General features: G+C 33.3%; 3 protein-coding genes, 1 long non-coding RNA gene and 1 pseudogene across 4 annotated transcripts; all 5 read left to right on the top strand.

The window, feature by feature from the left end:
- Positions 1–2,551: 2,551 nt before the first annotated feature.
- On the top strand, positions 2,552–6,695 carry LOC100804532 (protein NRT1/ PTR FAMILY 8.3). Its single transcript, XM_014775653.3, has 4 exons — positions 2,552–2,700; positions 2,945–3,162; positions 3,525–4,081; positions 5,573–6,695. The coding sequence occupies exons 1-4, from the start codon at positions 2,601–2,603 to the stop codon at positions 6,393–6,395; spliced, it is 1,698 nt and encodes a 565-aa protein (XP_014631139.1). The 5' UTR covers positions 2,552–2,600; the 3' UTR covers positions 6,396–6,695.
- A 1,852-nt stretch (positions 6,696–8,547) lies between these two features.
- LOC100805070 (histone-lysine N-methyltransferase ASHR2-like) lies at positions 8,548–11,307 on the top strand (annotated as a pseudogene).
- Positions 11,308–21,480: 10,173 nt separating this feature from the next.
- On the top strand, positions 21,481–23,365 carry LOC100813284 (uncharacterized). The gene is made up of 5 exons (XM_003524790.5): positions 21,481–21,651; positions 21,787–21,962; positions 22,087–22,180; positions 22,441–22,605; positions 22,888–23,365. Exons 1-5 carry the CDS (start codon positions 21,540–21,542, stop codon positions 23,166–23,168), a joined length of 828 nt encoding a protein of 275 aa, XP_003524838.1. The 5' UTR covers positions 21,481–21,539; the 3' UTR covers positions 23,169–23,365.
- A 20,438-nt stretch (positions 23,366–43,803) lies between these two features.
- LOC102659531 (uncharacterized) lies at positions 43,804–44,444 on the top strand. The gene is made up of 2 exons (XR_414394.4): positions 43,804–44,082; positions 44,176–44,444. It is a non-coding gene; the product is annotated as an uncharacterized lncRNA (long non-coding RNA).
- A 9,433-nt stretch (positions 44,445–53,877) lies between these two features.
- On the top strand, positions 53,878–60,080 carry LOC100813819 (transmembrane 9 superfamily member 3). Its single transcript, XM_003524791.4, has 7 exons — positions 53,878–54,659; positions 54,865–54,905; positions 55,257–55,842; positions 55,956–56,093; positions 56,186–56,342; positions 56,454–56,938; positions 59,595–60,080. Exons 1-7 carry the CDS (start codon positions 54,481–54,483, stop codon positions 59,812–59,814), a joined length of 1,806 nt encoding a protein of 601 aa, XP_003524839.1. The 5' UTR covers positions 53,878–54,480; the 3' UTR covers positions 59,815–60,080.
- Positions 60,081–60,948: the final 868 nt, after the last annotated feature.

Consider the following 60,948-nt stretch of genomic DNA (forward strand, 5'->3'; position numbering starts at 1 on the left):
GTGAGCACAAATGATGAAAAGCTACAGTATCTGTCTGATAGGATGAAAAAGCAATACCATCAACTTTCCAAAGAAATTGTTCACCTTGAAGAAGAATGGAGAAAGACTACTTTTGGGGCAACATCTGATGCCAAAGAAAAAGAAATAAGGAGGCTTAAAGCTCAAGTCCAGGATCTAGACCGATACATAGAGTCAAAGATGACAGAAAAACAAAAGTCTGTCTTAGATCCGTATTCCTTTTTAACCCGTCCTTCTCCTACTTTCTATTCTCCATTTCCAAACCCTTTAGATTATTTCTTTTCCAAAGCTAGCCAATCTTGGTCTTTGCCCACAGCCTCAGCTTATAAGAAAAAACCAGAACCTCCAAAGAAAGAATCTACAAGATTAAATATCTCTTCCCAAGAGTCAACTGAATCTCCTACAAGAATGGGAGAAACTCAAAAGAATGACCCTCATAACTTTCAAGATTCCCAAGATCCATATTCCCAGTTTTCGATTCAACAAAAGCAAGAAGCCTCAGGGGGAACTGATGAAACTGAAACAGACTCTGAAAGATCTTCGTCAGAAACGGAAAAATCTTACTCTGATGAAGAAGAAGAGATTGGATACATGGACATCTCAAAATTTTGATGGTTAGTTCCACAGAAGAACCATTCTATGATTCTCCTGTAGAAGAAGAACCAGTGATTTTAAAGAGTTCATCCTCCAAGCCAAATGCAGGACCCTGGTTTACCCTTGATGATACTCCCCCAAGGGAATGGAGGAAAAAATTCATGGAGATGGGAGCATGGCTAGACACAAAATTCATGAAAGATGTCGATCCTTACAAAGTGATTGAAGAATTTTGTTGTCGGATGACGGGAACACTGAAGGAATGGTACCACAATCTAGGAGCTGTGCGTCAAAATCAGTTCCATGAATTAAGGTCTACCGCAGTGTTATAGGAACTCTCCATCAAGAATTTATCGGAGAAGGGAAAATCATTGAAAGAAAGATGAGGCAAGAATTCTTTGAGATGAGGTGTTGTTCTTTAAAAATAAAAGATTTAGACAGACACTTCCAAAGAATGAACCAGAGATTTTATCTTCTCAATGGTCTCAATGATCCAAGCCTAAAGAATACATATGTGGCATCATTACCAGAAGAGATACAACCAGAGTTAAACAAGATGGTAATAACCGCCCAAATGGATTTTTCTACCATGTCTATGGGACAAATCCACCAATTTACTCTGGAGGTCGTTGACAAATTATGCAGGCAACACCGGTATTTCTCTGACATCATGAACTGAAAAGCCAAGTATACCAGAACTTGCAAAAAACCTTACTTGGAGATCAAATGCAGGGAGAAAACTTGTCATTGCTCACCAAAGAAAAAGAAAGCCTTACAAACTCAAACAAAGGAGAAAAAAAGACCTTTGAAGTTTTTCAGGAGGAGCCAAATGAGAGGAAAATCCAGGGGACAAAGATGTTTCATATGCAATCAGACAGGACATTTTGCAAAACATTGTCCTAAGAAGTCACAAAAGGCCGTCAGACTAATCTCTCATCTCCAAATTAGTGAATATGATGATATAGAATCTCTGTACTCTGAACAGAGCGAGCCAGATGAGGAGACTGAATTTGCCTTGAACCAAACAGATTCTTCTGATGAAAAATCCTCAGCACCTCCAATTCCCATCTTCCCCATACAAGAAAACAATCTATCAAGCCTGCAATTCCTCAACCATGTGTTGAAATTCAGGTGTTGGCAAAAAAGTTTGAAAAATCGATTAAGGTCATTGCCTTTATAGATACTGGAGCCCAAAGGACGATGATGGATCCAAATATTCTTCCACAAGAATATTGGAAAAATGAAGTGGCCTACTTTGTAGCAGCTGATGGAAAAGTTTTTAGAACTGACCTAGTGACACATGCTCCTATTGGCATCAAGTTCTTCCCTGATTGTATTACCCTCGACCAAGGTGATTGGAAGCAAACTTCCTGATAGAGATCTCCTCATAGGAATGGATGTGTATACTGCTGTCAATAAACTCCAAATACATTTTACTGGGATTAAGTTCAAAAGAGAATTCAGGCCTTTTTCAAAGATCACCTGACTTTTCTCTTTAGCAGAAGCCCCGCTAGAAGTTGGAGAGTTTAAACAAAAAATTTCCTCCCTGTGCAGACAGTCATGAAGAATTCAATCATCCATATCCTTTATGAAAAAAATGGAAAATACTTTGTTGACTTACCATTCAAGCTAAATGAAGATATCAATCTAACAAAAGTAACTCATCCAGGGATGACACCATCAGATCTTCAAGCAGTCAGAAAAGAATGCCATGATCTGCTAAGGCAAGGATTAGTTGAGCCAACTCAGTCAAACTGGACATGCCAAGCTTTCTATGTGGAAAAAAGGGCTGAAAAATTAAGGGGAACCCTTATCTCAAAACTTCTATCTTATTGTCATGCTACTTGTATACAATACAATACAAGCCATGACATAACATAACTCATACTCATAAAAGAAACATAGTTTGATCCTATCATCGCAATATAGAAAAGAAAATTAAAGTGGTGTTTTGCTATGAGATAATATTGTTTATTTTATTGTGAAGGATGATGAAGAGAGTGAACGGAGATGGCTCAGTTGACTACAGAGGCGGGCCCGCTCTTAAGAAGGATACTGGCAATTGGAGGGCTTGTCCTTTTATTCTAGGTATGCTTTTACATTACTCTCATCTCATTAAATAATCCAACTTTCGTTTATATCATTATGAGTATATAATGTAAACACTGATGGTGTCAAGCATTTTATATTGTTATTTAATCATAATTCGACATGTATGATAATTTTAATCATACTATGATTTCTGGTTTGTTGAGTGTAAAAATATTTTAGATATTTGGAACGATGATACATAGAAATTAAACTCTATCATTTTTATGTATATAAATCCCAGGCAATGAGTCTTGTGAACATCTGGCCTTCTATGGAATTGCGACAAATCTAGTTAATCATCTTACCACCAAGCTGCATGAAGGAAACGTTTCTGCTGCAAGAAACGTCAGCATCTGGCTTGGCACTTCTTATCTCACTCCTATCATTGGAGCTGTTCTAGCAGATGGTTACTGGGGTCGATACTGGACGATTGCTGTTTTCTCTGTGATTTATTTCATTGTAATAAACTAAGATGAGATAGCCCTCTTTTTCCTAGTCAAATGTTTCTCCACACACATCTCTTAATTGTCCAGTAGTATGGCAATCTTGAAAGTTAAACTATATGAGCACCCTTGATTCTGCTTTGGATCACCTATATAATTTACTTGATGAATTTAATTAGAATGCACCAAGAGTGTTATTTAATCATGATTGTCATGTATGATAAAATTGTTGGCTTTTGTAATAATTACTTTAAAAGATGATTTCTGATGTGTGCCATTGACAGTGTATCAAAATTAAATTCTTACTTAATTACATATATGCTTTGTTGTTTAGTTGTCTTTTTGTTGTTGTAATAGTGATATGGCTACTGTGTGCAGGGGATGTGTACCTTGACACTTTCTGCATCTTTACCTGCATTGAAGCCTGCTGAATGTTTGGGTTCTGTATGCCCTCCAGCTACCCCTGCACAATATGCTGTGTTCTACTTTGGTCTGTACGTGATTGCGCTTGGGATTGGTGGTATAAAGTCATGTGTGCCATCTTTTGGGGCAGATCAATTTGATGATACTGATCCAGTGGAAAGGATTAGGAAGTGGTCGTTTTTCAATTGGTATTATTTTTCTATCTATCTAGGTGCCATTGTATCAAGCAGCATAGTTGTTTGGATTCAAGACAATGCAGGATGGGGTCTTGGATTTGGCATTCCTACTTTGTTGATTGTATTGTCTATGGCAAGCTTCTTTATAGGCACACCTCTCTACAGGTTTCAAAAACCAGGGGGAAGTCCTGTTACAAGAATGTGCCAGGTTTTGTGTGCGTCTGTCCGGAAGTGGAATCTGGTTGTTCCTGAGGATAGTAGTCTCCTGTATGAGACGCCAGACAAGAGGCCTGCAATTAAAGGGAATCATAAACTGGTGCATAGTGATGATCTAAGGTAATTAAAATGTCTTTATGTTGACATCTCAATCTAGTACTATAAGCTCCTTTCATTATCACAATATAGGCATAGGATAAGGATTATCTTGTTATACATGTTGATTTTGTATCTAATATTCTTGTTGAAGTGCAATTTGTCTAACATAAAATTAGTAATTAGTTGTTCTTGGGGAAAATGTTAGATGAGCCCTGCTCTAATGTTACAGAACTTGAAAGCCCTAATTGGCCAGCTACAAATTAGCTATACCTTTAGCCCTTGTTTGGCATACCAAGAAAGGCCTAATAGGATAGAATAATTAATATTGTCCTGATTTATATGATGTTTGAAGCTCATAATGAATTGCTCTTCCATGCTGGATACTTTATGGATCAAGATTTATCATCTACATTACTATGTTATTTCTAATGTTTATTTTAAGTAGTATACTGAAGGTCAATGATGATGTTGAGTCATTTAGTATGTAGGTATGTGTGATGTAGAAGTTAGTTATGATAGGTTAGTTACAAATTAGTTAGTAAGGAGTTGCCTATACATAAGAGGGGTTGAGAGGGAGAGTTTATCTTGTGGTTTTTGAGAAAATTCAGATTGTTGTGGGAAAGTTCATACCTCTTAAAATCTCAAGGGAGGAAAATGGTTTAATATACCATCAAAATTAAGAGAAAATCTTCAATTTGGTCTTCCAAAGTTACATGCATCACCAAATCAATCTTTCAAAAATTTCGGTTGCCAAACTAATTCCTCATCATATTCTTGTTCTCACCACTGTGGTCCTCCAAAGATTTATCACCAAAGTAATCTTTAAAAATTTAATTTTGTCATTGAATTAGTCTTTTAAAGTTTATTTTTATTACTGCTTGAGATCTATGGGCATGGGGAATTTTTTTCTTCTTTTCACTTCACTTTGCTTAAATAATATGTTACTTTGTAAGTATTGATGTCAAAGTACATATTTTAATGCTAAAAATTGATCACGATTTGTGTATCACGTATTTACCGTTGCCTAATTGGTCACGATTAGACAAGTATATTACTCAAATTAATATTTCTTTTTCGTGATTCAACTTTGCACATAATTGTCTGCTATTCTAAAATGTGCGAAACAATTGTACAAGGTTTATCAGATTTTTTTCTAAGGATGACAATTATTCGACTTTTTTTCATGGTTTATCCTTCCAGTACGCTAATGGAAGATTCGTTGTTTCTTTGTTTCTCCTTTCCATTACCGTATGAATATTGTGGTCTTTGACACTTTTGTAGGAGTAGGATAGATTGCATGTAAACATTTTCTTTAGCCTGTCTTTGGTGAATTGAGAAATCTTGTTCTAAATTTTGAAGTTCTTTTAAAATATTTTAAAACTTTCTTCTAGATAATAATCTCTAGAATCCTCACTTGCTTAAAAATGCTTTCTTTGCCCCCATATATCAACTACAACAAGACTTCCTACACATAAACTTCTTAAACTCCTTTTCTCTTTTGCTTTGATGAAGGTGTCTTGATAGAGCAGCTATAGTGTCCGATTCAGAGAGTAAAAGTGGTGATTATTCTAATCCATGGAAACTTTGCACCGTGACACAGGTGGAAGAATTGAAAATCTTGATCTGCATGTTTCCAATGTGGGCTACTGGGGCCGTTTTTTCTGCTGTTTATACCCAGATGTCAACATTGTTTGTGGAGCAAGGAACAGTGATGAACACACACATTGGCTCCTTTGAAATACCCCCAGCTTCCCTGGCAACTGTTGATGCCATAAGTGTGGTTTTGTGGGCTCCAGCCTACGACAGGGTAATTGTTCCCTTTACAAGGAAATTCACAGGCAATGAGAGGGGCATTTCAGTGCTGCATAGAGTAAGCATTGGCTATTTCATTTCAGTCCTGTCCATGTTAGCAGCTGCTATCGTGGAGATTATGCGTCTGCGGCTCGCAAGAGAGCTTGATCTTGTTGATGAACCTGTTGCTGTACCACTCAGTATACTTTGGCAAATCCCTCAGTACTTCTTATTGGGGGCAGCAGAAGTATTCGCATATGTGGGGCTGCTTGAGTTCTTCTATGACCAATCTCCGGATACTATGAAGACGTTAGGTATTGCACTGTCACCTTTGTATTTTGCATTGGGAAATTACTTGAGCTCTTTCATTCTTACTATGGTAACTTACTTCACCACACAAGGTGGAAAGCTTGGTTGGATTCCTGATAACTTGAACAAAGGTCATCTCGATTATTTTTTCTTGCTTCTAGCTGGACTTAGCTTCTTAAATATGTTGGTGTACTTTGTTGCTGCCAAAAGGTACAAGAAGAGGAAGACGACTTAAGATTTTTCAGGCATCTATTGAGGTGGAAGCATGTTCTGATATTTCCTTCTGTCATTGATTGTTCTGTTTATAAGCTTGGCATCTCTCACGAAGCCTCTAAGTGAAAAGGTTGCTTGTTTCACATAATTATATATAGGAAAATCATTGGTGGTAAAATGTTCACGATCTGTACAGTGCAAAAATCACGTTTGGAAGTTGTACATGACATCAGATTATTTGGGCTCAATAAAAATTGTAAAGTTTGATTTTTTTTTTTTTTTAATGTTCTCTTATGAAATTTGTGTTTGATTAGCGGGAACCAAAATGCAAGTTGAATGCAGTACCGGCAGAAAAGTAGCTCATCAGCACAAGTCGTAAAAAATATATACTGATGAGCGATGAGGTGAGAAAGGCTAATGGATAAATATAAAAGCAAATTATGAGCAGAACATACTTGCCAGATTTTTTAGGGTGTTGGCAAATTATTGAACAAATTTGTCTTTAGGTACTAAATATATTAATTGTTTACAATATCTAATAATGTTCTTCTATGATTTGGGATATTCTACCATTTCTCACTCATCCAGTTTTAATCAATATTTTCTAAACCGTGGCGTGTTTATCTGGCTATTTAATTAGTGGTTATGTTACTCTAGTGGGACATTTATACATGTTGCCTCCTAGAATTAGCAAGCATTGTGTAATCACATTACTGAATTTAGGTCGTACATGAAAATTGAATGGAGATGATGACTGGCCCTCTCGAGACAGTTAAACTCTTATGAGCCTGTAATCCTAAATAATACAAAAAATGTTTTCAATAAGATTAATTTCTTAAAGCAAATTAGAGTTTAAATTTATGGAAACTTCAACAAATCTCCTCTATAATTTTAACGTCCCCAAATACTAAACATTTATAAAAATCTATCAACAGTTTGTCAACTTTCAAAGACTTATAATACCCACCAATTCTAAATAATGCCCAAAGTACAATATAAAATAAAAAGGGGTTGTCAAAACAATAAAGACCTACATAAGAATTGATCTATTAGGAAGGACTGCAACTCCTAGTAACATGCATTTCAGCTAGTTGATCTGAAAAATTATCAAGGAAAGAGTGAGTCACACATTCAATGAAAGAAAAACAAAAATAATGTATGAGCTATCGATAGATTAAGATTCCATTGTAACATGTTAAATCAACGAAAATAATTTTGTCTAATTTAATTTTTAAAGAATAATAGTATAAACCAAAAGTTAAGAAACTTATAAAAATAAGTAATATTTTTCTTTAAGTCCGTTTTTAAAGTAGATTGCATATATTATAAAAATAACTTGTTAAACACCACCAATTTCTCAATGGAGAATATGAACAAACTAAATAACAAATTATAAGATAAATAAGCTGAACAATCATGCATGCCACTACCACATCTTTGCATTACAAAAGTTGAAATTGGCCGGTTTGTTTAAAATTAAAAAAAAAGTGCTTTTTATAAATTGATTCTCTTAAAAGTAAATAGAATTTAATTCTTAAAAAAATAAAAAATATTTTATGAAGTGAAAAATAAAAATTTGGTTATTTTTTTAATAAATAAATTTAAACAAATAAACCCATTTATGAAGGAAAAAAAATTAAGAAAAATGCTAGTGATATTTTCTTTTTAACACTCACTATGTGATTGACTAAAATTTATTAAAAATTATCAATTTTGATGAATCTTATTTATTATTTAATGAATATTTTAGATATAAAGTTTATCACAATTGACAATTTAAAAAAATTTCAATCAATAGAAAAAAAAATGAGTAGTTAGCAGAAACAAGTAAATTTAACTGACTTTTGCATCCATGGGCCCAGATATTTGGACCTAATAAAACCCTGAGCCGAAGAAAATGAAAGCTCCTCTTTCCGCAGGGTTTATAGCAAACAAAAATGGTGCTTCCTTGAAACTTGGTGAGAGTGAGGTAAGTGAAACGCGTTCCGTTTCCAACTTAACTACTTGTTCGAGTTAAGATCATAATAATCATAACAAAAATAGCGGTTTTATTTCTTCCATGTGGTGCTGTGCAGTTTCATTTTTCAACCATTGATTGATTTTTGTGTTGGAAGCAGCTCGAATTTTGTGAGTGATGGACAGGTAAGTAAAACTGATCATAGTAATGTTTCGTCTGCGTAATTTGCAATTCCTGTTGTTTCTGTTTGTTTTTATATCTCAAATTTCGTAGTATACAAACCAAACCTTGCTGGGCAAGAGTTGTGTTCCAACAAATCAAACAATTGACAAACCTAAAGAAAGCATTGTGCATAAGTTGTTTGTTCTGTTTTGACAGACTCTGAATTGGGTTATGTTTTTGGTTTTCTGGTTTTGAGGCTTTAGCTTTAGGTACAAGAAAAATCGCCCTATGGTTAAGCTTAGGTGATGAGAGTCCTGTGGCAAAATGATCTCTTACTACTACTAGAAGTCTATAACATATCCTTGCCTATGAAATCCCAACATAGGTATCTTCCCCTTAAGCTGTATTGATTATTGAGAATAACTATCAAAGCTTTCTCTATGATTTCTTCACTTGAAATGCATCTGTTAAGCTCAGCATTCATTTTATCTGGGTCACTAAGTGATAGAAATGAAGTACTAGAATTCTTGTGGGGTTCTGTAGGCTAGAAGAAAATCATACTTGAATCTTCAGAGTTTAGACCAATTGAAACTTGTCCACTGAGAAGGTTATTACTAACAAAAGGGATCTCTGTTGTACTTAGATAAATTAAAAAAAAAAAATGTTTGGGTGGTTTTATTTTTATAACAAAATGCAGTTCCCTTGTGATTTGGGAAGTTGTGCCTCCAAATCTGACTACTTTAGCAATAACCTATACTGCTACTGGCATTTAATGTTATGTACTACGATTTACTAATCTATGTTATTGCAAACTTACCATAATGCTTTCATAAGATAAGACAGATAACTCAATGTAACATTCTTGTAACCTCTTTTTTTTTTTTTTTGGTTTCCTTGCAGCTGTTTTGGTTTTTGATTGTTTGAATCACCAGGGAAAAGGAGTGCGTGTTGTATAGTTTGTACAAAACCTGAAGGTCAGTCTGTTCAAGTTGTCTTTTGATCTCAGTAATGTGCAGCAAGAAAATATAGCAAAAACTTGATGTGTTAGAGATTCTGTAGAAATTCGGAAAAGGTGTAGCCTGTCCAAGTTTAACTATTTAATTTTGGGAATTGGCAATTTGAAAATACATAAAAATTTCAATGGCTGCTCCAAGTTCCCTATTGAAGGTGGAGGAAATACAAGGAAGAGGGAGGGGAATGGTTGCATCTCAGCCTCTTAAAGCTGGTCAAAGTGTCCTCAGAGACTCTCCCATTCTGCAGTATTCGGCTTTGCCCTTGATCAGGCAGTCCTTGTCATCCTCCTCATCTGCCTCAGCTTCCTGCTTCTGTGATCACTGCTTCAAAACCTTGCCTCCTTTACAGGGAGATTCTTCATCATGCACAGTTTTGTGCCCCAATTGTTGCCACCATTATTTCTGCAGCTCAAAGTGTCTTTCAAAGGCACTGAACAACTCCCATTCTTCTTGGGTATGTCAAGCATTATCTCATCTTAGAGCCAATTCTCTACTGCTTGAACAGCCCCTTGAGCGCCAAGTCCAAGCTAATTTTCTCATTGCTGCCTACAATCTTGCCAATTTCTCCCCTTCAGACTTTCAAATTATGCTTTCTCTTCAGGGTTCTCCTGAGGAGTCCACCATTGCTGCAGCTCAGTTCCTACACCCCCTTATTAGCCCCCGGAATGAATTTTCTTTAGAACTCACTTCTGCACTTCTTGCCAACGACAAGCTCAATGCCTTTGGCATAATGCAGTCCTTCTCTGAACATGATGACCAGAGGTCTGTCAGAGCTTATGGCATTTACCCCTATGCCTCTTTTTTAACCATGATTGCCTTCCCAATGCCTGCAGATTTGATTACATTGACGCTAATCCACCTGATGACGGCCATAATACTGACTTTATTATTTGGATGATTAATGGTGTTCCTCAAGGCAGGGAGATTTGTTTGAGTTATTTCCCTGTGAATGAAAACTATTCTAGTAGGCAGAAGAGATTGATTGAAGACTATGGCTTCACCTGTAATTGTGATCGATGTAATGTGGAGTCAAATTGGTCAGATAATGGTAGTGTTGAAGATAATGCTGAGGATGAAGAAGAGGAGGTTATGGATGAGGACCAATGTGAACCTATGGCAGCATCAGACACTGACGATCATCCCCATGAAGATAATAACGATTTTCCACATGCTTATTTCTTTTTAAAATACATGTGTGATAGAACAAATTGCTGGGGAACTTTAGCTCCTTTATCTCCACAGGGTGTACTCCATCTAATGTCATGGAATGCAATGTCTGTGGCAAATTGAAGAGTGACGATACCTTTGATATTGATGAAGGGCAAGATGAAGTTTTCATGGAGGACTAAGCCACTAGGATGCTACTTTAGTAAGTAACCTGCTTTCCTCTAAATGTTTAGATTATTTTTATTCAATTTATTCTTTTGGTGCCATCTTTTTGTCACTTCTATGACTGTGTTTGCACATGTTCATTAAATTTATTAGCCCATCCCTAAACTTGCGATTGTCAAGTGAGTGACACTTTGGTTTTCTTGTAGAAAACGTTGGTCGTACTGTTACAATTGGAGAACACATTTTGGGACTGAAACCTGTTCTTCAAGTTCTGAAGCCTTATTCCTGGACCTTTTAATGCATGGTTTTGTTTGTAGATAAAGGGTACAGATATGAAGAAATTGGTTACCAAGGAAAAAGAATGATGATTAGTCTTTCTGGCCATATGGATACTCAGAGACAGACTGTTTTCTTCTAAAACTTTTTTGGCGGTTATTATTCATTTCTTGTTTGAAGTATGTTTTGCACTATTGATGTTGTTGAATTACTGCCATACCATCAGTCTTGAGTCTGTGTTCAAGTAATGTCTTAACTGAAAGATAATGCACAATGCCCAAATAAAAAGGAAGGAATGAAGAATAGGAAGAGCTTTTAATCTATCGATTGATAAAGAATTGGAGCCCATGCCATGCCAAAATAAGTATCCCTCGTGTTAAATAATCGGTTTAATAGGCAATTCAAATGGAAAGTTGTCATTTCCCCCCTTCTATTCTGCCCTTTGAGTACCCAGCTTGTTTATCACACCTATCAACGCTTTATACATTTAGATCCTTTATATTTTTGTAAAAAGTGTCTTATTACCCTGTAGAAACTTTCTATTTACCCTTTATTTTTATTGGTGTCCTCACGTTCTTTGAATTTAATTGGTGTTTATGCACGGAATGTTCACCACTTACTCATTTAATTGTGGGTTTATTTACAAGATTAATTTATCGTAGGTATTGGAACTTGTTGCGTGTAGACGAAAGGAATTCTTCCTAGATTATGTCTCTATACGAGCGAGACCAATTCTTGGTACTCAGGAATCAAATGTGACTTTATTTTTTGTGTTGATTTTAAGAGTACAGTAGGATGTTCTATGCTGTGGTTTGTTGCTTTATTCAAAATTCTGCTTTAAATTTGCCGGCAAAAATATTAGCATCTCAATTTTTGAAATATACTTTTGATAATAAAAGTCTCTTGATGCTCCGGCCGTATTTAACTATTATTATTATTATTTTATTTACTTAAAAATGAAATTTTTAGATAAAAGCAGATATTATCAAAGAAAATTAAATAAAAAAGTAAACATTTTAATTAAAAAAATAACGGATGCGGATACATCGGATATTATCTCATTTGCTAAGTACACGTCCAAGTCCTAGTGAGGTTTATGGACTATCAATGTACAATTTTTTTCCTTTTAATTTTTTTGGATAAATAATCATTTTTATCCTGAATATGTGGAGCGTTAATAAATTTGTCTCTTTGATGAAAATTCAAATTTTAATTTCAATAAATTTATTCATCCGTTAATTTTCGTTTGTTGTGGTCAATGAAAGAGCTTACCTGATATATTTAGGAATCAATTTGTCAGCGATCTATACATTTAAGGACGAAAATAATTATTTATGCAAAATATAATTTAATTCTCATTTTTCTTTTGTTTTATAATTGTTATAAGCATAACATTATAATAAATCCTTAAAAAATTAGAAAAACAAACACAAGTTAAAACAAACATAATAATAAGTATAATATTGATTAATAAGTATAATCTGTCTATTACTTTGAAATTTATAATGTGATAGTACCTTACCAAACATATGATACTCAAACAAAAATACATAGTCATTAACAGAAATTTCAGAGTAACAGATAAATCGTCCTTATTAATCAATATTATATTTATTATTATGTCTGTTCAAACTTTTTATTTTTTTTATTTTTTAAGTGTTTATTGTAATGTTGTGCTTACAATGATTTATATTTTGAGTAAATAATCATTTTTGTCCCTAAATATGTAGAACGCTGACAAATTCATCTCTGAATGTGTCATATAGGTTCTTTAATTAACGGTAACAGATGAAAGTTAATGAATAATTAAATTTGTCACATTTTTTTTTCACTTTCGATGACTAAAATTTAAATTTTCATTTTTAGGAACAAATTTTTCAACATTCTACACAGGAATGAAAATAACTATTTATTCATTTTTTTATAACAAAATGTGTAACAAGACTAAATATATTATATGTAAGTGAAAATAACTATGTATTAACCGTGTATGATAATTTTATATTATTATTAATTAATTATAAACAGTTATATATGATAAGTTTGTTGATTTTATAATATTTATTTTAAAAGTCACGTCAATTGTGATGTCTTTGAGCGGAGATATTTAATAGGGTAATTCATTCTTTTAATGAATTTAAAATTCTCTAAGGTGAATTTGTTTGAATAATATATTTTAAAATAAATTAAAATTTGGTCATTTTTATAGAATATTTTAATTAACTAAAATAGTGAAATTTGAAATTCTAAAAAAACACAATTTAAAATTCTTCTTTTCTTACGTGTAGACGCTCCTTCATGATCCAATTGCACATTCATTCTCTCATAATTTTGACTCGTTCTTGCAACATCGATGTGTTCTCCCTCATGACCTAACGTGTTCTCTCGTTCTCTCTTTGCAACCTCGAGACACATTCGTTTTCTTTCTCCAGGTTCGTTTTTCATCGTGTTCAATCTAGGGTTTAGTTGTTTGTGTTTGATTTTGTTTTTGATTTTGATTTTGATTTATAGGGTATCTCACTTAATATGTTTTCTATGTATAATTTTGTTTCTCTTTAGATCTCTTTGGTACCAAATTGAAATTCTCCCAAAACACATATTTGAAATTCTTTTTTTTTTTTTGTTACACATAGACACTTCTTCAGGACCTCACAACACACACATTCTCTCTCAAATCCTAATACATGATCTCTTATGTGTTTTTTTATTCTCTCTTGCAACCTCGACACATACATGTTTTCTCTCTACAAGTTCATTTCTCATCTCATTCAATCTAGGGTTTCATTGTTGTGTTTGATTTTGTTGTTTTTTTTATTATTTATATGGTTCTTGTTTAATATGTTTTCTCTATATAATTTTGTTTTTCTTTAGATCTTTTTGGTAAAAAAATCATAGTTCTTTTATGCATTCATAATATTTTAATTTCCTTAAAATTCTAAATTTTCTCATCTAGACGCAGGGTAAATGAAAACCCATTTATCCATCAAGTAAGCCTTAATATTTGATTTATTGTCTCTTTTGGTTATATTTGTAATAACTTTTCATTTTAGTCTTTGTAGTTTAAAACATTCTATTTTTGTCTCTATAGGAACTAAAAGAGAAAGTTGTTATAACTAAATGGATCAAAATGGTAATTAAACGAATGAAATTTTAGTTCCATCAAAAGAGGGTTTGGAGAGTTAACATTTTGGGTTGTTTGATAGAAGCAAGATGAAACTCAAACTAAATCTTGTATGATTTATTAATATGGTGTCACATAATTGATAGATAATCTTATTTTTTAAGTATGTGATCAAGGATTTAATCTCCCATCCATGTTATGGAAAACATATGTTGAAGATATTAACTCCTTTAAAAAAAATATTAATCATTATCTTTCGACAAATAGATTCAACCCAAAAAAAATTGTATGATTTCATTTTGATTAGAGAGAGAAACTCAATTTTATCATGAGCCTTGAAAGAAGTCATACCTGCCACTAGAAAAACCACAAAATTCATACCTATTTTTGTTAGTAATACAGACAATACTAATCACACCAACAACACACCAGCCCAAGAGGAGAATGACAACATCAGCAGCAGGCCCATTAGGAATAAAAGCAGACCAGCTTACCTGACTGACTATGAGTAGAAGATTCAAGAGCCACGCACGTGTGCTAATTATCCTCTGCACTTAGGACAAAATTTGTTAGAAGATATTTCCATTTCAATTAATATCATGTATATTCGGTTATCCAATTCTGTTATAGAATTGCTCCAAGATAACCTATAAATACCCATAGAAATATGAATAAAGCAGAGGAATTATCAGTCCAATTTTACCTTTTAGGAGTTCTCCCTTGTTCTCGGATACAAGGATATTATTTCCCACTTCGCAGACCATAACATTTGGTCCGACCTGCCATGGCCGATCGTGGTACCCGCAAGACCACCACTGATCGCCTAGAGGAGGCTTTAGCCCGCCTCACTCTCCACCACGAAGCACTTGCAGCCCAGCATTCAGACCTTGCCTCCAAAGTTTCCATTCTTTTGGACAAATTCAACCAACCACCACCCAACTCCGCGCCACTCACACCTGCAATTCCCAAACCACATATCAAATTAGAGGTACCCAGATTTGATGGCCGAGACCCATTGGGATGGATCTTTAAGATCTCTCAGTTTTTTTTATTATCAAGCAACCCCCGAGGAAGAACGTATTACCTTAGCATCCTTCTACCTCGACGGTCCGGCACTGAGCTGGTTCCAGTGGTCCTACCGCAACGAGTTTATCACCTCGTGGTAGGGCTTTCTCCAAGCTCTCGAGACCCGTTTCGCTCCAACTCATTACGAAGACCCTCAAGGTGCTTTATTCAAGCTCACCCAGCGTGGCTCCATCAATGACTACTTGACGGACTTCGAGCGCCTCGCAAATCACATCATCGACTTGCCTCCCCCTTTCCTGCTCAGCTGCTTTATCTCCGGTTTGTCGCCGGGAGGTGCTCGCCCTGCAACCCATCTCTCTCCCTCAGGCCACAGCCTTGGCCAAACTCCAAGAAGACAAGCTCCTTGACCGCCGCCGCCCTTACAGACAACCCCCTACCCCTTCCCATGCCCACAATCTCTCCCCCTCCCCCCCACTCCACTCTCCTCCCACTCAGTCCCATCGCCAACCCTTCATCCACCGTACCCCTGAGGACATGGCCCTATGTCGCGAGAAGGGTTTATGCTACAACTGCGACGACAAGTGGAGCCCCTCCCACAAGTGTCGCGGCCGCATACTCTTTCTCATTGCGGACCCAGACGAACCCCCAAATTCCCCTACCCTAACCCATGAATTTGACTCCTCCCCTCCCCCCACAGAACCACCAGACCTTCCGCTCGATACCCCCACCCCTCACATTAGCTTTAATGCCCTCTCCGGCCTCATCGCACCTGCGACTTTCCGCCTCTACGACTCCCTCAACCATACCCGTGTCACTGTCCTAATCGACAGTGGAAGCACCCACAGCTTCATCCAACCCAGGGTAGCCAAGTTCCTCTCCCTCACCCCCATTGACACTCCCTTGTTGCGGGTCATGGTTGGTAACGACACCATTTTGGAGTGCCGCCAACAGTGTGCCAACACCCCTCTCACACTACAAGGCCACTGTTTCTCAGTCACCCTCTACCTATTACTTATAAGCGGGGCGGATATCGTTTTAGGCATTGACTGGCTTAAACAATTTGGGCCCGTTATTACTGACCACACCACCCTAAACATGAAGTTCACCCACAAGGGCACCCCTGTTGAATTAACGGCTGACGTCCCCCTTGGACCTTCTTCTTCCTCAGCCAAGCAACTCCGTCGTATGATCCAAACACATTCAACCTCTTCCTTCTTTCACATCTCACTTCACCCACAATCCATATCTCCCGACCCTTCCACCACCCATGACATCCCTGCCATTTCCAATCTCCTCTCCAAATACCAAGCCATTTTCCTCAATACTTCAACCCTTCCCCCAACCCGCGACATTGCCCATCATATCACCCTTCAACCCTCCACCGGACCCGTAAACGTCCGCCCACACCGTTACCCCTTCTTTCAAAAGGCCGAAATCGAAAGGCAAGTAGTAGACCTTCTTCGTGATGGCTTGATCAGAGTCAACCACAGTCCCTTCTCTTCCCCAGTCCTCCTGGTCAAGAAGAAGGATGGCAGTTGGCGCATGTGCGTGGATTATCGCGCTTTAAATTCAGTCACCGTCCGTGACCGGTTCCCGCTCTCGACCATCGATGAACTCCTCGATGATCTCGGCAAAGCTTCCTGGTTCAGCAAACTAGACCTTAAACAGGGCTTCCACCAAATACTAATGGCAAAGGATGATATCCCGAAAACCGCCTTCAGGACCCATCACGGCCATTATGAGTATCGGGTCATGCCTTTCAGGCTGTGCAATGCACCCTCCACATTTTAGGCTGCTATGAACTCTGTTTTACAACCATTCTTGCGTAAATTCACGGCGGTCTTCTTCGACGATATACTCGTCTACAGTGATTCCCTGCAATCCCATCTTCACCATTTGGAACAGGTTCTGGATACCCTCCTCCATCACCAATTCTTCCTCAAGCGCTCCAAATGTTTCTTCGGCGAACGTTGCTTGGAGTATCTGGGCCACATTATCTCTGGTGCCGGTATCGAACCGGAGCCTTCGAAATTTGCCACAATGACACAATGGCCGCCTCCCTTTTCATCGAAGGACCTTCGTGCCTTCCTGGGGCTCACCGGCTTCTATCGTCGTTTCATCCGCAACTATGCCTCTATTGCTTCACCTCTAACAACTCTCCTCTGCCGTGATAATTTTGCATGGTCCCCACCAGCTCAATCTGCTTTTGATCACCTTAAGAAGGCCATGACCTCTGCCCTCGTGCTAACCCCTCCTGATTTTAGCATCCCTTTTGTGCTCAAAACAGACGCTTCTGGTATCGCCATGGGTGCTGTGTTGATGCAGAACAATAAACCCATTGCTTATTTCAGCAAGCAATTCACTCCAAAGCTCCAACGCGCCTCGACATACACTCGCGAATTACACGCGATTATGGCGGCCGTCGACAAGTGGCGCCAATATCTCCTCGGACACAAATTTGTCATCCTCACCGATCATCGGAGTTTGCAGGATTTAATGACTCAGGTCATTCAGACCCCTGAGCAGCACTATTATTTGGCAAAATTATTAGGCTACGACTACCAAATCAAGTTCAAACGCGGACATTCAAATGTTGTCGCTGATGCCCTTTCCCGCGTTCCCCAGGCATCTGAGGGCCTATGTTTGATCCTCCATATTCCTCAGTTCGACTTCATGCAGCAACTACTCCAATCATTGCAGACTAACACAGAATTTCAGGAGAAGCTTCGCTCCATCCAAGTTGCGCCTACTGCTTTCCCTACCTTTCTTGTTCATAATGATCTCATCTACTACAAAGGGAGTATCTGGATTCCTGATGACAATCCCTTTATTCCTGCTCTGCTCCATGAGTTCCATTCAACACCATTGGGTGGTCATTTTGGTGTTTTGAAGACCATTCACCGCTTACAGGCTAATTTCACTTGGCCCAACATTCACCGCGATGTTCGCAATTACATCAAAAACTGCCAAACCTGTCAGCAGACCAAACCCATTCTCGGAAGACCAGCTGTCCTGTTACAACCATTGCCCATTCCCTCTGGGATTTGGGAAGACATCTCGATGGACTTCATCACACATCTGCCAAGCTCCCACAACCACACAATCATCATGGTGGTAGTCGACAGATTTTCTAAGGGTGTGCATTTCGGTGCCTTACACTCCAATTTCACAGCTTACAAGGTTGCTCTTCTCTTCCTCGACATCATCTGCAAGCTTCATGGGTTTCCTAGAAGCATTGTCTCTGATTGGGATCCAATTTTTGTAAGCCAATTCTGGCGGGAGCTATTTCGATTAAGCGGCACCACCCTGCGCCTCAGCACAGCATATCATCCTCAGTCCGACGGACAAATAGAGGTGATCAATAAAGTCCTTGAGCAGTACTTGCGTGCTTTCATCCATGACCGTCCCACTGAATGGTTTAAACACCTTCCCCTTGCTGAATGGTCATATAACACCTCCCTGCATTCCAGTACCGGCGTAACTCCATTTGAGATTATTTACGGCAAACCGCCACCATCGATTCCCAATTCCCTGCTTCCATCTTCCAGCAATGAAGCTGCAGAGTCTCTTCTCCGTGATCGCACCTTAGCACACCAGAAGTTACAGAATTGCTTACTCAAGGCACAACTCAACATGAAGCGTTTTGCTGATATGAAACGTCGACCAAAATCCTTTGAAGTAGGCCAATGGGTTCATGTGAAGCTTCGCCCACATCGACAAACTTCCATTTCCGGCAGCTCGCAGTCCAAACTTACCAAACGTTTCTTTGGGCCCTTCGAAATCACCGAGCGAATTGGCCCCGTTGCTTACCATTTGAAACTGCCAAACTCTTCGAAGATACACCCGGTCTTCCATTGCTCCTTGCTCCGATGTTACTATGGCCCATTACCCCCGATAGCCCATAACCTTCCCCCTACAACTCAAGGCAATCAACCCATTTTGGAACCCCTAGCTATTCTGGCCCAGAAGGATGATACTACTACCTCATCCCCAACCTCTTTGGTCCTGGTGCAATGGAAGGGACTACCTCCAGAAGAGACATCATGGGAACCTCTCTTGGCTATCTCCGACAAGCTACACCTTGAGGACAAGGTGTCTTTGCCAGCAGGGGGTATTGTTAGTAATACAGACAATACTAATCACACCAACAACACACCAGCCCAAGAGGAGAATGACAACATCAGCAACAGGCCCATTAAGAATAGAAGCAGACCAGTTTACCTGACTGACTATGAGTAGAAGATTCAAGAGCCATGCACGTGTGCTAATTATCCTTTGCACTTAGGACAAAGTTTGTTAAGAGATATTTCCATTTCAATTAATATCATGTATATTCGGTTATCCAATTCTGTTATAAAATTACTCCAAGATAACCTATAAATACCCATAGAAATATGAATAAAGCAGAGGAATTATCAGTCCAATTTTACCTTTCAGGAGTTCTCCCTTGTTCTCGAATACAAGGATATTATTTCCCACTTCGCAGACCATAACAATTTTCCACTTGAATCTAAAATACCTGTTAATCGATGGCTTAATATACAGAATCTTCAAACAGACATTATGCTTTAATACATAGCAAAAAAGAAGATGAAAAAATATCATTACTTCAATTGATACAACTTGTAAATTCAATTTTAAGATCAACTGTGAATTTAAATTAATTTATTATTCTAAAAAAACAATAATGATTTTTTAAACTTTTTCCTGTAGAGGTTTAGGAAAAGAAATTTTTTGCTTCACATGATTAAGTTTTACCGAAATTTGACTTACAATTCCTCTCTCCATATAAGGTCATAATCATTCTTTATAAAAGAAAAATCAAGTTGAGGTGCAATTATATATATTTTTAATTAAAAGAAGTTCGGCCAAAAAGAAAAGCGTTAAAATTGAGATGATGAGTAACTACTCGTCAAAGTCCTAGCACTCGATTTATCTTTTTAGGGGTTTGGTATGTATTTTGATTCCTCTTTTTTTTTTCCCTCTTTAATGCACGATATTAAATTAATATTTTAAAAGAAAAATATGATGATGCGTACCTAAAAGAAATTATTCCTCTACTTTCTTTTTCCTTTGAATAGAAAGCAATTAAAAATCCCCATGCTGTGATTAAAATTTTATTCAACGCTTTGGATTCAATTAGGTGAATTTCCCATTCCCACAAATGCCTGAAGTATTCAATTTTTCAACACCATAATTGTTTCATGTAACACTCAAGTTGATATAGTACCAAGGAAATAGTTGCTGGGAATGTAAATGGAAATTGTACTTTTTGAAACTTCAATGAATTCAAATTTTCCTCCACATGTTTCACTCTGACTCAAAACATTTTACTTTTAATTGTGTACCTACCTTGTACTACTTATCCTGATCGAAATTCATTGGCTGAGGAGTTTATGTTTATGTTAATATTGATGTTATTCTTGATTGAACTCCAGTTTCATTTATATATCAAGGTGTATGAATTCAAACTTATTTATTAACTAAAAGTAATAATAATAGGGAAAAAATGGTGAGTAGAGAAAGCCTCAGTTAGATTGTGAGTGCATCAATCAATATCCACACAAACTACAATGCCTGTATCTGTATCTGTGTGCAACAAAATTCCACACAATATTGAACCATTCAAACCCTAGGATGAAAAAAGGTGGTCCCTAAGACCAAACCCATGATTTAATTCATCTTCTTCTTCTACTCATCTTTTAACCTTACCTGGGGCCCTCAACAGCATGCCCTCTAAGTGGGACCCTTTTGTTATATGACACCCACCAAGTTGATTTTCCATGTGGTGGGAGATTTCAGATATGACCCCCACAATGAGTGAGAGAATGTGCAATAGAAAAAAAAATAGAAAAAAGAAATGTACCATTGGAGAAACGGTTGGTAACCATACCATACAAAGGGTCCAGGAAGAAAAACACAAAAGGAAAAGCTGAAATTTGAATTATGTCTCTTTGGGGGCATGTCTTTTCCACACCCTTGCTTTACATTTAAGAACAGAAGCACAATATGATAACCTTTGCAATTATTTAGTCCCCCACATATATAACCAAGGAAATAATTTTTTTTTAAAAAAAAAAACTAAAGTGAACACAAACCATTTTCAGAATCCCAAGAAACATCCACTTTTCTCCTTAGCCTGCGTTGACTGACTCATACTATTACTATTACTACTGTTTCTTAAACTCATCCAATGCTTTTCTGTTTTCTTCCACAAATTGTACATAAATAGACCCTTCTCATCATTTTTTTGTTGCCACCAAGTCACACTATTACAAAATGAACCACCTTCATTCCCTAGCTTACACTACCACTACTAGCCTCTGTGGTTCTTCCCTAGGTTGGGATTATCACAACCTTGGAGTTCTCAACGTGGACAAAATGTCTTTAAGTACTATACTATACTTTTGTTTCTCTTTATATTTCTACCTATAATGCATTTGTTACCTCCTTGGATAAGATATTAATGCTTATAACTAGCTAAAGTGTTGCAATGCAATGATTGGTGGTGATATTCAATATGCAGTGCCAGCTATGGAGGGAAGTACTACACCATCACTCTCATCACCTCAACACTCTGATTTCTCAACTGGGTATCTCGAAGATGCTTTGATTGAATCATGTGAGCGTTCAAAACGTAGACGTGTGTTGCCATGTGCTACTGATGAACATAGCAAGAGTTTCATTGATGACCTTGAGCAGGTACAATTAACTATACTATATATACTCTTTGTTTGAATATTTATTTTCTCTTTACTTCAATTTGGTGTATATCTTCTCTTCTTGTTCTTGGAGTGAGACTGAATGTCATGTCTTCACTCTTCAGAGTTTCTGGAATTTCAACCCCTTATGGAACCAACCAGTAGAGAACTTCAACTTCTACTGCATGAACCAGATAGAAAGGTTTTGTGGAATTTCAGGTATATATATATTATATATTACTAATATATGTACTTCTTGTTACATATGAATTCATTTACATGATATGGTCAATTTGGTTCAAAATGCTATTATTGCAAACAAAACACTGATACCTTTGTAATTAATTTATTGAGAAAAGGGGTCCCAAAGAAAAATAAAAGAATAATGAAGGAAAACTAGATTGATAACTGGTGATGATTGTGCTGTTACTTGTACCTTCTCTTTTTTTTTAATTTGTCATACATGATATATATTTTAGATGAGCATATAAGCACATCAAGGAGCGAGGAAGCAAACATTCTTCTAGCAGACACTAAAACACCGGAAGAGACAATATCAGCCTCTGAATCTTTAAATTCATCCTCATCTTCATACAAACAACCGGCGACATGCAAAACCACAGACCCCACAGTTGCCCCAACAGGTACTATATTCTTTCTCTCTCTTCTAAATATGATAATATATTGGGAAAAACTTCCATAGGTGTTTTTGGTATTTTTTTCACTCCAGTAATCCGTGTAAAAAAGGTTTGTATTAAAGGTCAACACAGATTATTGAGGTGAAACTCCAATTTTCTGATCAGAGAACAACATAGAAAACATCAATCAAAACTGTATCTAAGTTTTATCCTGATATATATTTGTTTGTATGAATACATTATTAATTAATGCTTCTTGTATTGTATGGTGTTACAATTAATGAACAGAAAATGATGATATGAGGAACAAGAAGGTGGTAACAAGAGTGGTGTATCCATTTGCAATGGTGAAGCCAGGAGGAAGAGAAGGTGATGTGACATTGAATGACATAAATGAGAGGATCCTAATGCCTCCCACAAGACCAGTGAGGCATCCAGTTGGAGACTTTGCATGTCGGCCATGCGTGTCCGCAGAGGGTCCAGGGCTTTCAGGGAAAGCAGTGGTGGCCCTTACTAGAATTCACACACAGGGAAGAGGCACAATCACTATTATCAGAACCAAAGGCTAAGCAATAACATCGAGCAGTGTTATGTGTTATGCCCCTTATTGCTGTGGCTTGGTTAGCACCTACCTAGCTTTTACTTGAAGCAGCTTTTTGGGCCTGATTTGCTTTGTTTTCATCAGTCCTTCTTCCAATTGTAAAGATGGAAAGCGATATCTATGTATGTGCATACACCTTATATAATACTTGAACCTTATGTTAAAGCTGTTCTTCTCAGAGATTCAGACCCAACATGAACAATTATTTGATTTGAGTGTTGTCCTGGTAAGCTAGTAGCCAATGATATATAATACTAATATTCAAAAGAAATATAAAAAAAGAATGTACAAGAGAAGGAAGGGGGGGAGGAAAAAAACAAATAAACATACAAAAGATTATTGCACAATGGAATTAAGGTCTTTTGCCACTGGTTAGGACTTTTGATCTTTGAGAAAGACACAGCAGTGGATGGCACTGTTTCTGCACCCTCACTTTTTTCTTGATCAGGATTTGGAAGGATCTGTGTCTTTGTATGTTATATGGTTAAATAGAAGTAAGGTGCAAGCGAAATAAGGTTACTTTTCACAGCAGTTGAAAATTTTAAAATTAGATTAATTTACCAAATGTATATTCATTAATTCTTGTGTTGATTGACCATTAAGAACTAAACACATCATAACTAACTCTTGAGTAAGGGTATAATGCCTGTTAAACATAACATGCTTGTTTGTAAAGATCAAAGCAGTGAATTTTTTTTTAAAGAGAAAATGAAGAACAGCTTATGATTCTTTTTTTAAAATCTAAACAATTCATTGCATTCACAATTAAAAATTATATGTTCGCAGAATTTCAGTGAGAGAAAAAGAATTAATTAAGAACAAAATAAGGACTAATGCAATATAGTTCACCCACACTAATAACATATATCAACACATTCTAGATATATCACAGTAGTTTCCTACACTAAAATACAAAGAAGCACGATAAAGTGTTTAGCAAATCTAACGTAGAAGCAAGTATTCTTTCTCCTTTTTCTTTCTCTTTATTGATAAGATAATACTACTTTTACGATACTGCCAGACAGAAGAGATAACGAGACCTATACTTAATTACCAACTCCAAAGGTTAAAATTGACTTTTGGTAATACAAAGACAACTTACAGCTACCCCAAGGACTTTTGCCTCTTTTCTTTATTAACAAATATTGAAGCTAAAACTTAATTTTACTTTATCACATCCCTGTCTTTAAATTAAGTTACTTTATAACAAATATATGCACATTATTCCATCCATTGTCTGGAAAATCTTCTTTCTTTTGGTTAATAAACTTACTATTATAATTAATTAATTAATTGTTGGTTAGAGAAAGACATTGATGGTCTTAGATTCTGACGATATGAAAAGGGCACACTAAAGAACAAACAATATATGACAAATAAGGAGAATAGTCTCAAGTGAATCTCATGAACTAATACCTCAATCATGAATCCTACACTTGATATTATAATGTAGTTGTTAGAACAAAAGGCCTAATTTTCTTCATGCGCAGTTGTGTTATATTGCTGCGTCTACCTCAGAGGTCAAACCTTGATCAATTTTAAACAATGCAAATTATAGACAATATCTAGTATGGGTCCCATGAATGAGTAACCGAATCATACAGTACCGATTTAGAAACCAAATTTCGGTCACTATCCATCTCTGCATGCTGTGTGGAACCACAACCACTATCCTAATTTGATATATTTCTATTCTTAATAGTAATGTTTGTGTAGCAAAAATTCATTAAATTGGCAAATCACTTAGTGGTGTTTGATCTTATGACCCTGCTGCGGGGGGTGTAGACCTACCTCACTTGAAGGGAACACTGCCACAACTGTACGGCAAAAGTCTCAAACATCTAATCTGACCTCATATGTGTTTGGTGGGGGATTGGGCTATTGAGTGGAAGATGTCTATTCCTGTATTCCATTATTATTATGTATATATATGCATGGTTTTGTCTCCCATAGCAACCATATATTACATGAACCATCCTCTGACTTTTTCCCTTTTTCAAATATTCTCTTGGACCATCTCTTTTATGTGGTTTTTTGGACCCTTTGCTATTGTATCATATATATTGAGTGTGTGTGTATAGTCATTTTTTATCAAAATGTTATAATTTGAATTAATGTAAGAAATTTTTTACTTATTTTGTTATCATTAATGAATGACAACAAAATAAGTAAGAAATAAATTACCAAATAATATCCTTATCCTCAATAGTCACACATAGCAAATTGGTAACACAATGATACACTTTAGCATATTTTAAAGGTAAAATTTATAATATATTTAAATTCTTTTTAACTAATATAGAAAGAGAGAAAAACAGTTATACACTAAAAACATAAATTTTACACAATCATTTAATTATAATTTAATATGTATAATAAATTTATTAACTTTTAAAATAATTATTTTAAAATAATTTAATTGATAATTTATGATTAGATGAAAATATAAAAATTATAGGGTGCATAAACATTATACTTTTATATAAAAAATAATGATAAATATTGGAAAGTTTTATTTTTCAATCGCAATATATATAAAGGGGAAAATGCAGTATATTGTATACATTTCTACGTCTCGAAAATATTTTAAAAATAATTTCCAAGTTACCTTTATGTCGAGATATGTAAACACTTTCCTGAATCCACCATTTCATTGGTGAATTAAAAGTGAGGAATCGTTCCCTTGACAGGTGCTATAGATGGCGTTAGCTTTTCTAGGTCAAGACGGCAAAAAAAGTTACTATGCAGTATTTAATTTAACGGGTTATGATGTTTATACACTCACATAATTTTAGTTTTCTATATATATATAAAATTTAACCTGATGTATTCAACTCATCACGTGTGTGCGTCATTACAATAGCTAGAAATAAAAATATATTGCATAAAAATGTTTTTTTATTATAGACTTGAATAGTGTCAAGATCATGATGAGATAAGAGCAACTTTAATATGTAACTTTATTATCTAACATTACGATGATATGCAAGACAAGAGATTTTTTTTTATATATAATTGCTTGTACAAACAACATTTTTTTAATGTAATTTTAAGCTTGAAAAGCGGTCAGTATACCAGGAAATTATGCCACATGCAGTATCCGAATTAAAATTATTATATGTTCTTCAAAAAGTAAAAACATGATCTCAATTAAATCTAAACTTATCACTAAAATGACTATGTCAAAAATTGGCGCAATAGTTTGAACAAAATATCATACAACTATAACATATTTAACTTTCACTAACTAAATTGGTTAAATTTTTTAACTCGATATTAGTTAATAATGACAAAGAATAGCAGTAAGTTTCAAATAAGGTACGATTTACATCTCTTTCCTGTTTCCAACGTTTAAAAACTTTCAAGATGATTGCGTTCAGAATCAAAGATGAAAATAGAAAATAAAAAATTCCCACGTTGCAAGGTAGAACAAATGGCCCAACTCAGGGTCCTCTATTATTAAATCAAATGTGTGATCATAATTAAAGAGACCCAATATGAATCATAGTGGGTTCCACGCTAATGAAAATCATAATTCATGATTGTCTACTCAAGAATAGATTGTAGGGTTACGGAACGTGCATGTTATTTTAAGTTTAAATATTACTACCACTTATATTAATTATAACACGCCACAATTAATGTTCTGTCCTATTTGCTCTCTATGTATGCAATTGATTCGATTATAATCTGTGACGAACACAAGTCAGATTTTGACTTTATTAAATTATGTCTTAAAATTATATATATATACATACTTTCCGTCCTATATCATGGGAGGGTCACATTACAAATTAATAAAAAGCGCAGCTCTTTATTTAGGGTAGGGTTCTAAATAAGTGCCACTTGGATTAGAGTCAGCTCAAACTGGACTCTCTGCTTCGGCCGGTTATCAAAGAGCAATGAGAATTATTGAGGGTATGTTTGCATTAAAGTTTATAAATTTTATTCTGAAACATACTTTTGAAAAATAATAAAATATAATTTTAAACTAATTTTACTTTTAAACATATTTTTTATTTCCCTACTTGAAATCCAAATATATCCTAAATGTATGAAAAATGATGAATTGATATCAAGTATAAATTTATACACTTACAATATTTAATAATTTTTTTATAGAATACGAAATCTTTCTGACCATTAAATAAAATTAAAACTTCTTTAGGTGTGAAACATGATCAATTGATGTTATATATATATATAGGTATAAAATTTCACACATAGTAATATAACATAGTAATTCCTTAGTCATGATTCAAGACATAATCAAGTCAATTTCAAATATGAAGATAGAATTTCCTAAAGCTATTTTTATAAATTTGTAACTAAAAGCACTTGATATCATGAATAGCCTAAACCAAATTTGCACAAGGATGTGTATAACAAGTTTTAATAAATAGCCGATGTCGAAAATATTTTCAACACCAGGATTGTTCTTCCCATTATGGGACAAATGGATGTAAAAAACAATCCCAATCATATAAATTGTTCTCATACTATACCTAATTTAGGGGATAAAGTCTACACCTAGATACTACTTTTACTGTTCCATCGTTCCGTACAGCTCTGGCATATCTCGTGTTAATTGTTGGCGCATCATTCTCATAGTTACTTTGCAATTTCTTTTCCTGTTACAAATCATGCTGCATCACATGTGTGGCTGCATAATCTTTATTACGTACAAGGCTTTGTTGTGGTCACGTACGTGGGCATTCAGCTAACTTTCTAGCTGGTGCTGCAAAAGTCTTTTATAGGAGATAAATGGGTTAGCTGTAAAATTCACTAGGTGTACTGAGTGCAATTAGGTGTTGGTTTAAACGAGCTTGTTGAAGAAGGGGATGTGTTACCTTGTTAAGTATTCCAATCTTTGATGCTTTTGTTACTTTGCTTTTGATACTTGATTACTTGTACTCAATTTCATTTATAAACTCATTTGCTTAATTATGTCAGACAGGTGATTTTTTTTTTAACATTTCAATTAATTTTGACAAAACTTTAAAATCATTGGATAAGTCAAATAGTCAATCCACTTGCACAAACAAGATTCCACAATAATACCAACCTATTTTAACAAAACAAAAAAAAAACACCAATTACAAACTTGTGAATTATAATTTTGTTCTCTTTTAGTTAACTAAGTGCAAACAGTATATCACATTAAAAACCAATTCCAGCAAAGAAAAAGAATCTCTAGCCATATGGAAACTAGGCAAAATTTAAGAACGGACTCAAGGCGGTGAAATTTGCACATGTTCACAAAGTAATTGTATTTGTAAGGTGAAACGGTTGGATGGAAATATGTGTTTTAACTGATTAATGAGATAAAGTGTATATTTGGATCGATTAGCATTCATGATCCATGTTTGATCAAATTTTCACCTCAACATACACCAAAAACAAATAAGTTATTATTTATGTGATTCTCATTTGAATTATATGTGGATGTGAATAAAAAAAAAACATTAAAAATATTAATAATTTGATCTTCGTCAAATGATTATGAATTGTTGAATGCGTGGAAAATTGGAAAATTGAATGCAAGAATCTGGATCCCAAAACCTAATAGGAAAATCTAAGTTTCAAAACTTAACATTAGCACAAGCTAGCAAATAGTAGGACAAGAAGATACATGCGTGGTATATAAAAGCTGGATATACAGAAATATATGTCGCTAAATGGTAGAGGCTAAGCAACAAAGAGTGTAGGAGGACCAATCTCAGTTCCGGAAAGAATTGGAAACACATGGAAACTGAAAACGACTGAGAATACATTTTGAAAAGAAAAAAAAAAGAAGAAGAAGAAAAAGCTGTACCCCATTAACATTAACAGACTACGAGACCGCACCAATTTATTGCATTGTCTTTGTCAAATGCCAACCAAAACGAGGACATGGATCACCTTTTCCTTTGATGTTTCTTTGCTTGGGCGTAATGGTTGAAACAATATAACATTAGAAAAAGAAAAAAAACTATACATTCAAAGTAGTTATCATTTAGGTTTTGGACAAGAATTTATAAATTTAATAAATAATTTCAATTTTTATAAATATAATTATATTCAATTAAATTGTTTTTTTTACTCAATTAACATGTTCTCTTATTAATTTGATGAGAAACCAAGAAATAAAAATAAAATTTGAATATCACTAAGTGCGTAAATTAATTAATAAGAGTTTATTTTAATTTAATTAGGAATCTTCAAATTGAGCCTCATGTACATAATAACATTAAATACTTTAATAGAAATTTTGTCTAATTCTATCTAACTTAAATAGAATTATCTTTGTAGAATAATATTTGCAATCACATGAAAAATGAACTATTTTTAGAAACCGAGAGGTAAAAAATAATTTAATTAAATATAACTAAATCACTATTCACACACACACACACACACATATATATATATATATATATATATATATATATATATATATATATATATATATATATATATATATATATATATATTTGATGACTCTCCCATTGAAACCCTAAATCAGATGTTCCTCTTTTTTTTTTATCTTGTTCTTCTCTGTTTGGTCAAACACCCATCTAAACCTTTTGGTTTTCATGCTCTTACTCCCCTTGGATCTCATTATCACTATCATGCATAGTCGCATAGCAATTCCATCATGTGGACGTGGTTGGCAAAGACTAATAGCTCTTTATTTTCTAAGTCATTTAATTGAAAACTCCCCATTTGAATCTCCCATAACTTTCCTAAACTTTCAACAAACAAACGTCACGAGCACATGGACATATATCAACCACACAGGCACATAAGATGCCGTTGGTGCAAATAGGAAAGCCTAGACAGCTTGTAGGGATGTGAATGCTAGTGATTATCAAACTCTTCATCAGCATCATCGTCAAAGTCTTCATTTGCAATCAGAAAGACTAAAACGGCCAAAATCTCATCCATGGAATCAATCAAATTATTTGTCCTAAAAAGTAAAATTCTAAAAATTTCTAAAACCTCAAATAAAAATAATCTTTATCAACTTTTTTAAATAAAAAGTTTTATTTTAAAAAATAATAATACTAATCAACGGCCACAAAAATCTACCGTCTAAATTAACTTGTTTTTTAGAGGCAACAAAGAAGCTAGTGGTAATTCCCTAACTCGCATATCAAAACCAGTAATATTTTACTTATTACGTTAGCGTAGCGGAGGAAGTTGTGTAGATGAATGAGGACTAACATTTGATCTTCATTATCGTCATTGTAAAAAAATAAATTAATTAAGGGGTAAGGAAAAAAAACAATAAAGAGGTGTAATGGTAGTCTTTAATAAGTTTCTATATGGTTTTTGTTCCTCATTAATACCTCCAAGTATGTTTTAATTAGTTCCTAAGTACATACATGAAAAGGAGAAATACAAGCAAAACACACTTTTTTGTTAGCTGAAATATGTTAGGAATTAATTAATTCATTAAATTATTAGTTTAATGATACTCAGAAAGTGAATCTCATTTTCAAAATTTGATGTGCTGACAATTTCAAATATGCAAAATATTATTTTAATTAAAGTTTAGCACTTAAAATTTATTATTTTTTAATTTTAATAAAAAAATTATTAATATATTCAATAGAGTAATTCATCATCCCTTGAAAAATTAAGAAACAAATAAAAATTTATCTCATATTGTGTTAAAAAAAGATTTGTAGTTATTGGTGTTGAAATTGTGACTGACTAGTCATGAAAATGACTAAGTACATGCGATCGATTTCTTTGGGACGACGCACTCAAAGGGGGGATTCTATCTCTTGATTGGATCTCTAGTACGCACTCCCCAAAGAGCTTATTAACAGTTGTGTGACTAAGGTTTCTATGCTAGACTAACAAACGGAAAGCGAAGAATAATGTTTTAGAAGAAAGCTTTAAACACAATAAGTAAATGGCAAATAAAATTATGATCATGTATATGTACATAGCTTTTGTTCTATAGTTTGCTTGCTGATTTCTCTAAACAACTACTCTAACACAACTGCAAAATCTAAAAACGAGTAACTCGTTTTTGTAATTAATAAACAATTGCAAATTAAATTGAAAGATCATCACTTCAAAATTTTGCAAGAAAACTAAGTTCCTAATTTCTTTATACCCTGTCGTATTATACCAGTTGCAAATTGTTTGGGTATTTAATAATTAATTTTTTACCAAAAAAAATAACTTTTTCTTTGAACTGTCATTATCTACTTCTTGCATGCTTATTGTGTAGCTTAGCTTTTCTTCATTACTGTGATAACATGTGCACACACACTGCAAGGATGCTTCTTCTCATATCTTTTCCCTTGTTCTCTTTATATATCGGTAAGAGATTAAAAAACATAAAAGGACCGTTGTTGAAGAAAAATCCTTCTTATGCTCTTGCTTTTTCCGGATCCTTTACGGTGGAAATTAGATTCGATCACTTTTTATATACTTATTTTCATAATTAGTAATGTCTCCAATTTAACCAGAAAGATATTCTAAAACTAAGCAAAAATATTTTAATGACGAGTGAGTGACGACAGAAACGTCAAACCTTGACGTTAGAAGGCCACTCAAAGAAATTGGGGTTTCAATCTTCGTTTTGTTTATGGGACCTGGTTATTTGATAAGGGTTCAGGTTGGGTCGATCTTTCACTGTTCCTCTGTTTCATTTTGAACCCAATTTGCTAAGACTGAAAAAGCCCTAACAAGACCGAAATGTTTCTTCTCACAAAAATGCAACTTGTCATCCAACAAAAACATATGCATACAATGTTGATATCTGAACCACATGTTTTTATTTATCCTTCACTCTTTATCTGAAACAACGTTATGTTTTAATTTATTTAATAAAAAAAACATTTTAGTTTATTTAGATATCTGAACAGCATGTTTTCATTTTATTTATGGAACAAAAAAAAGCATATAATTTATGTTAATATATGTATATATATAAAGAATTTAATCATATTGTACTGACAATGCAAAAGTTTTTCATACTATAATTTAATTTAAGTGTGTGTGTATATATATATATATGATAAATAAATTTTCTATAAGATGGATAGTCTATAAAAGAATAGAATGGATTGAAAAAAATTGAATACTTAGATGTTAGAGTGAGTAATGGAAAGAAAAAAAATAAATCAACTAACTAATGCATAATAACATTAATTGTTAAATCAGAATTTTGTAAAAAAAATTAATAATGACAAAATATTTGGGTAAAAATATTAATCAAATGAAATTAATGACACAATAAAATTTCCTTAAGAAACAAATTTTGTTTTTAATAAAAAAAATGTTAAATATAAGCCGCGCAACACATTTAAGATAACTATTCTAGTTGATATTATCATCTCAGTATCTCGAAGAGTTTAATTATTCGGACTGAGTAATTATTTATTCTACTCTATAGCATTATTCATTTTTTATATATGAAAGAGGCTGTTTTTACGACATATATGACAAGATGAGATGCTTGATTAATTGATATTTTCTTTATTTGAGATAATAAACTACATATTTTTGTAATCAGGTATACTGCAACGAACTCAAATATTAAATTTACTAAAATTTTCAACATGAGAACAATCAAACAAACTAGCTAGAAGGGAACATGATCATAGCCATAAGAAATAACAAGCTACGGAAATCTGACACTTTCAAGTTACAGAATGTGAACGAAGAATTAGTTTAGCTGGTTTATTTACATTTGAAGGTCTTTGGAGAAGGAGGAATAATAAGACAGTGTAGACTAAAATAATTTTATAAAATGTTATATACAAGGTCAATATATTTATTGTGATATTCAAAAGAAGAAAATGCAAATTTTTTTAGATGCATTCTCACGCGTTGCGGGCTTTGTTATACGCGGTAAGAGGTTGATGTCATGAGCCCCTTATTCAGCCCAAGAAAGAAGCAGCATACCATGTGGCTTGTGTCTACAAGAACCAGATAGCCTTCCAACCAACTTGCAGAATTGTGAATAGGAAAAAAAGAAAAAAAAAACAATTCAACATGAATTTCATCATAATTTCTTATTATGTAAGAGTTTATGTTACAAATTAGATAAAATTTTTTTTGATAAATAAACTTTACCCTAAAAACTTATTTAAATAAGAAATAAAAAAAAGAGTTATACACTGTCATTCAATCACAATTTATCATGTATAATAAATTTGTTAATTTTTAAAATAATTCAAACAATTATTTCTCATTAGATGATAATATACAAACTGTTTTATACCGTCAATGTATAGACATTAAACTCATAAGAAATATATAGTATGGGTTGAAAGCTAATTCAGTTTAAAATAAATAAGACTATAATAATTTTATTTAATAATTTTATCTAATTGAAACAAAATTTATCTCATATAAATATAAATGTAATTTATAAAAAAAATAAAATTAAATAATAGTTACCTCGCCTCTCCTCAGTGTCAGCTGCTTTTTGTATCTTCCATTTTAAATTTGTAAAGCAAGTCTCTGTCGTGTTTTCTTTTAATCATAAAAATACTGATGAGCCAAGATTTTAATTATTAGTTTGATCCAATGGCTAAGCCACTAACCAACTGCAGTCAATCTATATCAATGAGTTTGTTTGAGTGCATTGAATTATTATTTATGCTGCAGTCAATTTCCTTATAAAATTAGAACCACAACATGAGTCATAATTAGAGATGAATCTTTAATAACTCCAATTTATACTATAAACTCTTATTATGTAATAGTTTGAAGACAAAATTTTGTTTTTGAAAGGTGAAGACAAGAAATTAAGATATGCTGTATTTGATTTTCTTTTATATTTCAAATCATGGAGATGCCTCAGACAATTGACAACACCTATTTATTTTTATTATGTAATAGTTTGAGGATAATAAATTAAGATATGTTGTGTTTTTTTCTGTTTTATATTTCTAATCATAGAGATGCCTCACACAATTAACAAAAGTTATGGTCTAAAGGTAGTAGCTCAAATGTAGGTGTTTTTTAAATAACAAAATGATATTGAGTTGAATATCATTTATATATCTAGAGTCTCCTTTTCATACCGTGTTTTAATAAACCTATGTTACTTATTACATGAGTGTGTCATTTCAACTAATTTTTCATTTTTTTATTAACGAAAAAAAATTGTTTAACAGTTTGGTAAACAAATTTTTTTTTAATAGTTTTTAGTGTTTTTTAAATATTACTTGTAGGTCATGTTCAACAAAACTAAATGAAACTAAAAAAATTAGCTAATAACTGATAGTTAAAACTTGAAAAGTTGGTTTAATAAATTATAAGTGTTTGATAAAATTAGTTGTTGAAATACCAAAAAAGTATAAAATAAAAAAATAATAATAAAATCATGATTTATTTAAAAATAGTAATCTGTAAATTTGATAAATATATTAAGGATAAAAATGGAAGAAAATATAAAAAGTTAGAAGGTAGAAGGTAGAATTAAAAAAAAATTACTTCAAGTAGCATTTCAAAAACATTAGAAGCAACTAAAAAAAGTTTATTTACTGAATAATTAAAAAAAAATCAACTAATAAAAAAAGCTAGAAGATGACTAAAATGTTGTGTTGAACATAATCGTATTAGCATTTTTCTAAATGCTAACTTCTAACTTTTTATGATTATGCTCACCAAAACTAAATGAGAAGCTAGCTGAAAAGTTAGTTGAAAGCTAGAAAACTAACTAATAATTGAAAATTGGTATATGGATGTTAAAAAGTTAACTTATTAAATTATAAGTGTTTGATAAAATTAGTTGTCAAACTAACTTTAAAGTGTAAAATGACATAAATTTAATAAAATCATGATTTATTTAAAAAGAGTAATAAAAAATGGAATAAATATATTGAGAATAAAAATGAAAGAAAATATAAAAAGTAGAAATTATAAGCTAACATTTTTAAAAAATGTTACTTCAAGTAACATTATATTAGAAACTACTACAAAACTTGTTTACTAAATAGTCAAATAAGTTTTTCAGTCAATTAAAAAAGTTAGAACTCAATTGAAATGTTTTGTCGAATATAACTTATATTTATTCATTTTTTGCACTTAAATATTTATTAAATTTCCTTCTTAATATTTTCTATTTCAGGTAAAATTTTACTATTTTTATCCTTTATATAATTTTATATTTTTTTAGTTACTTTAACAGATAATTTTATCAAATTTTATGATTTAATAAGATAACTAACTAACTTTTTAACTTTTGGTTAACTTTCCAATTTTCAATTAATTTTTAAGCTAATTTTACCAAATATAATTGATATTACAATGCATGAATACAAATATTGAGTATGATTCTATATAATACAATTTAATATAATATACAAATACAATAATTATTTTTTAAAATAAAATATAAGTACAATGCATATTGAGTTAAATATAATTATATTTCTATTTTTATATTATTTTTATTGATTTATTTACTTTATACTTTATATTTATATCAATTTCTCATCATTGTTATATTTATTTCATACCTTTAATCTCTCGTAAAAATTCATTAAAAAAAATATTGTAGGCAAACTCCAATAAAAATGTTTGAGAAGGTCATATTGGATAGTATTTGAGATCCAAATAAGGCAGGAGTACTATCATGACGGAATTACATTACTTTGAGCGTGTGTACTTATATTTTCTTATTTTCTAAAATTTATCAAATTTATAAATAAAATCTTATATTTTTATATTTTATTTTATTTATATTTATATAATTCAACCTACTAATTTTATTTTTTATAATTTATACCCACAAACTTAAATTCTTGAATCTACCTCTGAGTAGTACTATTACATTATAACGATTTTAAAGTATGGTAAGTCAAAAGTGTCTTGGCGCAGTTTACATTAATACATAGTTTGAACACTCGAACTAAAAATAACAATCATTGGTCATTCTATAATAACTAGCCCGATGTCTGTATAAGCAGTGACAGCTTCAAGACATGATTCTTTGGCATAATGACATTGGTTGAATTTAATTTAAATTAATATTTTTTTTTCTTTTCGGCTGTTCTTCAAACAAGAAATATTAATATAATTAACGTGATTCATACGGCTTCTAACGTTGCTCGGCTCTCAAAGGGAACCATATTGAATTTTCAGATTCTTTGTTACATGATCAACGTTTTGTTTGATAAGAAATTAGTAAAAGTCTATAACTACGATTGAGAAAGATACAAAAATTTCCGTATGGCCCAATTATAACATTAATATTAAGAATATTTAAAAATTCCATTCAAATTTTCATTTCTAACTGGTAAGGAAGATTTCCACATTCAAAACTACAAAAAAATTTGCAAGCCCAGGATCAAAGTGATAAAGGGCTCATGCACTTTTGAATACAGGAAACAAAATTGTTACAACACAAGATGCACACAAAATTAATGTTGTTGAAGACAGCTATATTAGATTAACTAATCCAGTTGCTTTTCGACACCCATATTTATCTCGGAGGTGAAGAACAATGTTGTGGTGTGGCCAAACCCAGTGTCCAATCTGACGAGTTGTCAAAGGTCAATATAATTAAGAACAGATTCAGATACGCGAAGGTGCTGGAAACACAGAAGAAGAAGTGGTTTTGGGATGATGTGAATTGTAAGAAGAAGAACCAGCACACATGAAACAAGAAAACAACATTTTGAGGACCCTCTTTAGAACTTGACCCCTTTCAGGAATCAACCTCGGTGCTGAAGTTTGTGAAGCCATGTTAAAAATGGTGATTGAAAATGGTGGTGGGCACTGAAAGAGAGAGAGAGAATGAAGGGTGACGAGTGACGACGTTAGTTTAAATAAGAATGTGTACACACCGCGTAAACCGAGTTGGAGAGTGCGCGTATCGAGGATTTTAATCTTGTAGTTAGTAGCAATTGAAATTCTATATAACTTATTGAAAAGCGACGACCCATTCCAAAGTCACCAAAACTTTTAATTTTTTTTAGACTTAATTATAAAAATAGTCCCCTTATTTTTTCCAATTCATTAAATGGGTCTCTTTATTTTTTAATTATTATCCTAGTTTTTTTTTAAAATTGACTATTTAAGTCTCTAGATAAAAATTTGACGTTAACGGTTAAGAGAAAAAGTTGACTATTTTTACAATGGTAGTTTTAAGTTCAGTTCCTTAACTTCGTGTTTTCCTTTTTTGGTTTTCAGCTTCTAGAAGCTTTCGCGGTTCAATGGAGGTGTTGTCGGAGAAATCCAACGAAGATGTGGCACCGGAAATGCTTCAGAGTTCTTCGAAGAAGAATGTTCTAGAAGCTTCCAGAAGAGTTGCGAAAACAGTTGCGAATGGTTCAGTTTCAGTGAAGAGGAAGGCTGAACTGCGAACCGATTCGGCCATGGTTGCGACGAAGAGATCGGGTTCAATCGGAGGTTCTGCGAGTGCAGTTTCTGCGCCGAGATGGAACAACACCGGAGGATTGTCTCATAAAGCGTTGATCTTCGATGGAAGGAGAAAAATCGGTGCGGAATCTGCCGCCGGAGCTAGGAGCAGCTTTTCGTTGGGGAGCGGCCTGTGCGGAGGTTGCTACCGGAGCTCCGACGAAATTTGGTGACTTCTTCACACATTGTTGTGAAGTCGGTTGAGGCCTTGCCGACGACTTCGACTTCGAGAACTTCCGGTGCGAGTAAGGTGGAGATGGCGAAGAAGCCGGTGAGTAAGCCAACATTATTGTAAGAGCAGAAGCAACCCCCAGAATTCTATCAACTTTCTACTTCCATGACAGGACAACTGCAAAATGGAAGTTCTTATGCAGAATTTTGTTCAGGCTCCCATAGGTTGGGTAGGAACTCATAAACCGTCATAAAACTCCCCTCACAGCACCATCCTTGAAGCTGAGCCAAGTTATTTTGCCTTAAGCAACCCATCATTGTTGCAAACTCAGTGGTGAAAGGATTGCACAAACATTCTATACCATTAACCCTCTCGAATCTTTTCATTGCTACATCTCCGTAGGGCTATGCAAAAACTGGTTAGAAAAAAAAAATCGATCTGAACTGGTTTTCGAACTGGTTTAACTAGTTTGGTTTTTAACCCAAATCTGGAAACTAGTTTTAGAATTGGTTCTGAACTAGTTCTAAACTGAACTGGTTTCGAATCAGTTCATAACTGTTTTTAAAGTGAAATCAATTCTGAACTAGTTTCAAACTAATTAAAAATTATTTTAAGAGTCGAATTGATTTTAAATTAATTTTCAAATTTTGCAACTTATTGGATAAATCATTTAATAATATTTCAAATACACTTATTTTCAAATAATTAGACTAAACTCTATTTATACATGAACCTGGTCCATATTTGAACATATCCTTTTATGAGGAATAAAATATAAAATGGCATACACCAAATTTCATCCTTAAAAGACCAAGAGTATATTATACAACCATATTCAATCAAAACCTCAAATAAATGACAAACATAATTTTGGCTTTCAAAATTGAAAACTTGCCTAGCATTCCAATGACAAAAACAATAAAGAAAAAAAAATCAATATTCAAAATGAAGAATGTTAATTTATTGGGAAGTGTACCAATTCGTCCAATGTAGTAAAGTTAAAACGAAAATTTGAATGTCGAATTCACATGGACTTTGTTTGTACTTAGGTATATAAATATTTAATTAAGAAAAAGATTTGGAAAAAGTTGTAGAAAAACAATAAATTAAATTGACAAAGAATCAAATTAAAATAACAAGGGAAGAAATTAAAAGGTAAATTAATTAATTAAAATAGAAAGATTAGAAAATCCAATATTACTGTAGTAAATCCAGAAGATGAGAATGTTGGAAACTTAGTCTATCAGAACTACCCTTGATGTAATATTAATGATTTTTCTCTATTTATAATTATTCCAATTTACACCTACATCTATTAATATACTCTAACCAAGATCCCTCAAGTGAAATAGCCTAATTTATTTATATTTTTTCTCAAATTCCTTTGCAGAAAGCAAATAGTTAAATTGCATTAAGAGTAATGATGTATAACAGACTATACAAAAATCAATTTATTCCTAGTGATGACTTTATTTAGATACTTTTTTATCAGTTCTATTAAAATAATATTTTCTAATGCTACCCCTAAAACTTACAATGGAAATGGGTGATTAAGCTATAAACAATAATATTAAGCACAAGAAATGATAATGCAAAAATAATATTATTAAATAAATAGGAAGATAAATTATATCAAAGTAGTTGACTGTCAAGTTTCAACAAAAAAGAAAGTTTAGTCTCTCATTGTCATGAGAGACTTTACAATTACAAGAGAATAATATTTAGTAAAAGAAGAATTTGAGAAAAGGACACCTAATTATACTAAGTATACATTATCAAACGACAACAAGTCTAGAACTTTCTATTGCCAACAACATTGATAGTAAATAAATAAAACAATAATTTAATTTGATTAACACTGAAAGAAAATTGAGAGAGAGAGAGAAAGAGACTAGAGATGAAGTGGTTGGGGTTGTACAGAAAAATCGTCGCAAAACGTGCGGTGCTGCCACAATTGCTTTGCCGTTTGAAACCACAATTGACAATTCCCTTCCTAAACGAATGAAGCTGGACAATAAAAGGATCGGGAGTGCGCAATGTAGTTCAAGGTCAGGTCACTACTTTTTTTATCAAAACCGGTCGGGTTGAACCAAACCGGCTACAAAATGCGACTTTTTTTTTTCAATATAGTTCGAGTGTGCAACTGGTTTGGGTAGGGTCGATTGTAATCTGATTCGGTCTGACTCGATTTTTTTGTACAGTCCTACTCATTCAAATGGAAGAGACCAATTATAAAATGATACATGACAATTAACATTTTACCTTAATAGTAAATGTCCAAATTTGACTCTTTGGATTAAAAACACTCTAATGATGAATTAAAAAAATAAGAGGACTTATTTAGTGAGTTTGGAAAAAATAAAGAAATTATTTTTACAATTAGGCTTTTTTTCTATGTAAAGGAGAAGATGGTTAACTTAACTACTTAAGCCAATGAAGACAAAAATGTAAGGCATAGCCTAAAGTAAACTCTAGTGCTCTTTTGGTCACATTTGAATGGGTCTGCTATGCTTCATGTTGAGGAGGGTCTATGCCATGCCACAATCAACGAGTCCGGACACGGTTCTTTTATGATCTAGAAATATTAAAGGACGTGGTCCGGGAACCTAAAAGGAATCTGGATAGTACTTGGCTTCTAATAAGTCATGGTCATGCCTTCTTTCCTTCTTTTTCTTTTCAACAGTAGACAATACCCATGCTGAGAGCCTGAGATTCATTATTATTTGTTAATTCATGGGTGTCCCTAATTTCCTATTTAATATAGCTTACTAGATTCTTATTTTTATGTACAAAATTTACGTGAGTTATATCTCAGGATTTAACTAAATCAGAATATGTCTCAATGTTCAACAAGAACTAAAAGAAATATTCATAGATTATTCACGACAGGAAGAATCAAATCAATATTTTATGAATTCATTTTTTATCAACTGAAATATTTTTTTTTTAATGTGTGCTTATATTTACTAGGTACCTAACACTTACAATTACTATAATTTAAAATTACTAATATAGAATAAACTAATTAATAAGCTACTGGTTGAGGTCTGTTAACGTGTGTATATAAATAATAGAAAGTCACGTAGAAGTATATCTGTTATATATATATATATATATATAGAGCCGTGTACAAACATTTTATGATTTAAGACAAAAATGTTTGGGGTCTTTTTTTTACAAGAATTTTAAAGAGACTTAGTATATGATATAAAATATCAATTTTTATATTAATCTTTTAACTTTTTTAGCTGCAAAATTATTTATTAGAGTTTTATAATGAAGTAATTCTAACACTTCCCTTTTAATAGATAAAATAACTAACACATTCAATCTATCTTGTAACATTGTTGATTTTATATATGATTTAAGCAATTTTAATTTTGAAAAACTTCTTTCAACAGTAATAACTGTTACAGGAATTGTCAATAAAATTCTATATGCAAGATAAACATCTGAAAAAAAATCTAAAGTTTTAATATAACTCAATATTTCTATTGGTTTGTTAATTTTTTTCTCTTAACTAAATGTATGATCTTGATATCAACATTTGCACCAAATATTTTTTTTCCACATATATCAATTATAGATTCATTCGTTAAATTTAAACTCTATATCAATTTCAATAATATATTTGTAGAGAGAAAAGAGGTAGGATGCAAAATAGATATAAAATAATTTGCTTAATTCTTTTTAAATAAATAAGAAAAATATACTTAAATTATTTATAATAATACTTACATCTATATTTAATATTTGTGGTCTTATTAATAAAAATAATACCAAATAATATATCATACTATAACTTAATTTATCATTTAATAATTAAAATTAATGACAAATATTTCTTTAAAAATGTATAAAAATATTGAGGTCCTAAAAAATTGAAAGTCTAAGACCATTGTCTCAGTGACCTAGTAACTTACACGGCCCTATATATATATAAAAGTTGTTACTTCCATCATCTTTATTTTTTCATTCAAATTGAGGGTACAATATATTAAGTTTGATAATTAGTTGAACTTAAAAATGAAATAAATAAAAAAAGCTAATGATAACATTTCACTCCTCAACAAATGTAAATAATACCTTTGGGTATTCAAACTTTAAGTTGACTTTGAAACAATTAATTATCACACTCCCTAGCAAATGTGCAATTCTTGTTTTTCTATTTTTTTTATTGATATTGAATGAATCTTAAATTCTTTTTGTCCTCCGCAGATGTGCAACTCTTTATTATCTTAAATTCTTTTTGTCCTCCGCACATGTGCAACTCTTTATTCTCATTTTACATTAATTATAAATTGAAAATGAAAGTATCAAGAGGCTCTTTAAAGATAAAGGAGATTTTGTTATTATTTGTCATTTTTTTAATCTTCTGGTTTATTATTTTGTGGTAATAATCATGTGTCTTTTCTAGTTTTAAGAGACTCAATTTGTATATTGATGAATGGAAAAATGATAGCATAACAACTTACAAAATAAGCATCAAATAACCTTATTTGTTGTCACGACGGATGAAATATGGTACGAGATATAACTTTATATTTCATTATATGATTTTTTTAACCTATTAAAATTGTTGTGATTATTAAGACACAGACGATCGAAATTGATGTATGTCATTACTTTTTATCTTCAAGGGACATTATCTTGCCAAGAGAAGTGAATTTCTCCAATAGAACTTAACAAGTTTAATGCATGAAACTGTAAAGGATTTGGTAAGTTAAAAAATATTTCAAAATAGAAAGAGAAAAACAAAGTAATTCAACCGAGCAAAGCAATAGTTATTTAATTTATAACATTTGTATATATGACATTTGTCTTGAGTTGAAAAAATATCATGTTTATTTTGTAGAAAAATATTTATATTTATTTAGTTATCTAAAAAGTAACGTGTTAATTATTTTTCTTTAGTGGATCTTGAATTTGTAGTTGATTTTAATGTGTGCAGTTGAAGGTTTAAAATATAACAAAAAAATATATTAAAGATTTTGGATTTTACACTTTTATCTTTGCTTCTCTTTGTCGTTTGTATCTGTGATAATTTTTTTTAAAGGACCATAATAATTATTATATATAATCTATAATTTATAATATATATAAAATTTGTTACTTATGCAATCTACATATTTCCGCTAAAATTCCATCCATTATTAATACACCACATCAGTAAACTTATTTTACTTAAATTAGTCATAATTAGTCGTATTCCCTCCCTTTTTTAGCTATAATTTAATTAAACATTTCAAAAACTTAATTAATCGTTTTTTCCAATAATTTTCATAAAATTTATTTCTTTTAATTAAATTAGTCATAATTAATCATGATTCACTAACATTTTTTTGTCTATTTCAATTATGAAAAAAACATTAAAAAAACTTGTTATGGAACGAATTAACTTACGAATTTAAGTAATAATATTGATAATAAAAATATTAAAAAATTACATCCAACTTTTATAATTCTTAAATTAATAAACATACTGATTAAATTAATTTTTATTATATTAAATTTTAAATTTATTATAAACTCATATTTTTAATTTAATTGTTGTCAAATATAAATTATATGAAAAAAAATAACAACCCGTGCATCGATGCACGGATAACCATACTAGTTATTATATATTTCTGATAAGTCGCGTGCTATCATTGTTCTCGGTTTTTCTTTTTCTTCTTTTCGAAAGTTGCTGTTTGAGTAGAAGTTTACGTATAACTGGGCTTTTTTTACGGAAAAGGAGTTTTCTTTTTTCGTTTTTTTTAAATAGGGTTATTTTTAAATTATCTACTAAAGAGAATAAGTCATAACCCCTCTTGAGTTAGAAATCGTAACATCTGTTATAATTTTTTTTTTTATTTTTTTAATTAAAGTCATAAAATTATTTAAAACTTCAGTATATATTTTTTTTATTTTACTATTTTAAAATCGTAACATTTAAAAAAAACTAAAATTATAAAATTATTTACAAATTTAATGTAATTTTTCTTATTTTATGAAAGTTTTTTTTATCACGAACTTCAAAGTGGTAATACTTACTTTTTAATTTGGAAGTGCATGAGGTGAGGTGGTGAGCTTGGCTACGACTTCCCTGTGCATTTGTCACTGTGCATTCTGTTTTCAGTGTGCTGTCATGCCAGTGCTGTTAACTTTGCATCTTTTCATAACTTCCAGATATGGGAGATAAATGCAATGCATACTTCATTCAAGTAGTCTTGGCAGGGAGATGCTATGAGCTGCATCGCTGAACAAGTTACTTCTCTATTACTTCATGGCTTATTCTTCTCCTCTACCTCCATTCTGAATCCAGACTTTGTCTTCGGTAAGCAAGCAGGTATCTAACAACTCTATATTCTCTTGATATGTTTAGGCCGTTATGATTACACTTGCCCATGTGGGTGAAAATATAAACCTCTATGTTGATCAGGATTCTTACATATTGTGTGAGAGTGAGACTAAAGCATGCTTGCAGTTGACTAGCAATATTATAGCCTCTACAGGAATCAGGCTTTCTGTTAAGGAACTGAAAAGAATGGTGAAATTTAGGATCTGGGTTCTTATCGTTAGATCTTTGGACATTAAAGAGTCCATTTGAAATTAACATATTGTTGGTTGAGATAGTGTTTAAAGAAAATGGTAGTTGAAGTTGTAACATTAATATATTCTGAATGAGGAATGAAGCTTTAGTCATTTGGACTAAATTTCCATATGCTCTTCGATTAATTAACATTGATGCATACATGAAAAACAAAAGCGAAAGCTCTGTTTGAAGGAAATGTTTCTTGTTTCATTTTTCTACATTTTAATAATGCGCAGTGAAGTCGTAGCCAAGCTCACGACTTGACCTCATGAACTTCCAAATTAAAAAAGTAAGTACTCCGACTTTGAAGTTGTAATACTAAAAAAAAACTTCTATAAAATAAAAAAATTAGAAAAATAATTTTGTGACTTTAATTTTTTTTTTAAAAAAATGTTACAACTTCAAAGTTATAAAATAAAAAAAATTACATTAAAATTATAAATAATTTTATAATTTCAGTTAAAAAAAATTAAAGTTCTAACATGTATTAGGATTTCTGACTCAAAAGCCCTACTACCTTACTACCGGTAAATAATTTAAAAACAACTCCCATTTAGAAAAAAAGAAAAATAAAATACCCCTTTTCAGTAAAAAAGAGCCGTATAACTGCGACCAATCGTTGATTCGATGTGGCTTTATTTGGGAGAAAGAATATTTCTATTTCACCAACTAGTAAAGTCATCGTTAAACGTTAATCACAAGGTGGCATGCACGGGTCAATCATAAAGTATAAAGTATGCATAAAATTTTAAAATAAAAGTGAAATGGACGATATAGAAATACGTGTGTGAATATAAATGGAACGTAAAGTCAGATTTTTCTTTTTATAAATATTAGTAGTAATTCTGGAGCGTGTTTGTTTTGCACCTTTCCCATTTTTTCAAAGCACTTTCAAGTCTAATAGGTGGATTCACAATGAACACGAATAATCAAGTTCTGAAACATAGCCTAAATTATATTTAAAAGATTAAGAATAAAAGATAAAAATATATTGTTTTTTTAAGTGTCATATCTTTATTAACTAAGTTTTGATTTTTTTCATTAATTTATAGTTGTATTTTCAAATTTGTAGTTCCTATTTCTTACATATCCAATATTTTTCACTTGATAATTATCTTTCTCTCTCCCTCTCATAATTAATGGATCATCATCTTCTCTAGCAATGGTCAATATTAGCATTGGGCAATGAGAGAATGGTAGGACCTATATATACGCACATTCTTCCCTTTTGGAAACTCTACTGATTTATCTTCTTGCAAATATACTTCTTTTCATTATATATGATCACGTTTAGGAAGTTCGTAATTCTATTCTTGAATCTTTATATACAATTATATATACTTGCTCACAGGAGTATTAAATCCAATATGATCTTAACAAAAAATGCAACCCGATTTCTTTTGAATTTTATTGGACCGATTTTGTGTGTTAAACTGATCGAATCAATTTGGTTTTTGGTTTTTGGTTTTTGGATTTCGAAAAAAAAAAACTGATCCAAATCATGCCTTTCGAAAAAAAAAAAAACTGATCCAAATCAAATTGAACTATTATTATTAATACTAATGGTGTGTCAGCAAGCACTGACACCTCAGCTCTTATTACACTGATGTCGCTCTCTGTGAACGAGTTGAAATAATGAGTGATGCTCGAACAACTCTAGATGTACCATTAGTGTCTTCCTTAGAACCAACCCTACCAAGTATTTAATATATTGTGTATGTGACTTCTCATTGTACCTGCACTAGTAAAAAGTGTTGGAAAAACTTGAACTTTCCCGCTTCGTGAAGTTAAGATAGACACTTAGTAATTAAAGGTAATAATGGGAGCACACAATTATAATTCTCCAATATGGAGATTCTTCCACTATACAAAATGATAGTAGGGTTACAAGGATGTGTTAACAAAATTGACTCACTCTATGGTGGCTCACTCAAGCTTGAGGATAGAGACTTCCCAAGCTATTTATCTTCTCTCTCAGAGAGGCTTACTCAAGCTTGAGGATAGAGACTTCCCAAGCTATTTATCTTCTCTCTCAGAGAGACTCTCTACTTGGATTGACTCATTCTACTACGGTGGCTCACTCAAGCTTGAGGATAGAGACTTCCTAAGCAAGTTATCTTCTCTCTCAGAGAGGCTCTCTACTTGGATTGAGTCATCCTATGGTGGCTCACTCAAGCTTGAGGATAGAGACTTGTCAAGCTATTTATCTTCTCTCTCAGAGAGGCTCTCTACTTGGATTGCCTCATTCTACGGTGGCTCACTCAAGCTTGAAGATAAAGACTTCCCAAGCTATTTATCTTCTCTCTCAGAGAGACTCTCTACTTGGATTTATTAGGAATGAAGGCTCCTACCCTTATTTATACTACTCCACCTTCACAATGAATGGTGGAGATTACTTGTATCCTAGGGTGGAGACTAATTCTCTAGAATGTTCCACACATTCTAGGAGTCTCTACACTTTTCTACTCTCTTCCATACTTTTTCATAAGTTCCAGAAGGTTTCACACATCTCTAGAATATTCCAGAGGTTTCCACATTCTTCCACAAGCTTCTAGAGAGTTCTACACTACTCTAGAGTTCTCCAGGACGTTCTAAAAAATTCTACACTTTTTCAGAAAGCTCCAGAATTTTCTAGAACCTCTCCAATTAAGGAGGAATCCCAACAAATCTCCCCCTCCCGACTTAATTGGGGGGTAGTAGCAAACCGGCACCTTGGATACCTTATGTCAATGTGCTTTGGTCATCATGCAAGGATTGGTTCTCTTCTTGCATTGCTCTTCTCCACTCCACCAATTCATAGGTGTTATTCTCATGCAAGGATTCCATCTCTTCTTGCATGGCTATTCTCCACTCCACCAATTCATAGGTGTTATTCTCATGCAAGGATTGCATATCTTCTTGCATGGATCTTCTCCATCACCAATTCATAAGTGTTATTCTCATGCATGGATTTCATCTCTTCTTGCATGGCTATTCTCCACTCCACCAATTCATAGGTGTTATTCTCATGCAAGGATTGCATCTCTTATTGCATGGTTTTTCTCCATTCTTCAATTTTGTAAACACATCCTTGAACATGTCTCCATCATGAGCGACGTTATCCTCTATCTTGAACTGCACGAGCTAATGACGGCTCCGGATGAACCTGACTCTTGATACCACTGTTGGGAAAAAACTCGATGGGAAGAAATACCGAGGAGATTCCTAATGTGAGACTCACCTCACACTTGTATCCAACAAAAAAGAATAAAAGTTCAATTAAAATGAATAAAAGATTAATAAAAACTATAAGAGTTTAATAAGATAAAGATAATAATAATTTTGTATACATCATGAAAACTTGTTTTTGTTATATGTAAAAACTTGTTTTTGTTATATGTAAAGTTCATATACACAACATATAAACAATTAAATTAAGTCAAGTTTCACACCTAGCTATATGCATAAGCATAAATACATCGAAGAAATTCTTTTGATAACTTCAGTGATTTTGTCTTGATTAGAAAATCAGCATAACCAATTAAAGCCCCTCTGCAAAAATACAAACATCATTCCCAAGGTACAGCTCATTCTTTTTACGTAATGCATGGATATTGTAATTACAGGAGTATACATAACTGTCAATGCCACTATCTACTTTTAATTCCATATATTCAATATGGATTAGTTAAATTGAATATTGTTGTTCCGGAAATAATGCTATTTCTTGTGCTTTGGATAAAATGGAACGAATACTCGCAATAGTTTGGGGAATATGGACCAGCCTTCTGTTAAGTCTCTATCGCATTGTGCTACAAAAGTGATATATGCTTAATTTGTCTCAAATGCTTGAATGTCCTTTCGTCAACTCTATCACGTTGATCTTCCAGAAAATAATATGATGTGTCAAGTTCATGGATAGCCCTTTAATTTCATCAAGTTTGCATGTTCACATGTTGTAAATGCAACCAATACCCACAATATACCAAAAAAGTCATGGTTCTTTCCCCAAACATTGGGATACCTAGCTTTATTTTTGAGCCAAAATATACATTTAGATAGTTTATCTTATTCATATTTTTTTAAAAAATGTACGATAAAAAACAATGATTTTTTTAACCAAAAGATTTAAATATAAAATAAATTAATTCAAACATGTATAGAACATGTTTGGATTAATTAATTTTGCATATTTGACTTTTTTGCATTGCTATCATAACTTATTAACTGTATTTTGTTTTTTCATCTAACGAGAAGGCTAGGCGACCAATGCGTCTATTACGATCTTGTAAATATGTGATTTACAGATATCTTCTCAAACCATAGAAAAAGGATGGTTGCATAGAGAAAAAAAGGCTACCAAAGTGCTCATTATTAGTTGGCAAAAATGAGACCTTAAACTGTTGGACATAGTTCATTCAAGAACCTTATTCACCACCTGCTAGCTTGTCTCCCATTCCTGTGGTGTGACTTTTCTTAAGCTTAAGAACCGAATTGTACTTTTTTCTCTTAATTATTTTTGTTTTATTTTTCACCACCACCTACCAAAAAAAAAATATATATATATATTTTATAATTGCCAAGTTAAACTATATTGTTGGAAATTCAAAGCATCAAATGATTACAAAATTGTTACTGCGTGTAATTTAATTTCATAAAATATAACATATATATATATATATATATATATATATATATATATATATATATATATATATATATATATATATATATTCATGTCGGAGACTGTTAGGGAGAGATGACAAAGGGCTCTAACTCAAGTTATCATCAATGTCTCCTCATAACTATGCCTAATCATGAATCTAATATGAGTCATACAACTCACCACTATTTATATACAATATTTTTCAGCAACAATGTTCACGTGTAAGGGTCTCGTTAGTTCCTTTTTGCCACACATGCTCTTGTGCAGATTTAGTCATGTCCCCCTCGTATATGGTATACTTTAACATGTGTTGATAGTTGTTCCTATCACAAATGGACTGGATACTTGTCTTTTTATTAAAGGGTCTTCTGCTTGTAGTTTCTTGCTAAAGTCTTAGGTGCGAGTGTTCGGTGGAGTGAAAGGGGGAGGTGGTACTTGCAAAAGGTCCTCCAACACTCAAGTGAGAGTTTGACTCAAAGCTATCAACGATATATATTGAGTATGTGAGAATGAATCAATCCTCTTACCTAGGGATTCACCCCTTTTATGCTAACCTGGCTAGGCCTAGGGTCTATGGGTCTGTCACATCTTCATTATCAGTTGTGTAATACTTCCCCTAATCATACTTTGGTACTTCTAATTGAGTGATTATCCTTAAGAGGGTTTATCGGTGATAATCAAGACCGAATGGTATTCGTTGCTCGCACATGTTGAAGGCCAAGACATACTGTTTGACATATGCGGATACATGGCAGAAGAGTGTGTTCGGTTTGGATGGGCTAGGTGTCTCCTCGGCCTGACTGGATACTTTATCCAGTATACTAGCCCCCAAACCCCTTTTCGTCCTTGGCCAAAAAAAGGGGCTTTATGTTGTGTTAGAACGATTATGAATTACTCCCCTGATGGTTATGTGCCTTTATTGCCACAAAGTAATCGTTACATCGTGGAGGTAACGGTTACTCCCCACGTTTCTTCATCTTCCTACGTTGGGTACCGTAACATCACTTGTCCTCCATTGTAGATCTATTCTAATCGAATGGTGGGGGGATGATGATGGCTGGGTCTCAACCCAGGCCCAACTCCTATAAATAGGGTTCACTTTTTGCCCCTGACATTTGCTTCTTTGCTTTTAGTCGAATAATATTTTTTGGTCTTAGATGAGTAATGCAATAATCAATTCTTTCTTTGAGGTGCATAATAATGATGTCGTTGGAAAGTTCATCGTCGAGGGAGTCAGTTGGAGGCGAGTCTGAAGTTCAAGGGTACGACGACGTAGTTTTATAAGTGTTGTCCGACTCCCACTCCTTGGAATCGATTTTTTCGAGTTAGACTAACTTCTCGGCAACTGAGGGGTCTAGCAACTTTTTGACTTTTCTGAGCCATCTACCGCCACTATGGCTGAAAAGGTGGGTGAGAATGTTGAGGTCCCGATAGTGGCCATTATTGTTGAGGCAGGGACGTCCCAGAGGGCTGTTTTTCAGTCTAAGAAGCGTTCAGTGCTGAAGGAGATGTCTCCACCTCCCCGATTATGCTTCTAGAGTACACGTGAGTTGATTTGGAAGTAGACACTTACTTCTCTCGATACAACCACCTGTCAGATTTGTCCAACCTCATAAGTTGGCTACCTATCTGCACCATAACGAATCCAGATGCATGCCTAGTCACTTTCCACACGGTTCGGTCGAATGCTACATCGCTTACGGAGTTCGTGTTCATGAACCGAGAAGGGATTAATAGGGATTTCTTTTACATGTATGATTGCTTGTTCCGTGGTCTGCATGTAAGGGTCCCATTTGACAATTTTGCCATGGGTGTTCTCCTCATATTTAACGTTGCTCCAATGCAACTTCACCCAAATGGGTGGGTAGCCATGCAAGCATTCCACGTACTTTGCTTATATAGCTTTGTGTCGGCGATGCCCAGACTTTTCTTGCACTATTTCTACAACCATCCTCAAGATAAGGCTCGGTGGATATCACTAATTTGGCTGCCGAAGCATCCTCTCTTTCACCTATTCACTTCTTCTTATAAAATTTTTAAGATTGGTTACTTCAAAGCAACCACAAGGCCAATCGCTGGGAAGGATTACTTCTATGACTTGGAAGGAATCCTTTGTTTTCCTTCTATTGACAATAATGTCCTCAACAGTACGACAAGTACCCAAAGGAGTTATTGAGTCCCGACGAACGCCAAGACCTCAAATTCCTCGAAACGCTCCCTCGACAACTACCTGCTCGACCTCTTGGGTCACTTCTACAGTCTCCGAATCTTGTCTGGAACCTTGAGAGTTAGTCTTGTTTCCTTTTTGGTTGTTTTTTATTTCTTACTTTAACTTGAAATTTTATCACTTATGTTATTTTGTAGGAATCATGACTTAGGCCGACGCTGATATGAATGCTTTTTCGCTAGGCCCGACAGAATCGAATCGTTGCTGCTAGTGGTCCTTCGTCAAATCCTACTGCCAAACGTACCTCGGGGCCTCATGAGGGTCTAGCTGATGTGGTTCCCTCCGTCGACAAACATCCTAAGGGAAAGCAAAAACATACGAAGCAGAGCCACCGGGAGCACCGGAGTGGCTTGAGGGAACAATCTAGGCACCGAGAAGGCACCTCTCGAGAGAAAAGGCTTAAGCAACCAATGCTTAAGGTTTCAACCTACTGCTGCTGCCACCACCTCAGGCATGGTCAAAATGTTGATAGTTAGGGCCTGATCCATGATATGAAATTTGTTGGTAGTAAGAGGAGTGTATTGGGTAAAGTACGGCTCTTGTGGTGGCCGATTCCTCCTTCCTTCGTCATGGGCCTTGTTGGAGCTGGGTTTATCATTATCTTTCTTGGCTGACATGACATCGACCCACACCTTATTCTAGTATTCGACCAATTCTTCCATCTACATGTACTTGGCTGCTCTCATTCGCTGTTCATCGAGATCAGATGCTGACTTCTTATGTAGGCTATTGACAAAAGGTCTCGGTTGTAACATCGTTATCAAGTGGTGCATAGCCACCGTTGGGTCCAAGTTTCGGATATTCCATGAAGGTTCTCAATGACTCCTTCTCTTATTGTACATTGACAAGGGCTACAAAGGTTAGGTGGTGAGGTCGACTAGTGGCAAACTACGTTTCAAAGCAAGCGGCCAAGGTGTTGAATGAGTCCATAAAGTATGTGAGAATGAATCAGTCCTCTTACCTGGGGGTTTCATCCCTTTTTATACTAACTTGGTTGGGCCTGGAGCCTATGGGCTTGTCACATCTTGATTACCAATTGTGTGATACTTCCCCTAATCATACTTTAGTACTTCTAATCGAGTGATTAACCTTAAGCGGGTTTAGCGATGATAATCACGATCGAATGATATTCGTTGCTCGCACACGTTAAAGGCCGAGATGTATTGTTCGACATATGTGGATAGTGGCCGAAGAGTGTGTTCGGTTGGGATGTGTTAGATGTCTCCTTTGCTTGACCGGGTACTTTATCCGATTTAATAGTGATTTATGAAATTGTTGTGATTTATGAAATTCTTACAAGGGCACATCATTTATTTAACTTTTTCTTTCTTGATCATTGAGTCACGTCTTATATAAAAATCGAATAGTCCAAATGGTTTACTTTTACTTATGCTCTCGGGCCAAAAAAATAATCCAAAACACACTGGTTTAGTGGTTCCTTCATCGATGTCTTTCAGTGGTTCAATGGGGATGAATTACTTTGGCATAAGTGTAAGTGCTTGTCCAATAACATATGCATAACACAAGGTTGCTTTGCCAAAAATAAGTGTTGCTTTGCAAATAAAGTTTGATGAAAACATGTAACATGGGGTGCATGAATGATATTGATAACATACATGCTTGAGTGGTAGCATATATTGAGAGATTAGCATATATTGTTTTAACTTTTAATATACCTTTTGAGCTTTTAAGTTTTCATTATAGAAAGTAAAATGAAAGTGAAATCATAATTCCTTATATATATAATATACAATGGAAACGTATTTATGTACCTCTTACACAACAAAAATGTTTTTGTTGTATATTTTATATAACAAAAATGTATTTATGTAAAAAAGCTACATTGGGAATTAATTTTTAAAGCGTGTAGGGTGTGAATTATATATTTTTATTTTTCTTAGGTTAAATTACTTATTTGGTTCTTATAGTTTCATGATTTTTACCTTTTTAGTCCCTATAGTTTATATTTTAATTATCTTTTAGTCCTTATAGTTTAAAAGTATTTTTTTTAGTGCTTATAATTTATATTTTAATTCTCTTTTAGTCCTTATAGTTTGAAAGTGATCTTTTTAGTCCTTATAATTTTTATTTTAATTACCTTTTAGTTCTTACTACAAAAAATATAAAAATAATTAGTTATAAGTTATCAATTATTTTTTTATTACAAATTATCTTGCGATAAATTAGTTACGAATTACTTGCTAATATTTTTGTAGTTAATTATAATTGATAATATTACTCATATTTTGATGGTAAGGACTAAAAGAAAATTAAAATATAAAATATAGGGACTAAAAAGACTACTTTCAAATTATAAGGGCTAAAAGAAAATTAAAATGCAAATTATAAGAACTAAAAAAATCACTTTCAAACTACAAGGACTAAAATAAAATTAAAATGTAAGCTATAGGGATTAAAAAAATCACTTTCAAACTATAGGGACTAAAAAGATAAGAATCATGAAACTATGGAGACCTAATTAATAATTTAACCTTTTTCATAATAAATAATTCCCTACAAAAATGATTTTTTAGGAAAATTTGAGGTGTGAATAGCAATTTCCTTCACATAATATTGGATTGGAGAGTATCATAGTTTTACTTTTACCAATAAAATCACCACCACTAATGTGGGACAAACCCAATTTAAAAAGAGTAAGACATGGGAGCAAATTTTTGTGTCTCGAATTTTCCCACCCTTCAACTATCTCTTATGGTGACTTGAGTGTTCTTCAAAAAAAAAAAAAATTATGACTTGAGTGTTAGAATCATGGTGACAGTGAGACCAAAACCAATTTTAAGGAAAACTATATGAAGATTCATATTTCTTTAGTGTTTAATTATGAGTGAATTATGTAAATATATAAATAATTTTGTATGCACAAATTATTTATAGATACAACTATTTAAAAACTTAATATCTTGTTTAAATTTTAATTAGTTATATTAACAAATAATTTTTTCTCTTGAAAATTTCCTTAAGTAAATAGCAGTATTTTTTTCAATGAATGATGGAGGCTAATGCCAAATAAAATAGCAGATACTATAGTACCATATAATGGGTCAACATGCATACACTCAAATATAAAAAATAGAGAAAAATAGATTTATAAAGAGGAAAAAAAAAAGATAAAAAAATAGAAAAAGGAAAAGAAAAAAGACAAAACTTCGTTTTTTTATTTTTTAAAAATAAACTTTGTCATTTCCTTCAAAAATTATACTGAATAAATTTCTTGCTTATTGTCCTTGTCTGTTTCTTTTTCTTTATCCATCTGATCTGAATGCGAAGAACGAACGAGAGTGCAGCGGCAATGGGTAGAAGCACTTTGGCTTTGGTTCTCGCGATTCTGATCTCTTTTCAGGGAACCCACGTTAGATCCGATGCCTCCGATCACCGTTACAAGGATGGAGACTCCGTCCCTCTTTACGCCAACAAAGTTGGTCCCTTTCACAACCCCAGGTTCGTCTCCTCGAGATCCCATTTCCCAATCACACCCATGATTCTCTAACACTTAACTTCACCCGTTTTAGATTCTGGGTCGTTGTCAAAATCTGATCTTGTTTTCAGTTTCGTGTTTTTATTGTCTCGGATTGCAACGTCAGTGTTGTACAAGGTTGTTGTCTTTCTGTTTTTCTCATTTATTTGTTTAATTGGTTGGTTTCAGTGAAACGTATCGGTACTTTGACCTGCCATTCTGTGTAACAGGTAACTAACTATCTGAATTTATTTATTACTTCCATAATTGAAGCTTTGTTATTTGATTTAGTCAAAATTGTTTATCTCTCCCTATCTAGTTATTAATGCAAGAGTGTGATGACTCGTGATGTAGTTTTAGCATGTGAGATTTTGAGTTTAGTTTTGGTGTTTCAGTTGTAGGAAGGGACAGAATACTGGATTGCTATTGTGTTTTGTTTTTACGGAATCACTAGTCGTGGAAACGAACCATCTGGACGAACAAAATGTCAATTTGTAGCTCTGTTTAGTGGATATTCCTTTTTTTTTTTTTTTATACTTCTATGGGTTCTTGATATGTCATTGTGTACATCTGAATGGCAGGTCATGAGAAAGAAAAGACTGAAGCCCTCGGTGAGGTGTTGAATGGCGATCGCCTTGTTAGTGCTCCTTACGAACTTAGTTTCAAGAAGGAGAAAGACTCTAAGGTTGTATGCAAGAGAAAGCTCACAAAGGAGCAAGTTGCTCAGTTCCGAGAAGCAGTTAAGAAGGACTATTATTTCCAGATGTATTATGATGATTTGCCGATCTGGGGATTTATTGGGACGATTGACAAGGAAGGGAAAACTGACCCTAGTGAGTACAAGTATTTTCTTTACAAGCACATTCAGTTTGATATTCTGTACAACAAAGATCGTGTGATTGAAATCAGTGCCCGAATGGATCCTCATTCTGTGGTGGACCTGACTGAGGATAAAGATGTTGATGTTGAGTTCATGTACACTGCAAAATGGAAGGAAACAGATACATCTTTTGAGAAGAGAATGGATAAATACTCTCAGTCTTCTTCTTTGCCACATCACTTGGAGATTCACTGGTTCTCAATCATAAACTCCTGTGTAACAGTTCTTCTTTTGACTGGTTTTCTGGCAACCATTCTCATGCGTGTATTGAAGAATGACTTTATGAAGTATGACTTTCTTGCTCATCTATCATCAGTTGGTCATCTTGTTGCCTATAACATTATTTTATTAATCTTATTTTCACCCCTTGCTTCTTGTTTTCGTCTGTAATTTTCTCCAGGTATGCTCAAGATGAGGAAGCTGCTGATGATCAAGAGGAGACAGGATGGAAATACATTCATGGTGATGTTTTCCGGTTTCCAAAGCACAAGTCTTTCTTTTCAGCAGCCCTTGGTTCTGGTACTCAGTTATTCACACTGTAAGAATCTTCTAATTGCTCTTTCTCCCTGTGCTGATGTTTTTTTCCATATTGTAATGAATGTCATTCTTTATTTCTTTATGCTCGTGCAGTACAATCTTCATTTTTATGCTTGCACTGGTTGGTGTGTTTTATCCATATAACCGAGGTGCTTTATTTACTGCACTGGTGGTCATATATGCTCTCACATCTGGCATTGCTGGCTACACTGCTACTTCCTTCTATATTCAACTTGAAGGGACTAATTGGGTACATATGGACTCCTTCCATTGATTGGTGTTCATGGTTTGACTGTATTAATTTATATAATTCGTATGAAATGAAATTAAATGATTTCTACATTTATTTTCTTGTTGGCAGGTTAGGAACTTATTGCTGACAGGATGCCTCTTTTGTGGCCCCCTATTCCTTATGTTCTGTTTCCTTAACACCGTTGCCATTGCTTATAGTGCAACTGCTGCCCTGCCATTTGGCACAATTGTGGTGATAGTCCTAATATGGACATTGGTAACTTCACCATTGCTTGTGTTGGGTGGTATTGCAGGTAAGAATAGCAAAACTGAGTTCCAAGCACCTGTCCGCACTACAAAATATCCCCGAGAGATTCCACCTCTGCCTTGGTACAGGAGTACCATTCCCCAGATGGCAATGGCAGGATTTCTTCCTTTTAGTGCCATCTACATAGAGCTGTACTACATTTTTGCTAGTGTATGGGGCCACCGAATTTATACCATCTACAGCATACTCTTCATTGTCTTCATTATTCTGTTGATTGTCACTGCTTTCATCACTGTGGCTTTGACGTACTTCCAACTTGCTGCTGAGGATCATGAATGGTGGTGGAGGTATGTAACTTATGTTATTGCTACCTTCTATAGTTTGTTTGAGAATTGAGTTTGTGTAATGTGATTTTCACTAGAAATATATTATCTACTCTTATATTAGTAATTCAGTTCGTTTTCATATTGTCCTTGGTTTAAAGGATATGGTTAATGACTCAATGGCTAGAAAAAGAGGGGGAAATTTTAAAAAGTAGTTGTTGGCATATTTATATTTTTGCTAGTAATTAGAAAGCATGAAATAACTTCTCTATCTTCACTACTTTGTCCACAAAATATCAAAAAATTTCTTTACTATATTCACACTTATATTTTTCGAATAAAATATTTAAAATTATAAGTATAACTATTAAATTATAATTACTATTATCTAAAAGTTCTTGTTCATTTTTCTTTCCTCTTTTCTCCAATCTAATAGTGGTGAGATAGGTCATGGAGGAGGATGGTACCAATTTAATACCAAGTTGAAATTGTAGGGTTTTAGCCTTTTAGTAGTGTTGTAGGAAAAGGAGATAATTGAGGCTGGATACCCTGAAATTGATGTAGACTTGAAATGATTTGTTACAAAATATAAAGCAATTATACTTATTTATACTAACTTTAGATCATAATCCCTATTAAAATAAGGAAACTAATAATTAAATATAATGAAATAAGGATACCAATCCAAAGAGATAATAAGGAATTGTGCAAACAATCCTAATTGATAATCTAAGATACATTAAATTACTCTAATATACAATCAATATATTATTGGATTTTTTTTTCCAGATATTCTAATATTTAGATTTAAGTTACATAGTTTTAGTGGCCTTCATCCTACTTAGTCGAATGTATGTTCATGACAGTGTTGGTTCCAGAAAAAGGGATATTAAGATGCCACAATACTTTGTCATGTTACAATTTTAATGCATGTAATCTTAGTAATGTATATCTATAAGAGTTTTGCTGAGATTAGAAGGCCTTGAGGGTGAATTAGGAAGTTTATGTGATTGGTTCTCTCAATGGTATTTGGGAGGGGATCATTTCCTTCCATCTCATCCTCATCCCTTCTCCCTCATTGGCCCTCTTCAAAAAAATATTGAGTTAATCAACAATGGTGATATGGTTATCCCAAGTTCCCAACAAGGAGTGGAAGACGTGTGATGACATTCATCAGCATATGAACATATCTTTAGATTTTACTATTAAGGTTTAAACTTTGGATTTTATTTTATTTTATTTTTTAATGTTAGTTATTCAGCATGTAATTTTGTAAATTGTGGACTCTTTATAAAAGGTCCTTTACTTGGATCTTGAACTCAGTTATGTCTTTGAGTTAAGTTGTCAGTTTCTTTTCTTTCTTTTTTTCCCCTCTCCTTGTCCTTGTTCTCTCTTTTCTGCCTTTCCATTACCCTATCTGAATGACTAGTTCAATTCATCAACTGGCTACAATTTAGTTTGGGAGATTTTTGAAATTTTTACCATAGATACTTGATCTGTCAATTTTCTGTAAAGTGATTATGAATCATGTACATTAACTCAGTTGACTTAAACCAGAGTTTTTGTAGAATACAACAGTGTTTCTTGTTTGATTGAATAGATGGAAAGTACTTATGTATTAGACTTTATTTTGTCCAAATAGACTTCCTATTAGTCATATTCTGTATCTACTCAAACAAGCAGATAAGTGACCAGGCAATCATAGTAAAATTAGTTTTCCCACCTATTTAAGGACTAGTAGGTGGCATTGGTAAGATTTTTGTTGATGGTGTAACGGAAGGGATGTACCTTAGAATATTTAGCTTTTCTAGGACTAGTGTATCATTTATTAAGAATAATGTTTTTCTATAATTGCCTTAATATGAATCTCTTCATATACAGATGCAACTACAAAATATTGTATGTTACTCCCTCCGGACCTAAATATAAGCAACAAAAAAAAATAATTTTGGACCTAAATATAAGCAAATACTAACTAACTTTTATCTCATTTAATGATAGTATTCTTATTATGTTCTTCATTTAATAAAATCTTGTTTCCCGTGAATCATTTATTCCTATTCTACAATCACTACTATGAAGGGTATTTTAGGAACATTTTTTGAATTAAACGTTATTAACTAAATTCCTTAATCTATGTGTCTAGTAGTTAAATTTGTTTATATTTAGGTTTAGAGGGAGTACTATTTTTCTTTTGGATGACATTCTCGAGTATCTGTTGCATTGCATTCATGGCCTGGCTAGGTTTTGGACCAAAGCCTAGTGGGCTCCAAATGTTTGGGCCTAGGCTCAAACCTAAACTAATTTGGGCCTATTATAAAGGTTTGGGCCACCTGAGCACATGGCAATGCCAGGCATGGCCCACACCTAAACCTATATAAAGATATTTTTGTTCAAATTTGGCAAAGAAGAAAACTTAAGTGAATGACATTGGCACAACTTTGTAAACAAAGTGCTTTCTTGGTCCAATATTAAGGGTTTAGTGCAATATCATGCCATTTATTGCGATAACATTTTTCCTTTTTCTGCTGGGATGCGTTTTTTTAGCCAATACTATTATTATTTTCTTAACAATGATGTCATGAATCTTTTGAAGGTAGAGGCAACTTAAGCCCTTAATATACTCTGAGCACTTAGCTTTCAACTTGATGACATTGATGTTGGCTTGTGTTTTCCGTAGGTCTTTCCTTTGTGGTGGATCAACTGGCTTGTTCATCTACGGCTATTGCTTGTATTACTACTATGCACGATCAGATATGTCTGGTTTTATGCAAACTTCGTTCTTCTTCGGTTACATGGCCTGCATCTGCTATGGCTTCTTCCTCATGCTTGGTAGTGTAGGTTTCCGTGCCTCTCTGCTCTTTGTTCGTCACATATACAGGTCCATCAAGTGCGAGTAGATGGGAGTTGAACGTGTTGGTAAAGTTCATATTATTTCTGTTAGGAAAAGAGAAAAGGGTCTGTTAATTTTTTTTCTTTTGCTGTCATAAGGTAGGATATATAGTGTGTACCTGGAAACTAGAGAAGCTTAGACTCCATTCATGAATTGGTGTCGTGCTATCTCTATAACAGCACAGGGCTTGCACTTGAGGAAGTTTTTGGAACCATGGGATTTAATCTTTGATTACTGTAGTCACTGAAATTTATTTGAAGTAGCTTGTACTAATTAATTTGTCTTCTCTGAAAATGGCCATTTAATATGATTATACTGACCTAGCTAGGTATATTCTATAATGGTTTATAATGTAGAAATATATTCTAGTCAGCAGCAAATACATGTCTAGCTATACCAGCTAAAAGATGGTTTGAATAAGAAAATGCTTTTTTTTATTGTAGTAACCTTACTGTTTTCAACACTTATACAAATATAAAAAATAAATTTTGGCATGAATTGAGTAAACACTTCTAACTCATTTCAGAGTAGAAATTTTCGTTTTATCCATTAAAAAGAATTCTGGTGTGTAATGCTAAAGTAAAGTCTTTACCAAGTGACAATTCCTAGTTCAACTCTTGTTGATGAACGCGTTAGGTGTTAAAACTGCTTTCTATAAAGGACACATTTGAAAAATTAAAAAAGAAGCTATATATCATTGTATTAAGGGTTTTGTTGTTTTGGTCATGCAAGTATTTGTTTTGAAGTTTGGTAATTCATATGTAATGATATAAAAATAAAGTGATTTTTAATTAATTTATTTTTTATTAAGTTGTAAGATCACAAACACTAGTGTCATAAGATTGCCTACAACCAAATATAAACTTGAGTAATAACTGAGAATTTAAACAAAACAACTCATTTTACGACAGAAGATTTTTGTGTTTAGAAGAAATGTGACAAAATATTTCCGTAAATAAAAGTAGAACTTACATAGCACATTCTTAAAAAAAAAAAAATCTATTCATTCTTCTGTCTATCTAGTTTTTATTTCATCCATCCATAGGAGTTGATAGCAATATTAAGGGATTTATAACCGTTACACATCCTGTCCAAACAATTAAATGGGAATTCTTTGACCGGCGTCTCTAGTTCTTGAAAT

The sequence above is a fragment of the Glycine max genome, chromosome 5, assembly GCF_000004515.6.
Source record: "Glycine max cultivar Williams 82 chromosome 5, Glycine_max_v4.0, whole genome shotgun sequence".
Lineage (NCBI taxonomy): Eukaryota > Viridiplantae > Streptophyta > Magnoliopsida > Fabales > Fabaceae > Glycine > Glycine max.

Coding starts and splice junctions, on each gene's coding strand:
- LOC100804532 (XM_014775653.3), top strand. CDS start 2,601: ATGATGAAGAGAGTGAACGGAGATGGCTCAGTTGACTACAGAGGCGGG. Junction 2,701..2,944: donor GGCTTGTCCTTTTATTCTAG/GTATGCTTTTAC, acceptor TATAAATCCCAG/GCAATGAGTCTTGTGAACAT. Junction 4,082..5,572: donor GTGCATAGTGATGATCTAAG/GTAATTAAAATG, acceptor GCTTTGATGAAG/GTGTCTTGATAGAGCAGCTA.
- LOC100813819 (XM_003524791.4), top strand. CDS start 54,481: ATGCGAAGAACGAACGAGAGTGCAGCGGCAATGGGTAGAAGCACTTTG. Junction 54,906..55,256: donor CCTGCCATTCTGTGTAACAG/GTAACTAACTAT, acceptor TCTGAATGGCAG/GTCATGAGAAAGAAAAGACT. Junction 56,094..56,185: donor GGTACTCAGTTATTCACACT/GTAAGAATCTTC, acceptor ATGCTCGTGCAG/TACAATCTTCATTTTTATGC.
- LOC100813284 (XM_003524790.5), top strand. CDS start 21,540: ATGAACCACCTTCATTCCCTAGCTTACACTACCACTACTAGCCTCTGT. Junction 22,181..22,440: donor AAGGTTTTGTGGAATTTCAG/GTATATATATAT, acceptor TATATATTTTAG/ATGAGCATATAAGCACATCA. Junction 22,606..22,887: donor CCCCACAGTTGCCCCAACAG/GTACTATATTCT, acceptor ATTAATGAACAG/AAAATGATGATATGAGGAAC.